We start from the raw sequence: 60948 nt of genomic DNA on the forward strand, positions 1-60948 counted from the left end.
ACTAAATAATTCACAGAAAGGCATACAAACAGTAGGTATCGCTACAAAGAAATGGTAGAGGAATGATCCCTAGTGGGCTAAACCGGCATGGCGGCTTGTTAGACAAAAGGGGAGTGTTGGTCAGCTGAGAAGACACTACAGAGTTGATAAATGTTAACAATTGAAATGCTAAACCTTTGCACATGAACGCTCACTCATTCGGGAACAATTGCAATCAATACATATATTTACGCTCAGTGTGTCGTCGGGATCTGTGTCGGAAAGGTTGTTTTGTTGGAGAGTTCTCTCTCTCTCTCTCTCTCTCTCTTGGTTAGAATGGATCTTTCAAAGCGACATTCATTAATGTCGTTATAGAATGGATGTTTCGTCGGTCTTCGCGTTCAATGATACCGAATTCCTAGCTGCAGACTAGTAATTAACATCAAAGAATTGTTCTTATTCTGTATCGATAGCCTAATAGTTTAACCACGTGGTATGGTTAACCTCTCTGGGCTAGGCGGGACGAATTCGTCCCACCTACGTAACAGCCACTTGCAGCCTGTGGCGCGATTTTCAAAACCTTAAAAATCCTATTACTTCAATTTCTCAAACATATGACTATTTTACAGCTATTTAAAGACAAGACTCTCGTTAATCTAACCACACTGTCCGATTTCAAAAAGGCTTTACAACGAAAGCAAAACATTAGATTATGTCAGCAGAGTACCAAGCCAGAAATAATCAGACACCCATTTTTCAAGCCAGCATATAATGTCACCAAAACCCAGAAGACAGCTAAATGCAGCACTCACCTTTGATGATCTTCATCAGATGACAACCCTAGGACATTATGTTATACAATACATGCATGTTTTGTTCAATCAAGTTCATATTTATATAAAAAACCAGCTTTTTACATTAGCATGTGACGTTCAGAACTAGCATACCCCCCGCAAACTTCCGGGGAATTCGCTAACATTTTACTAAATTACTCACGATAAACGTTCACAAAAAGCATAACAATTATTTTAAGAATTATAGATACAGACCTCCTCTATGCACTCGATATGTCCGATTTTAAAATAGCTTTTTGGTGAAAGCACATTTTGCAATATTCTAAGTACATAGCCCAGGCATCACGGGCTCGCTATTTAGACACCCGGCAAGTTTAGCACTCACCATAATCATATTTACTATTATAAAAGTTTAATTACCTTTTGTTGTCTTCGTCAGAATGCACTCCCAGGACGTCTACTTCAATAACAAATGTTGGTTTGGTCCAAAATAATCCATCCTTATATCCGAATAGCGGCGTTTTGTTCGTGCGTTCCAGACACTATCCGAAATGGTAAAGAAGTGTCGCGCGCATGGCGCAATTCGTGACAATAAAATTCTAAATATTCCATTACCGTACTTCGAAGCATGTCAACCGCTGTTTAAAATCAATTTTTACGCCATTTTTCTCGTGAAAAGCGATAATATTCCGACAGGGAATCTCCTTTTCGGCAAACAGAGGAAAAAAATCACAAAGGCGGGGGCGGTCGGGTCACGCGCATAAGCCCAGAGTCCCTTGATCGGCCACTTGAGAAAGGCGATAATGTGTTTCAGCCTGGGGCTGGAATGACGACATTCTGTTTTTTCCCGGGCTCTGAGAGCCTATGGAAGACGTGGGAAGTGTCACGTTAGAGCAGAGATCCTTAGTAAAAGATAGAGATGGAAAAGAAGTTCAAGAAATGGTCAGACAGGCCACTTCCTGTAAAGGAATCTCTCAGGTTTTGACCTGCCATTTGAGTTCTGTTATACTCACAGACACCATTCAAACAGTTTTAGAAACTTTAGGGTGTTTTCTATCCATATGTAATAAGTATATGCATATTCTAGTTACTGGGTAGGAGTGGTAACCAGATTAAATCGGGTATGTTTTTTATCCAGCCGTGTCAATACTGCCCCCTAGCCCTAACAGGTTAACCTCTATGGGCTAGGCGGGACGAATTCGTCCCACCTACGTAACAGCCACTTGAAGCCTGTGGCGCGATTTTCAAAACCTTAAAAATCCTATTACTTCAATTTCTCAAACATATGACTATTTTACAGCTATTTAAAGACAAGACTCTCGTTAATCTAACCACACTGTCCGATTTCAAAAAGGCTTTACAACGAAAGCAAAACATTAGATTATGTCAGCAGAGTACCAAGCCAGAAATAATCAGACACCCATTTTTCAAGCTAGCATATAATGTCACAAAAACCCAGAAGACAGCTAAATGCAGTACTAACCTTTGATGATCTTCATCAGATGACAACCCTAGGACATTATGTTATACAATACATGCATGTTTTGTTCAATCAAGTTCATATTTATATCAAAAACCAGCTTTTTACATTAGCATGTGACGTTCAGAACTAGCATACCCCCCGCAAACTTCCGGAGGAATTCGCTAACATTTTACTAAATTACTCACGATAAACGTTCACAAAAAGCATAACAATTATTTTAAGAATTATAGATACAGACCTCCTCTATGCACTCGATATGTCCGATTTTAAAATAGCTTTTTGGTGAAAGCACATTTTGCAATATTCTAAGTACATAGCCCAGGCATCACGGGCTAGCTATTTAGACACCCGGCAAGTTTAGCACTCACCATAATCATATTTACTATTATAAAAGTTTGATTACCTTTTGTTGTCTTCGTCAGAATGCACTCCCAGGACTGCTACTTCAATAACAAATGTTGGTTTGGTCCAAAATAATCCATCGTTATATCCGAATAGCGGCGTTTTGTTTGTGCGTCCCAGACACTATCTGAAATGGTAAATCAGGGTCGTGCGCATGGCGCGATTCGTGACAAAAAAAATCTAAATATTCCATTACCGTACTTCGAAGCGTGTCAACCTCTGTTTAAAAGCAATTTTTATGCCATTTTTCTCGTAAAAAAGCGATAATATTCCGACCGGGAATGTCCATTTAGCTAAACTGAGGAAAGTAAACAAAGCTTTCGGTCGAAGCGGGCACACGCCTGAGTCTCACAGTACTGTAACCAGCCACTACCCAAACGCGCTACTTTGTTTCAGCCAGAGCCTGCAAAGCCACGATTCAGCTTTTTGCCGCCTTCTGAGACCCTATGGCAGCCGTAGGAAGTGTCACGGGACAGCTAAGATCCTCACTCTTCAATAAACAGAGACAAGAAGAACGACACCTTGTCAGACAGGCCACTTCCTGCCTGAAACCTTGTCAGGTTTTTGCCTGCCAAATGAGTTCTGTTATACTCACAGACACCATTCAAACAGTTTTAGAAACTTTAGGGTGTTTTCTATCCATATGTAATAAGTATATGCATATTCTAGTTACTGGGTCGGAGTGGTAACCAGATTAAATCGGGTACGTTTTTTATCCAGCCGTGCCAATACTGCCCCCTATCCTAAACAGGTTAAAGTTCAGTAGAGGGATGCATGGTCAAACCTATTAGCCAACTCGTAATGGAGTGGAGGCCTGGTCTTGGGGAAAGAAACCCTGGGTGGGGGTTTATATACTGAACATAGAAAAGGCTGTTACATGACGCCAGGTCCTGTCTGTGTCCCTGGGGGCGTGCCAATGACTTAGTTAAGACTCCAAAGGGAATTGGAGTTTCCTTCATTAACAGTCCAAAATCACATTGCACAATATCACAAACAGTTCTATCCTTATTCATGAATTTTATACAACCATTTAGATGTAAGTCTCATAGCTGAGGCTAGTATATAAACATTATTATGGTAATATGGCCGTATTGTCTCTCATGAGTTTCACAAAATTGTACCAAACGGACCAGTTCGTAGCTGGATTCTTTACCGATCTTTTATACCTTCTCCAGAACATAAATGTCGTTTGGCTCTCCAATTCTGTGAGGTGGAAGAATCCTTTGTTCTCTATACTGTGGCCATGAGGAGAGAATTTTCTCATTGGAATTTACGACCGCTCTCACTGAGCCTGGTGTCAGAAGTATAGAGGTCGGGGGATGGTGCATAGAAAAGGCCTGGTGCAGAGGGAGGGGGGCCAACTGTGCTCGCTGTACCCAAAGCGGGCAACGTCATCACACATGCCTCCTGGGCCATATACAGCGTTCCTCACTGAGTTCCCTGAATTCCTATCGGACCTTGTAGTCATAGCAGATAATATTCACATTTTTGGTGACTTTAATATTCACATGGAAAAGTCCACAGACCCACTCCAAAAGGCTTTCGGAGCCATCATCGACTCAATGGGTTTTGTCCAACATGTCTCTGGACCTACGCACTGCCACAGTCATACTCTGGACCTAGTTTTGTCCCGTGGAATAAATGTTGTGGATCTTAATGTTTTTCCCCATAATCCTGGACTATCGGACCACCATTTTATTACGTTTGCAATCGCAACAAATAATCTGCTCAGACCCCAACCAAGGAGCATCAAAAGTCGTGCTATAAATTCTCAGACAACCCAAAGATTTCTTGATGCCCTTCCAGACTCCCTCTGCCTACCCAAGGACGTCAGAGGACAAAAATCAGTTACCCACCTAACTGAGGAACTCAATTTAACCTTGCGCAATACCCTAGATGCAGTTGCACCCCTAAAAACAAAAAACATTTGTCATAAGAAACTAGCTCCCTGGTATACAGAAAATACCCGAGCTCTGAAGCAAGCTTCCAGAAAATTGGAACGGAAATGGCGCCACACCAAACTGGAAGTTTCCGACTAGCTTGGAAAGACAGTACCGTGCAGTATCGAAGAGCCCTCACTGCTGCTCGATCATCCTATTTTTCCAACCTAATTGAGGAAAATAAGAACAATCCGAAATTTATTTTTGATACTGTCGCAAAGCTAACTAAAAAGCAGCATTCCCCAAGAGAGGATGGCTTTCACTTCAGCAGTAATAAATTCATGAACTTCTTTGAGGAAAAGATCATCATCATTAGAAAGCAAATTACGGACTCCTCTTTAAATCTGCGTATTCCACCAAAGCTCCATTGTCCTGAGTCTGCACAACACTGCCAGGACCTAGGATCAAGGGAGACACTAAAGTGTTTTAGTACCATATCTCTTGACACAATGATGAAAATAATCATGGCCTTCAAGCTGCATACTTGAAGACTCGGCCCTATTCCAACTAAACCACTGAAAGAGCTGCTTCCTGTACTTGGCCCTCCTATGTTGAACATAATAAACGGCTCTCTATCCACCGGATGTGTACCAAACTCACTAAAATTGGCAGTAATAAAGCCTCTCTTGAAAAAGGCAAATCTTGACCCAGAAAATATAAAAAAATATCGGCCTATATCGAATCTTCCATTCCTCTCAAAACATTTTGAAAAAGCTGTTGCGCAGCAACTCACTGCCTTCCTAAAGACAAACAATGTATACGAAACGCTTCAGTCTGGTTTTAGACCCCATCATAGCACTGAGACTGCACTTGTGAAGGTGGTAAATGACCTTTTAATGGCTTTTTTTTTTTTAAACAAGTTTTGGCATCTGTCCTCGTGCTACTAGACCTTAGTGCTGCTTTTGACACCATCGATCACCACATTCTTTTGGAGAGATTGGAAACCCATATTGGTCTACACAGACAAGTTCTGACCTGGTTTAGATCTTATCTGTCGGAAAGATATCAGTTTGTCTCTGTGAATGGTTTGTCCTCTGACAAATCAACTGTAAATTTCGGTGTTCCTCAAGGTTCCGTTTTAGGACCACTATTGTTTTCACTATGTAATTTACCTCTTGGGGATGTCATTCAAAAACATAATGTTAACTTTCACTACTATGCGGATGACACACAGCTGTATATTTCAATGAAACATGGTGAAGCCCCAAAATTGCCCTCGCTAGAAGCCTGTGTTTCAGACATAAGGAAGTGGATGGTTGCAAACTTTCTACTTTTAAGCTCGGACAAAACAGAGATGCTTGTTCTAGGTCCCAAGAAACAAAGAGATCTCCTGTTGAATCTGACAATTAATCTTGATGGTTGTACAGTCGTCTCAAATAAAATTGTGAAGGACCTCGGCGTTACTCTGGACCCTGATCTCTCTTTTGAAGAACATATCAAGACTGTTTCAAGGACAGCTTTTTCCCATCTACGTAACATTGCAAAAATCAGAAACTTTCTGTCCAAAAATGATGCAGAAAAATTAATCCATGCTTTTGTTACTTCTAGGTTGGACTACTGCAATGCTCTACTTTCCGGCTACCCGGATAAAGCACTAAATAAACTTCAGTTAGTGCCAAATATGGCTGCTAGAATCCTGACTAGAACCAAAGAATTTGATCATATTACTCCAGTGCTAGCCTCCCTAGACTGGCTTCCTGTTAAGGCAAGGGCTGATTTCAAGGTTTTACTGCTAACCTACAAAGCATTACATGGGCTTGCTCCTACCCATCTTTCCGATTTGGTCCTGCCGTACATACCTACACGTACGCTACGGTCACAAGACGCAGGCCTCCTAATTGTCCCTTGAATTTCTAAGCAAACAGCTGGAGGCAGGGCTTTCTCCTATAGAGCTCCATTTTTATGGAATGGTCTGCCTACCCATGTGAGAGACGCAGACTCGGTCTCAACCTTTAAGTCTTTACTGAAGACTCATCTCTTTAGTAGGTCCTATGATTGCGTGTATTCTGGCCCAGGAGTGTGAAGGTGAACGGAAAGGCACTGGAGCAACGAACCGCCCTTGCTGTCTCTGCCTGGCCAGTTCCCCTCTCTCCATTGGGATTCTCTGCCTCTAACCCTATTACAGGGGCTGAGTCACTGGCCTACTGGTGTTCTTCCATGCCGTCCCTAGGAGGGGTGCGTCACTTGAGTGGGTTGAGTCACTGACGTGGTCTTCCTGTCTGGGTTGGCGCCCCCCCTTGGGTTGTCCCGTGGCGGAGATTTTTGTAGGCTATACTCAGCCTTGTCTCAGGATGGTAAGTTGGTGGTTGAAGGTATCCCTCCATTGTTATGGGGCTGTGCTTTGGCAAAGTGGGTGGGGTTATATCCTGCCTGTTTGGCCCTCTCCGGGGGTATCATCGGATGGGGCCACAGTGTCTCCTGACCCCTCCTGTCTCAGCCTCCAGTATTTATGCTGCAGTAGTTTATGTGTCGGGGGGCTAGGGTGAGTCTGTTATATCTGGAGTATTTCTCCTGTCTTCTCCGGTGTCCTGTGTGAATTTAAGTATGATCTCTCTAATTCTCTCTTTCGGAGGACCTGAGCCCTAGGACCATGCCTCAGGACTACCTGGCATGATAACTCCTTGCTGTCCCCAGTCCACCTGGCCATGCTGCTTCTCCAGTTTCAACTGTTCTGCCTGCAGCTATGGAACCCTGACCTGTTCACCGGACGTGCTACCTGTCCCAAACCTGCTGTTTTCAACTCTCTAGAGACAGCAGGAGCGGTAGAGATACTCTCAATGATCGGCTATGAAAAGCCAACTGACATTTACTCTTGAGGTGCTGACTTGTTGCACCCTCGACAACTAAATCTTGGCCATGTTCTGTTATAGTCTCTACCCGGCACAGCCAGAAGAAGACTGGCCACCCCTCATAGCCTGGTTCCTCTCTAGGTTTCTTCCTAGGTTTTGGCCTTTCTAGGGAGTTTTTCCTAGCCACCGTGCTTCTGCACCTGCATTACTTGCTGTTTGGGGTTTAGGCTGGGTTTCTGTACAGCACTTTGAGATATCAGCTGATGTAAGAAGGGCTATATAAATATATTTGATTTGAGAGGAGGAAGAATGAGGGAGTTGAGTTGAGGAGTTATGTGGAGGCTGAGGAGAGGAGAAAGAATGAGGGAGTTGAGCTGAGGAAGAGGTCTTGATGTCTTCATTGTCCATCTCGCTGTGCAGAGTAAGAGAATCTTCCATAACCTTATAGATCTGAGGAGCATGCTTAGACAGGAAGGTGAATTGACCCTCTCCAGAGATACAGCGACGACCCGCCTCGATGCTGAAGCCCCCTCAGTTACTCAGTCTCTCCAGGGTTGACAAATCATTGTATTATTACCACATAAAACAGTCAAATCATCACAATATCATTGCAGAAAACTGACCCATCACCGCACTACAAAAATAGGGTTCACAATTTCAACCAATCACCACACATTTACCGCATAATACCGTTCAGTCAAGCCACAAGGCAAGAAACTTTTTTCCTCGTCAGCACATTTTTGTGACAAATTGGACAAAACCATTGCATATTGCAATGCAAAAAAAAATGTCAGAACTGCAGCCACAAAATCCTGGAGGGACTGGTTATTCAGTTCTGATGATCAACACGACAAGCTGAAATGTACTGAACATTACCACTGAATAATCAGACTAATCTGAATCCTGACCTTTTACCTCTAACCTTTTACCTTGACCTGTCCAAAGCGTTGTAGGAGCTGGTAGAGCCCAGCAGTAGAGGGTCTGACCTCTGACCCTGACCTCTAACATTTTACCTTGACCTGTCCAAAGCATTGTAAGAGCTGGTAGAGCCCAGCAGTAGAGGGTCTGACCTCTGACCTTTCACCCTGACCTCTAACCTTTTACCTTGACCTATCCAAAGCGTTGTAGGAGCTGGTAGAGCCCAGCAGTAGAGGGTCTGAACTCTGACCTTTCATCCTGACCTCTAACCCTTTTACATTGACCTGTCAAAGCATAGTAGCAGCCAGTAGGGCCAGCATTAAACGGTTTGACCTCAAACATATAACCTGTGACCTTATAATCCTTTCATTTTAACCTTTTAAAATGGTAATCCTTAGTTGAAAAAATATATGATATGTCCTCAATTTGAGAATACCAGTGTTGGGCCAAAACACACTGCTGAGATGTATGAATGAGAGACACAGAGGATATTTCTGCTCCCCTTCACAGTGGTTTATTCCTGCTAACATACAACATGTTGATTTCACAGTAGTCTTTGTCAAGTGTCAGAGCATTGTAAACATTAGGTTATATGATGAGGAGTAACAATGCTGATCTAGGATCAGTTTTGCTTTAGAAATCACATTATTACATGTACAGGGGGAAGCTGATCCTAGATCAGCACTCCTATTCCAAGACACTATGTATACGAACCCAGAGCATTGTGAACATTAAGGTTACACTATGAGGTTCTCTCTCTTATCTCAGTTAGTTTTATGACTGTAACAGTGTTTGAGATGTGGCTAGGGGGAGGGAGATGGAGTTTGAGATGTGGTTAGGGGGAGGGAGATGAGGTTTGAGATGTGGCTAGGGGGAGGGGAGATGAGGGTTGAGATGTGGCTAGGGGGAGGGAGATGGGGTTTGAGATGTGGTTAGGGGGAGGGAGATGGGGTTTGAGATGTGGCTAGGGGGAGGAGAGATGAGGTTTGAGATGTGGCTAAGGGGAGGAGAGATGGGGTTTGAGATGTGGCTAAGGGGAGGAGAAGGGGAGACAGGGTTTGAGAAGAGGATAGGGGGAGGGGAGACATGGTTTGTGTAAACAGCAGTAAGGAGAAGGAGAAGTGAGTTGGTGACCAACTGTTGTTATCAGGACTACTTCCTCATTGTTGCCAGTGGCTTTGGGTGCATCCCAAATGGCACCCTATGGTCAAAAATGAGTGCAGTATATAGGGAATGAAGAATAGCGTGCCTTATTGAGAATCGGATGCTGTCGTCTGTAACTATCATTAAATGTAAAGACTGTTATTTTATCAAATCAATTCTCTGTGTGTAATTATTATTACCTGATTAAACTAATCATGTCAACTTTAATCAACTACTAATTGTACGTCGAAGATTTGCTCTTACTCTGTAGTGATCGATAGGCTCAGAGTTTAACCATTTCCAGCCGTGTAGCCAACGCTCCACTTGGAATAGTCTTGTCCTTTGGTAGAGTTGGAGTTTAAATTACTAAACAAACCAGCATCACCCGGCATGTTCCAATTCTACCTGTCAAATCAGTCCAATACTTACTGTCAAATCATTCCAGTTCTACCTGTGAAATCATTCCAATTCTACCAGTCAAATAATTTATATTCTAACTGTTAAATCATTCCAATTCTACCTGTCAAATCATTCCAATTCTATCTGTCAAATCATTCCAATTCTATCTGTCAAATCATTCCAATTCTACCGGTCAAATCATTCCAATTCTAACTGTCAAATCATTCCAATTCTACCAGTCAAATCATTCCAATTCTAACTGTCAAATCATTCCAATTCTAACTGTCAAATCATTCCAATTCTAACTGTCAAATCATTCCAATTTTACCAGTCAAATCATTCCAGTTATGTTCTGGGCTAACAATGTGAGAAATAACACACAAAAAAACGTTCTGGGCTAACAAATAACCTTGTTTGAAGTCATTAGGTCACATGACCAAGGAGCTATTGAAATTTGAATGTAAAAGAGGTTTGTTCTTTGTTTACGCTCCCTAACTAATTCAACTAGGAATACAAAATGCTGCTCACATTTCCACATGTTTATTAGCTTTGGAAAGCAAATTTAATGTCCAAATCGTGAAAATAAGACCTGTGCAATGTTGTGCGCAATTTGTCCAACATCATGACACTTACTTGGAGTCTGTGGCTCAAGTGGTTTGAAAGCGCAAATATCCGTTGAATATCCAACTTGAAACTGTCTTTACCTCAGTGGAGAACGATCGGCTTATGTCGAGGATGGCTGTGCTGCAAGCCCAGCTTCAGACGCAATCGTGTAGCACCATTTCCGTTCCAATTTTCTGGAAGCTTGCTTCAGAGCTCGGGTATTTTCTGTATAGCAGGGAGCTAGTTTCTTATGACAAATGTTTTTAGGGGTGCAACTGCATCTAGGGTATTACGCAAGGTTACATTGACTTCCTCAGTTAGGTGGTTAACAGATTTTTGTACTCTGACGTCCTTGGGTAGGTGGAGGGAGTCTGGAAGGGCATCTAGGAATCTTTGGGTTGTCTGAGAATTTATAGCACAGCTTTTAATGCTCCTTGGTTGGGGTCTGAGCAGATTATTTGTTGCGATTGCAAACATAATAAAATGGTGGTCCGATAGTCCAGGATTATGAGGAAAAACATTAAGATCCACAACATTTATTCCACGGGACAAAACTAGGTCCAGAGTATGACTGTGGCAGTGAGTAGGTCCGGAGACATGTTGGACAAAACCCACTGAGTCGATGACTGCTCCAAAAGCCTTTTGGAGTGGGTCTGTGGACTTCTCCATGCGAATATTAAAGTCACCAAAAATGTTAATATTATCTGCTGTGACTACAAGGTCCGATAGGAATTCAGGGAACTCAGTGAGGAATGCTGTATACGGCCCAGGAGGCCTGTAAACAGTAGCTATGAAACGTGATTGAGTAGGCTGCATAGATTTCATGACTAGAAGCTCAAAAGACAAAAATGCAGTAATTTTTTTGTAAATTGAAATTTGCTATCATAAATGTTAGCAACACCTCAACCTTTGCGGGATGCACGGGGGATATGGTCACTAGTGTAATCAGGAGGTGAGGCCTCATTTAACACAGTAAATTCATCAGGTTTAAGCCATGTTTCAGTCAGGCCAATCACATCAAGATTATGATCAGTGATTAGTTCATTGACTATAACTGCCTTTGAAGTGAGGGATCTAACATTAAGTAGCCCTATTTTGAGATGTGAGCTATCACGATCTCTTTCAATAATGGCAGGAATGGAGGAGCTCTTTATTCTATTGAGATTGCTAAGGCGAACACCGCCATGTTTAGTTTTGCCCAACCTAGGTCGAGGCACAGACACGGTCTCAATGGGGATAGCTGAGCTGACTACACTGACTGTGCTAGTGGCAGACTCCACTAAGCTGGCAGGCTGGCTAACAGCAGACCCTATCTCATTGTGGAGCTAGAGGAGTTAGAGCCCTGTCTATGTTCGTAGATAAGATGAGAGCACCCCTCCAGCTAGGATGGAGTCCTTCACTCCTCAACAGGCCAGGCTTGGTCCTGTTTATGAGTGAGTCCCAGAAAGAGGGCCAATTATCTACAAATTCTATCTTTTGGGAGGGGCAGAAAACAGTTTTCAACCAGAGATTGAGTTGTGACTCTGCTGTAGAGTTCATCACTCCCCCTAACTGGGAGGGGGCCAGAGACTCTGCTGTAGAGCTCATCACTCCCCCTAACTGGGAGGGGGCCAGAGACTCTCTGCTGTAGAGCTCATCACTCCCCCTAACTGGGAGGGGCCAGAGACTCTGCTGTAGAGCTCATCACTCCCCCTAACTGGGAGGGGGCCAGAGACTCTACTGTAGAGCTCATCACTCCCCCTAACTGGGAGGGGGCCAGAGACTCTCTGCTGTAGAGCTCATCACTCCCCCTAACTGGGAGGGGGCCAGAGACTCTCTGCTGTAGAGCTCATCACTCCCCCTAACTGGGAGGGGGCCAGAGACTCTGCTGTAGAGCTCATCACTCCCCCTAACTGGGAGGGGGCCAGAGACAATTACTCGATGACGACACATCTTTCTAGCTGATTTACACGCTGAAGCTATGTTGCACATCTGACTGTTTCGTCCTAATTTGGGGCCCCAACCTGGGCTTGAACCAGGGAGCCTCTGCACACATCAACAACTGACACCCCACGAAGCATCGTTACCCATTGCGCCACAAAAGCCGTGACCCTTGCAGAGCAAGGGGAACAACTACTTCAGGTCTCAGAGCGAGTGACGTCACCCGATTGAATCGCTAATAGCGTGCACCCCGCTAACTAGCTAGCCATTTCACATCGGTTACACTAACATCGTTGGTGCCGATGTGGATAACAATATCCCTATACTCTCTACACTCGCCAGTTTTAGCTTTAGCCAGCACCATCTTCAGATTAGCCTTAACGTCGGTAGCCCTGCCCCCTGGTAAACAGTGTATGATCGCTGGATGATTATTTTTAAGTCTAATACTGTGGGTAATGGAGTCGCCAATGACTAGGGTTTTCAATTTGTCAGAGCTAACGGTGGGAGGCTTCAGCGGCTCAGACCCCGTAACAGGAGGAGAGACCAGAGAAGGCTCGGCCTCTGACTCGTTGTCCGGCTGCGGGGATCGTGCAGGGGGATTTATGCTACTATCTGTACTTACTGGTGGCACAGACGCTGTTTCATCCTTTCACACACTGAAATTACCCTTGCCTAACGATTGTGGAAGTCTTCAGATCCCCTCAGCCTGTGTTTACCTCAGATCAGATCTCCTCAGCCTGTGTTTACCTCAGACCTCATTTTCTGCATTTATTCCAAAAACCCCATTCATTTTTCCCAACGAGCTGTCAGTAAGGCTTTGAGAGCTGTTGTAAACCAGTCCGGCCCTTCTGTCTGCCATCCTCTGGTAGACTGGACATGACCTTGAAAGAGGACTTTGGTTTAAAATATTAAGACAATTCTCTAACAAATTAACTTAACACGATGCAAATAAAACACCACACTTTATTTTGTCAAAACTGTAATGTTTTAATCTTTCTGAACGAAAGATTTTCACAGTATCAAAAGTGAATAATAAAAAAAAACAGAAAAGCCAACTTGTCTTAGGCCTACATTAACAGTATAGTATACATCTACATTCCACACATTTCAGATAATGTCTTCTAGTTGAATATAAACTGGGATACAAAATTTCAGAAACAGATTTTCTTCCCCCCCAAAAAATCAAAAAAAAATAAAAAATCACGGAAACATGTTTTTGATGACTAACTTGGAATCATCGAAGCACCACTTCTTTCGGAATATCACTTAAACTATTGATCGTTTTCTGATCAGAAAGGGAACTCATCACATACGGAGTGACAGCAGAGGATCTAATTGAGGTGTTTGACCCCCGAAGGGTCACAGAGTATTGTGAATTTTTGTACCATGGTTGAATCCTCGCCAAACCTCACGAGAGACAGGTTATCATTGCGGACGTGTTTAAAATGCCCTAAAATCACTTTTTATGTACAAACATTTTTCAACTGAAAATAAAAACAGTTCTTAAAATGGACAAGTCCAAGTCGTCCCTTCCTGTTTGTCTGTTTTCTTCCGTTAGATACCTAATGAATACAATCCTGTATGTGAAGGAGTTGAGAGATCAAAACAACAGTATGAGGCAGCCATGGTGTAGCATCCCAAATAGCACCCTATTCCCTATATAGTGCACTACCCTATGGGCCCTGGCCAGAAGTAGTGCACTACCCTATGGGCCCTGGTCACAAGTAGTGCACTATATAGGGAATAGGGTGCCGTTTGAGAAGCAAGACAGTTGAGAACATGGCCACAGTATAGAACCATAATCACAAACCACCATAGGGGAAGATATCAGCTCTGATTAGCAGTTACTTCAACAACCAATGGGAAATATCAGCTCTGATTGGCAGTTACTTCAACAACCAATGGGAAATATCAGCTCTGATTAACAGTTACTTCAACAACCAATGGGAGATGTAACTTTGAAGCATAGAGATATGGAGTATGACTCGATATCAGATATCTGAACAACACGGGGAGGCTGACCACTGAAGATAACCATGATTTATATAGAATATACAGGGGGACAAATCAATCTGGTTTTATTTGAACACATAGTGAGATGTGATTTGAAGTGTTAAACACAGTAACCAGATAAATATTTTGTTTCTTTATTTATATATATATTAAAAGAAAATGTTTATATTAGTGTCGTTGATTACTTTCCAAACGTTCATTTTGTTTTAACAAAATCATTTGTCACAATTTCATATAAAATAATAGCATTATACAAGGAGGTAATGAATCTATTGTTCCGTGTCATCCACTGCCATTGATAAACTACACCATAATGACTTACTCAATGGGTTGCACCCTATTCCCTATATAGTGCACTACTTTTCACTATAGCCCTATGGGTCCTGGTCTAAAGGAGTGTACTACATAAGGAATAGGGCACAATCTTGAACTCAGACTTGATGTTGAACCTACAAACCATTAAATGAATGAACAGCGTTGGTTCAGCCTGTGATGTCATATTGAGGGGACAGGTTGGCACAATCAGAGCAGTACGATTTGAGGTCATGAGAGCACAATACCAGGATGGATACCCAGCCCACACATGGTGTATATGACAGTATAGATAACCAGCCCACACATGGTGTCTATGACAGTACAGATAACCAGCCCACACATGGTGTCCATGACAGTATAGATAACCAGCCCACACATGCTGTCTATGACAGTATAGATTACCAGCCCACACAGGGTGTGGGTGTCTATGACAGTATAGATAACCAGCCCACACATGGTGGGGGTGTCTATGACAGTATAGATAACCAGCCCACACATGGTGTCTATGACAGTACAGATAACCAGCCCACACATGGTGGGGGTGTCTATGACAGCATGTGCTTTGACATTACGTCCTTCCATACCATAAGACCTATTCTGATCTGAACTTAAAAATCTACGTAAAATCATTTAAGATGCAATTCATTATCTAAAACAGTGCCTATCCACAGAGCGTTGTGTGTTGAGGGAGAGATGGGGGAGATTACCCTAAACTAAAGACAGTAAAAATTCATCGTGGGGTCGTGGGTCAGTACCTTTTGGAAACAAGAAGCACCAAATAGAACCAACCGATAACAATCCAAGAAGGTGTCTACAATGTTAAAATCTCCCACAATTACAATAAAAACAGGTTGTTTTCCATACTACGTAGTGAAGTACACAGTAGATCAGATCTGATAGACAGAGAACCAACACCCGTCTATGTTTCAACCTGGATCTCTCATCTCCCTCGTTGTGAAACAGCAAAGAATCGAGTCTGTCGGGCCCGTGTGTGAATGATCCCCGGCTGTCAGACCTGACGAATGGAAAACGGTGTTGCACCAGGGTCCCTTGGCTTGGTGAGGGAAAAGAAAAGGAGGAGGAGTAAGAGTGGGAAAGAGAAAAGGCCTCAGGCCGTCAGGGTTGTATGGACATAGTCACGTTGGGGGGGGGGGGGTTCTGCTTCCTAGAACCCGTCAGTTACTGGGCTGAGTTGAAAGGAACCTATTTAAGGGTAAAGTTGGACCAGTTTACTGCAACCTTCTGGCGGGTCTGTTTAGCAGAGTCAAGGCAAAACCTACAGAGAGAAGAGAGAAATATCACTACGTGGTTCTATAAACAGGAGGCTGGTGGCGCCCCCCCCAAAAACAAAACAAGGGCCAGTTTCCCAGACAAAGACTAAGTCTAGAAATACTTTTAATGGAGAATGTCTGTTTGGTAAAGCGGCCCTAAATGTTTTGGATTGTCACAGAGGCTGACCTTTTGAAGTATTCCACCTCACGATCAATCTCATCCATTTCTTTTGGGTCTACGTCTTTAGGGAGAAACACATCGTCTGGGGAAGAAAGAAACAGGACGGAAACATCACAACCAAAGAACGGTCATGCTGTCTGATCGCTTTATCATTCACACTGACACGTCTCCCCTCCTACAACATGTATAACACAAGAGACAGTCAACTAGAGGGTTATCTAAACTAACGTACCTGACACGTCTCCCTTCCTACAACATGTATAACACAAGAGACAGTCAACTAGAGGGTTATCTAAACTAACGTACCAATGTTGCGGCTGGTTTTCTCTCCCTTGTTCTTGTTCTTCTTATTCTTCCCCTTGGGCTGCTGCTGCTGGACTTGGTTGTGATTGGTTGAGGTGACAGAGTGACCTTTGGCCTCTTGCTCCTCCCCCTTCCCTCTTTGCGTGCTGGGAGCACCCGCGTTACTCACTGTCCCGTTGGTGGCCTGCTGCCGGGTGGGCCTGGTCTCCTCTGCCCTCCTTGGCCCGGTTCTCTGGCTCTCAGCTGAGTGAGGTGGTGGTTTGGAACCAGAACCAGCCTTAGAACCCACAGCATCAGAACTGTTAGAACCAGTTTTCTGAGATTCTGCAGCTGCTTTGGATCCGGGTCTGGTCTGGTTCTGTTCTGGAGGCAGCTGGTCCTGCCGTTGCTGCTGCTTCTTGCCCTTCTTCAGCTTGCCAGCCCCAGCATTAACCCCAGCCCCAGGAGTAGGGGTAGTAATGTTCCTGCCAGCCCCAGCATTAACCCCAGCCCCAGGAGTAGGGGTAGTAATGTTCCTGCCAGTCCCAGCATTAACCCCAGCACCAGGAGTAGGGATAGTAATGTTCCTGCCAGCCCCAGCATTAACCCCAGCCCCAGGAGTAGGGATAGTAATGTTCCTGCCAGCCCCAGCATTAACCCCAGCCCCAGGAGTAGGGATAGTAATGTTCCTGCCAGCCCCAGCATTAACCCCAGCCCCAGGAGTAGAGATAGTAATGTTCCTGGGCTCCGCTGGAGTCTCCTCTTTAGGCTTAGCTACCTTAATATAGGCCTGGATCGAAGCAGGGGCCTGGTGTTTATTCTCAGGCCTAGCAGAGGGGTAACTCTCTGGGGAGTGCACTCGGATCAGCTTGGAGAGGCTGGGGGTGGTGTGGAGCCTGTGAACATTCTTCACCCCAGTACCAACCCCTGGTCCCCCTACCCCAGGTACAGTAGTACTAGCGGGGGTTGAGATGGGGCCGATGGGGGAGTTGTCCCGGGGATGGGCCTCCTCCCAGCCGCTGACCAGGTCCAGATGGCTCTTGAAGGTACCCAGGGAGAGAGGGGCCAGGTCCAGGTCTATCTGCTGCAGGTCAGAGCAGGAGGAGCCGTTGAGGTGGGAGAGAAGATGGTTGCCCTCCAGAGTAGCAGCCTTCTTCGGGAAGTCATTCACATCCAGGTTGAGGTCGTACATGGAGAACGAGGCCCGGATAGAGTCCTGCAAGGTCGAAGGTCAGCGTTGTTATTTTAGAAAAGAGAAGAAAAGCAGCAATAACTTTAATAAACCAACATTTAAAACAGCTAAACTGCCAGTTTAATAAACCAACAGCTAAACTGCCAGTTTAATAAACCAACAGCTAAACTGCCAGTTTAATAAACCAACAGCTAAACTGCCAGTTTAATAAACCAACAGCTAAACTGCCAGTTTAATAAACCAACAGCTAAACTGCCAGTTTAATAAACCATTTAATAAACCAACATTTAAACAGCTAAACTGCCAGTTTAATAAACCAACATTTAAAAAGCTAAACTGAACGTTTAACAAACCAACATTTAAAGAGTTAAACTGCCAGTTTAATAAACCAACATTTAAACAGTTAAACTGCCAGTTTAATAAACCAACAGCTAAACTGCCAGTTTAATAAACCAACATTTAAAACAGTAAACTGCCAGTTTAATAAACCAACATTTAAAACAGCTAACCTGCCAGTTTAATAAAACAACATTTAAACAGCTAAACTGCCAGTTTAATAAACCAACAGCTAAACTGCCAGTTTAATAAACCAACAGCTAAACTGCCAGTTTAATAAGCCAACATTTAAAACAGCTAAACTGAACGTTTAATAAACCAACAGCTAAACTGCCAGTTTAATAAACCAATATTTAAACAGCTAAACTGAAAGTTTAATAAACCAACATTTAAACAGCTAAACTGCTAGTTTAATAAACCAACATTTAAACAGCTAAACTGAACGTTTAATAAACCAACATTTAAACAGCTAAACTGCCAGTTTAATAAACCAACAGCTAAACTGCCAGTTTAATAAACCAACAGCTAAACTACCAGTTTAATAAACCAACAGCTAAACTGCCATTTTAATAAACCAATAGCTAAACTGCCAGGTTAATAAACTAATAGCTAAACTGCCAGTTTAATAAACCAACAGCTAAACTGCCAGTTTAATAAACCAACATTTAAACAGCTAAACTGAACGTTTAATAAACCAACATTTAAACAGCTAAACTGCCAGTTTAATAAACCAACAGCTAAACTGCCAGTTTAATAAACCAACAGCTAAACTACCAGTTTAATAAACCAACAGCTAAACTGCCAGTTTAATAAACCAACAGCTAAACTGCCAGTTTAATAGACCAACATTTAAACAGCTAAACTGCTAGTTTAATAAACCAACATTTAAACAGCTAAACTGAACGTTTAATAAACCAACATTTAAACAGCTAAACTGCCAGTTTAATAAACCAACAGCTAAACTGCCAGTTTAATAAACCAACAGCTAAACTACCAGTTTAATAAACCAACAGCTAAACTGCCAGTTTAATAAACCAACAGCTAAACTGCCAGTTTAATAAACCAATAGCTAAACTGCCAGTTTAATAAACCAATAGCTAAACTGCCAGTTTAATAAACCAACATTTAAAACAGTAAACTGCCAGTTTAATAAACCAACAGCTAAACTGCCAGTTTAAAAAACCAACAGCTAAACTGCCAGTTTAATAAACCAACAGCTAAACTGCCAGTTTAATAAACCAATAGCTAAACTGCCAGTTTAATAAACCAACATTTAAAACAGCTAAATTGAACGTTTAATAAACCAACATTAAAAACAGCTAAATTGAACGTTTAATAAACCAACATTAAAAACAGCTAAACTGCCAGTTTAATAAACATTAATTTACAACAGCTAAACTGCCAGTTTAATAAACATACATTTAAAACAGCTAAACTGCTAGTTTAATAAACCAACATTTAAAACAGCTAAACTGCCAGTTTAATAAACCAACATTTAAAACAGCTAAACTGCCAGTTTAATAAACATACATTTAAAACAGCTAAACTGCCAGTTTAATAAACATACATTTAAAACAGCTAAATTGAACGTTTAATAAACCAACATTTAAAACAGCTAAATTGAACGTTTAATAAACCAACATTAAAAACAGCTAAACTGCCAGTTTAATAAACCAACATTTAAAAAGCTAAACTGCCAGTTTAATAAACATTAATTTACAACAGCTAAACTGCCAGTTTAATAAACATACATTTAAAACAGCTAAACTGCCAGTTTAATAAACATACATTGAAACAGCTAAACTGCTAGTTTAATAAACCAACATTTAAACAGCAAAACTGCCAGTTTACTAAACCAATAGCTAAACTGCCAGTTTAATAAACCAACATTTAAAACAGCTAAATTGAACGTTTAATAAACCAACATTAAAAACAGCTAAATTGAACGTTTAATAAACCAACATTAAAAACAGCTAAACTGCCAGTTTAATAAACATTAATTTACAACAGCTAAACTGCCAGTTTAATAAACATACATTTAAAACAGCTAAACTGCTAGTTTAATAAACCAACATTTAAAACAGCTAAACTGCCAGTTTAATAAACCAACATTTAAAACAGCTAAACTGCCAGTTTAATAAACATACATTTAAAACAGCTAAACTGCCAGTTTAATAAACATACATTTAAAACAGCTAAATTGAACGTTTAATAAACCAACATTTAAAACAGCTAAATTGAACGTTTAATAAACCAACATTAAAAACAGCTAAACTGCCAGTTTAATAAACCAACATTTAAAAAGCTAAACTGCCAGTTTAATAAACATTAATTTACAACAGCTAAACTGCCAGTTTAATAAACATACATTTAAAACAGCTAAACTGCCAGTTTAATAAACATACATTGAAACAGCTAAACTGCTAGTTTAATAAACCAACATTTAAACAGCTAAACTGCTAGTTTAATAAACCAACATTTAAACAGCAAAACTGCCAGTTTACTAAACCAACAGCTAAACTGCCAGTTTAATAAACCAACAGCTAAACTGCCAGTTTAATAAACCAACAGCTAAACTGCCAGTTTAATAAACCAACAGCTAAACTGCCAGTTTAATAAACCAACAGCTAAACTGCCAGTTTAATAAACCAACAGCTAAACTGCCAGTTTAATAAACCAACAGCTAAACTGCCAGTTTAAGAAACCAAGATTTAAACAGCTAAACTGGCAGTTTAATGAACCAACATTTAAATAGCTAAACTGCTAGTTTGATAAACCAACAGCTAAACGTCTGCCCTATGTCTAGTTCACAGTGCCCTGCGCCCTACGTCTATTTCACAGCGCCCTACGTCTATTTCACAGCGCCCTACGTCTATTTCACAGCGCCCTACGTCTATTTCACAGCGCCCTATGCCCTACGTCTAGTTCAGTGCCCTCTGCCCTACGTCTAGTTCAGTGCCCTCTGCCCTACGTCTATTTCACTTTGACCTATGCCCAATGTCTATTTCACAGCGCCCTACGTCTATTTCACAGTGCCCTATGCCCTGTCTACTTCACAGTGCCCTATGCCCGATGTCTAGTTCACAGTGTCCTACGCCCTACAGCTATTTCACAGTGCCCTATGCCCTACGTCTAGTTCACAGTGCACTACGTCTAGTTCACAGTGCCCTATGCCATAAGTCTATTTCATAGTGCCCTATGCCCTACGTCTATTTCACAGTGCCCTATGCCCTACGTCTATTTCACAGTGCCCTATGCCCTACGTCTAGTTCAGTGTCCTACGCCCTACGTCTATTTCACAGTGCCCTATGCCCTACGTCTATTTCACAGCGCCCTACGTCTATTTCACAGCGCCCTATGCCCTACGTCTAGTTCAGTGCACTCTGCCCTACGTCTAGTTCAGTGCCCTCTGCCCTACGTCTATTTCACTTTGACCTATGCCCAATGTCTATTTCACAGCGCCCTACGTCTATTTCACAGTGCCCTATGCCCTGTCTACTTCACAGTGCCCTATGCCCGATGTCTAGTTCACAGTGTCCTACGCCCTACAGCTATTTCACAGTGTCCTATGCCCTACGTCTAGTTCACAGTGCCCTATGCCATAAGTCTATTTCATAGTGCCCTATGCCCTACGTCTATTTCACAGTGCCCTATGCCCTACGTCTATTTCACAGTGCCCTACGTCTATTTCACAGTGCCCAATGCCCTGTCTATTTCACAGTGCCCTATGCCCTACGTCTATTTCACAGTAGCCCGACGTCTATTTCACAGCGCCTTACGTCTATTTCACAGTGCCCTATGCCCTACGTCTAGTTCACAGTGCCCTATGCCCTACGTCTATTTCACAGTGCCCTATGCCCTACGTCTTTTTCAGTGACCTATGCCCTACGTCTATTTCACAGTGCCCTATGCCCTACGTCTTTTTCAGTGACCTATGCCCTACGTCTATTTCACAGCGCCCTACGTCTATTTCACAGTGCCCTACGTCTATTTCACAGTGCCCTATGCCCTACGTCTATTTCACAGTGCCCTATGCCCTACGTCTATTTTACAGCGCCCTATGCCCTACGTCTATTTCACAGCGCCCTACGTCTATTTCAGTGCCCTACGACTATTTCACAGTGCCCTATGCCCTACGTCTAGTTCACAGTGCCCTATGCCCTACGTCTAGTTCACAGCGCCCTACGTCTAGTTCACAGCGACCCACGTCTAGTTCACAGCGACCCACGTCTAGTTCACAGCGACCCACGTCTAGTTCACAGCGACCCACGTCTAGTTCACAGCGACCCACGTCTAGTTCACAGCGACCCACGTCTAGTTCACAGCGACCTACGTCTAGTTCAGTGACCTACGTCTATTTCACTGTGACCTACGTCTATTTCACAGTGCCCTATGCCCTACGTCTATTTCACAGTGCCCTACATATGGATAGTGATCATGGCACCCTATCTCCTATATAGTGCACTACCATGGGCCCTGGTCAACAGTAGTGCACTATTTAGGGAATAGGATGCCTGCCCTTAGGGAAGCATATATCCTTACCTTGATGGTGTTTTTGATCTCCTCTAGCCGAGAAGTCAGGAAGGAGTTGACCCTCTCTAGTTCCAGCTGGGGCCACTCCAGCAGCCGACTAGCCTCCGGGCCTTCACCGTACTCCCCGTCCACATCCTCCTCCTCCTGGCTGAGGTGGTCTGGGTCCTCACTGGGCTCTGGAGGGGTGGAGGGGGGGTCGCTACCAGCTCCCTCACCATCACCACTACCCGCCTGGGTCTGCTTCTCCTGAGGTGGGGAGAGACAGACAGACAGTCAGACAGACAGATGGTTTGACAGTCTGACAGATGGTTTGACAGACAGACAGATGGTTTGACAGACAGACAGACGGTTCGACAGACAGACAGACGGTTCGACAGACAGACAGACGGTTCGACAGACAGACGGTTCGACAGACAGACAGACGGTTCGACAGACAGACAGACGGTTCGACAGACAGACGGTTCGACAGACAGACGGTTCGAAGTTCAGACGGTCAGACAGACGGTCAGACAGACAGTCAGACAGACAGACACGGTTCGACAGTCAGACAGACAGACACGGTTCGACAGTCAGACAGACGGTTTCAGTCAGACAGACAGACGGTTCGACAGACAGACAGACGGTTCGACAGTTAGACAGTTCCACAGTCAGACAGTTCGACAGTCAGACAGACGGTTTCACAGTCAGACAGACGGTTTCACAGTCAGACAGACAGACGGTTTCACAGTCAAATAGACAGACGGTTCGACAGACAGACAGACAGACAGACAGACGGTTCGACAGACGGTTCGACTGACAGACAGACAGACGGTTCGACAGACAGACAGACAGACGGTTCGACAGACAGACAGACAGACGGTTCGACAGACAGACAGACAGACGGTTCGACAGACAGACAGACGGTTCGACAGACAGACAGACGGTTCGACAGACAGACAGACGGTTCGACAGACAGACGGTTCGACAGACAGACGGTTCGACAGACAGACAGACACAGACAGACAGACAGACGGTTCGACAGACAGACAGACGGTTCGACAGACAGACAGACAGACGGTTCGACAGACAGACAGACAGACGGTTCGACAGACAGACAGACAGACAGACAGACAGACAGACGGTTCGACAGACAGACAGACAGACGTTTCGACAGACGGACAGACAGACGTTTCGACAGACGGACAGACAGACGGTACGACAGACAGACAGACGGTTCGACAGACAGACAGACGGTTCGACAGACAGACAGACGGTTCGACAGACAGACAGACGGTTCGACAGACAGACGGTTCGACAGACAGACGGTTCGAAGTTCAGACGGTCAGACAGACGGTCAGACAGACAGTCAGACAGACAGACACGGTTCGACAGTCAGACAGACAGACACGGTTCGACAGTCAGACAGACGGTTTCAGTCAGACAGACAGACGGTTCGACAGACAGACAGACGGTTCGACAGTCAGACAGTTCGACAGTCAGACTGTTCGACAGTCAGACAGACGGTTTCACAGTCAGACAGACAGACGGTTTCACAGTCAAATAGACATACGGTTCGACAGACAGACAGACAGACAGACGGTTCGACAGACAGACAGACAGACAGACGGTTCAACTGACAGACAGACGGTTCGACAGACAGACAGACAGACAGACGGTTCGACAGACAGACAGACAGACAGACGGTTCGACAGACAGACAGACAGACGGTTCGACAGACAGAATGTTCGACAGACAGACGGTTCGACAGACAGACAGACACAGACAGACAGACGGTTCGACAGACAGACAGACACAGACGGTTCGACAGACAGACAGACGGTTCGACAGACAGACGGTTCGACAGACAGACAGACGGTTCGACAGACAGACAGACAGACGGACAGACAGACGTTTCGACAGACGGACAGACAGACGGTACGACAGACAGACAGACGGTTCGACAGACAGACAGACGGTTCGACAGACAGACAGACGGTTCGACAGACAGACAGACGGTTCGACAGACAGACAGACGGTTCGACAGACAGACAGACGGTTCGACAGACAGACAGACGGTTCGACAGACAGACAGACGGTTCGACAGACAGACGGTTCGAAGTTCAGACGGTCAGACAGAAAGTCAGACAGACAGACACGGTTCGACAGTCAGACAGACAGACACGGTTCGACAGTCAGACAGACGGTTTCAGTCAGACAGACAGACGGTTCGACAGACAGACAGACGGTTCGACAGTCAGACAGTTCGACAGTCAGACAGTTCGACAGTCAGACAGACGGTTTCACAGTCAAATAGACAGACGGTTCGACAGACAGACAGAAGGTTCGACAGACAGACAGACAGACAGACGGTTCGACAGACAGACAGACAGACGGTTCGACAGACAGACAGACACAGACGGTTCGACAGACAGACAGACAGACGGTTCAACAGACAGACAGACAGACGGTTCAACAGACAGACAGACAGACAGACAGACGGTTCGACAGACAGACACAGACGGTTCGACAGACAGACAGACGGTTCGACAGACAGACAGACAGACAGACGGTTCGACAGACAGACAGACAGACGGTTCGACAGACAGACAGACACAGACGGTTCGACAGACAGACAGACAGACGGTTCGACAGACAGACAGAGACGGTTCGACAGACAGACAGACAGACGGTTCGACAGACAGACAGACAGACAGACGGTTCGACTGACAGACAGACAGACAGACAGACGGTTCGACAGACAGACGGTTCGAAGTTCAGACGGTCAGACAGACGGTCAGTCACGGTTCGACAGTCAGACAGACAGACACGGTTCGACAGTCAGACAGACGGTTTCAGTCAGACAGACAGACGGTTCGACAGACAGACAGACGGTTCGACAGTCAGACAGTTCGACAGTCAGACAGTTCGACAGTCAGACAGACGGTTTCACAGTCAAATAGACAGACGGTTCGACAGACAGACAGACAGACAGACAGACGGTTCGACAGACAGACAGACAGACGGTTCGACAGACAGACAGACAGACGGTTCAACAGACAGACAGACAGACAGACGGTTCGACAGACAGACAGACGGTTCGACAGACAGACGGTTCGACAGACAGACAGACACAGACAGACAGACAGACGGTTCGACAGACAGACAGACAGACGGTTCGACAGACAGACAGAGACGGTTCGACAGACAGACAGACAGACGGTTCGACAGACAGACAGACAGACAGACGGTTCGACTGACAGACAGACAGACGGTTCGACAGACAGACAGACAGACGGTTCGACAGACAGACAGACAGACGGTTCGACAGACAGACAGACGGTTCGACAGACAGACGGTTCGACAGACAGACAGACACAGACAGACGGTTCGACAGACAGACGGTTCGACAGACAGACAGACAGACGGTTCGACAGACAGACAGACGGTTCGACAGACAGACAGACAGACAGACGTTTCGACAGACGTTTCGACAGACGGACAGACAGACGGTACGACAGACAGACAGACGGTTCGACAGACAGACAGACGGTTCGACAGACAGACAGACGGTTCGAAAGACAGACAGACGGTTCGACAGACAGACAGACGGTATGAAGTTCAGACGGTCAGACAGACGGTCAGACAGACAGACACGGTTCGACAGTCAGACAGACAGACACGGTTCGACAGTCAGACAGACGGTTTCAGTCAGACAGACAGACGGTTCGACAGACAGACAGACGGTTCGACAGTCAGACAGTTCGACAGTCAGACAGTTCGACAGTCAGACAGACGGTTTCACAGTCAAATAGACAGACGGTTCGACAGACAGACAGACAGACAGACAGACGGTTCGACAGACAGACAGACAGACAGACGGTTCGACAGACAGACAGACAGACGGTTCGACAGACAGACGGTTCGACAGACAGACAGACAGACGGTTCGACAGACAGACAGACGTTTCCACAGACGGACAGACAGACGGTTCGACAGACAGACAGACGGTTCGACAGACAGACAGACGGTTCGACAGACAGACAGACGGTTCGACAGACAGACAGACGGTTCGACAGACAGACGGTTCGACAGACAGACAGACACAGACAGACAGACGGTTTGACAGACAGACAGACACAGACGGTTCGACAGACAGACAGACAGACGGTTTGACAGACAGACAGACGGTTCGACAGACAGACAGACAGACGGTTCGACAGACAGACAGACGGTTCGACAGACAGACAGACAGACGGTTCGACAGACGGACAGACAGACGGTACGACAGACAGACAGACGGTTCGACAGACAGACAGACGGTTCGACAGACAGACGGTTCGACAGACAGACAGACGGTTCGACAGACAGACAGACGGTTCGACAGACAGACAGACGGTTCGACAGACAGACGGTTCGACAGACAGACGGTTCGAAGTTCAGACGGTCAGACAGACGGTCAGACGGTCAGACAGACAGTCAGACAGACAGACACGGTTCGACAGTCAGACAGACAGACACGGTTCGACAGTCAGACAGACGGTTTCAGTCAGACAGACAGACGGTTCGACAGAAAGACAGACGGTTCGACAGTCAGACAGTTCGACAGTCAGACAGTTCGACAGTCAGACAGACGGTTTCACAGTCAAATAGACAGACGCTTCGACAGACAGACAGACAGACAGACGGTTCGACAGACAGACAGACAGACGGTTCAACAGACAGACAGACAGACAGACAGACAGACGGTTCGACAGACAGACGGTTCGACAGACAGACAGACACAGACAGACAGACAGACGGTTCGACAGACAGACAGACACAGACGGTTCGACAGACAGACAGACAGACGGTTCGACAGACAGACAGAGACGGTTCGACAGACAGACAGACAGACGGTTCGACAGACAGACAGACAGACAGACGGTTCGACTGACAGACAGACAGACAGACGGTTCGACAGACAGACAGACAGACGGTTCGACAGACAGACAGACGGTTCGACAGACAGACGGTTCGACAGACAGACAGACACAGACAGACAGACAGACGGTTCGACAGACAGACGGTTCGACAGACAGACGGTTCGACAGACAGACGGTTCGACAGACGGTTCGACAGACAGACAGACGGTTCGACAGACAGACGTTTCGACAGACGGACAGACAGACGTTTCGACAGACGGACAGACGGTTCGACAGACAGACAGACGGTTCGAAGTTCAGACGGTCAGACAGACGGTCAGACAGACAGTCAGACAGACAGACACGGTTCGACAGTCAGACAGACAGACACGGTTCGACAGTCAGACAGACGGTTTCAGTCAGACAGACAGACGGTTCGACAGACAGACAGACGGTTCGACAGTCAGACAGTTCGACAGACAGACAGACAGACGGTTCGACAGACAGACAGACGGTTCGACAGACAGACAGACGTTTCGACAGACGGACAGACGGTTCGACAGACGGTACGACAGACGGACCGTCCGACGGACGGTCCGACAGACGGACGGTTCGACAGACGGACGGTTCGACAGACGGTCCGACAGACGGACGGTTCGACAGACGGACGGTTCGACAGACGGACGGTTCGACGGTCCCAAAGACGGACGGTGCGACAGACGGACGGTCCGACGGTCCCAAAGACGGACGGTGCGACAGACGGTCCCAAAGACGGACCCAAAGACGGACGGTTCGACAGACGGTCCCAAAGACGGACGGTTCCAAAGACGGACGGTGTGACAGACGGACGGTGCGACGGTCCGACAGACGGAAGGTGCGACGGTTCGACAGACGGACGGTGCGACGGTCCGACAGACGGACCGGACCGACGGTCGGACGGTCCGACAGACAGACGGATGGACGGTCCGACAGACAGACGGACGGACGGTTCGACAGACAGACGGACGGACGGTTCGACAGACGGTCCCAAAGACGGACGGTGCGACAGACGGACGGTGCGACGATCCGACAGACGGACAGTGCGACGGTTCGACAGACGGACTGTCCAACAGACGGTCCGACAGACGGACGGTTCGACAGACGGACGGTCCGACAGACATACAGAGACAGACGGTCAGACAGACAGACGGTACGACAGATATACAGAGACAGACGGTCCGACAGATATACAGAGACAGACGGTCCGACAGACAGATGGTCAAACGGTCAGACAGACAGAAGGTCAGACAGTCCGACAGTCAGACGGAGACAGACGTTCCGACAGACATACGGAGACAGACGGTCCGACAGACATACGGAGACAGACGGTTCGACAGTCAGACGATACGACAGTCAGACAGACGGACGGTCCGGCAGTCAGACAGACGGACGGTCCGGCAGTCAGACAGACGGACGGTCCGGCAGTCAGACGGTCCGGCAGTCAGACGGTCCGGCAGTCAGACGGTCCGGCAGTCAGACAGACAGACGGTTTGACAGTCAGACGCTTTGACAGTCAGACAGACGGTTAGACAGATATACAGAGACAGACAGACGGTCCGACAGACAGATGGTCAGACGGTCCGACAGACAGATGGTCAGACGGTCCGACAGACAGATGGTCAGACAGACCGACAGACAGATGGTCAGACGGTCAGATGGTCAGACAGACATACGGAGACAGACGGTCCGACAGACACACAGACGGACGGTCCGACAGACAGACAGACAGACGGTCAGACAGACAGACAGACAGACGGTCAGACAGACAGACAGACAGACGGTCAGACAGACAGACAGACAGACGGTCAGACGGTCCGACAGACAGATGGTCAGACAGACGGTCAGACGGTCCGACAGACAGACGGTCAGACGGTCCGACAGACAGACGGTCAGACGGTCCGACGGACAGACGGTCCGACGGACAGACGGTCCGATGGACAGACGGTCAGACGGTCCGACGGACAGACGGTCAGACAGACAGATGGTCAGACGGTCAGACAGACAGATGGTCAGACGGACGGTCAGACGGTCCGACAGACAGACGGTCCGACAGACATACGGAGACAGACGGTCCGACAGACATACGGAGACAGACGGTCCGACAGTCAGACGATACGACAGTCAGACAGACGGACGGTCCGGCAGTCAGACGGTCCGGCAGTCAGACGGTCCGGCAGTCAGACGGTCCGGCAGTCAGACAGACAGACGGTTTGACAGTCAGACGCTTTGACAGTCAGACAGACGGTTAGACAGATATACAGAGACAGACAGACGGTCCGACAGACAGATGGTCAGACGGTCCGACAGACAGATGGTCAGACGGTCCGACAGACAGATGGTCAGACAGACCGACAGACAGATGGTCAGACGGTCAGATGGTCAGACAGACATACGGAGACAGACGGTCCGACAGACACACAGACGGACGGTCCGACAGACAGACAGACGGTCAGACAGACAGACAGACAGACGGTCAGACAGACAGACAGACAGACGGTCAGACAGACAGACAGACAGACGGTCAGACGGTCCGACAGACAGACGGTCAGACAGACGGTCAGACGGTCCGACAGACAGACGGTCAGACAGACGGTCAGACGGTCCGACAGACAGACGGTCCGACAGACAGACGGTCCGACAGACAGACGGTCCGACAGACAGACGGTCCGACAGACAGACGGTCAGACGGTCCGACGGACAGACGGTCAGACGGTCCGACGGACAGACGGTCAGACGGTCCGACGGACAGACGGTCAGACGGTCCGACGGACAGACGGTCAGACGGTCCGACGGACAGACGGTCAGACGGTCCGACGGACAGACGGTCAGACGGTCCGACGGACAGACGGTCAGACGGTCCGACGGACAGACGGTCCGACGGACAGACGGTCAGACGGTCCGACGGACAGACGGTCAGACGGTCCGACGGACAGACGGTCAGACGGACAGACGGTCAGACGGTCCGACGGACAGACGGTCAGACAGACAGATGGTCAGACGGTCAGACAGACAGATGGTCAGACGGTCCGACAGACAGATGGTCAGACAGACGGTCAGACGGTCCGACAGACAGACGGTCCGACAGACAGACGGTCAGACAGACAGATGGTCAGACGGTCCGACAGACAGATGGTCAGACAGACCGACAGACAGATGGTCAGACGGTCAGACAGACAGACGGTCAGACGGTCCAACAGACATACGGAGACAGACGGTCAGACAGACATACGGAGACAGACGGTCCAACAATCAGACAGACGGACGGTCCGACAGACATACAGACGGACGGTCCGACAGACATACAGAGACAGACGGTCCGACAGACATACAGAGACAGACGGTCAGACAGTCAGACAGACGGACGGACGGTCCGGCAGTGTTACGGATACAAGTGTGTATCCTGTATGTGTGTTTCTTTTCTCTCCTTCTCCTCCTCACAGGTGACAATCATCACTCCCCAATGAGTCAACAATCAGTCCCCAAACAGAAGTCACCTGCTCCTCTTCCCTCACCCAATCACAGTCCCTTTCCCTTGGTTTAAAAACCCAGTCAGTTGTTTTCTCCCTAGATCAATCTTTGTGTTCATTCTCTCAATCTCTCTGTGTTCAAGCTCTCTCTCTGTCCCTAGCTCTACATCTCTGTGTTGATCTCTTTTGTTTTGAAACTACATGTCACTTTGTCCATCCCACCTGTGAGTATTGTTTTGTTGTTTGACTGTTTGTTTGTTTGGTGGGAAAATGGGGTACCAAGACAAGTCGCCCATGGGCATACATTACCCGTAGGAATACTTTGTCTAAGTACCCTAGTTAGAACTGGGCGGACCACCCACTGTATTTTTGGTTAGTTAGCTAGCTGTTGTGGAAATAGGCTAGTCTAACTTAGGGGTGTTTTCGATTATTGTTTCTTTGCTTGGGTCCAGCTCAGCCCCTTTTCTCACACCCCATTACCGTGTGTTTAAAATAAACCTTTTGAGTTTGACGGTAGATTTCAGTGGTCTGTGGTTTTTGGTTCTCTCTGTTCTTTATCACTATAATAATTTGCATGATTTATGTTACGGGTCTCGTATCCATCCCCCCTAGACCGCTGGGCCAAAGGGATTCGTAACATAAGTGGGTGCTCATCTGGGATCTGTCATTACTGACACCCATGCCACTCGTGCAGGTTATTGTGTGGTTAGTTCGGTGTTGAGCGTCATAGCATTAGTGTTTGCTTTTTGTTGGCTCTTGTGTTTGGTAGTAGTTCAAGATGGCTACTTTTGATTTGAAATCCTTTTTGGATAACCCTTCGTGGGAGATTTTTGACAAGTGTCGAAGAGTTGATTTAATGACCTTGGCTGACCATTATTCGTTGTCTATTTCGCACAGTTTAGTTAAAGCGGAGGTTAAACAACTGGTGTTAAATGTTTTGTTGGAAGAACAAGTGCTAGTATTACCGCTGCCTGAACCTACTACCCCTGTAGGGGATGGTGCTGCTCCTGTAAGCCCGTCGGTGTCTGAGACCGAGGGCGAGGCTAAAGCTCCAGCCACATTGCCCCGTTTTGATCCGCTCTCCCCAATGTCAACTGGTGATGCCAGAAGGGATGTCCGTTCTATACAGTTTCAACTGGAAGCGGAAGAGAGAGCCCAAATTAGGCGAGAAAATCTCCAGTTAGAAATGTGTGAACTTGAGGCAGAAAAAGAAAGAGAACAGCGGCAGTTGGAAATGTGTAAAATAGAGGCTGAAAAAGAAAGAGAACAGCGGCAGTTGGAAAGCTGTAAAATAGAGGCAGAAAGAGAACAGCGGCGGATGGATTTCAAAATGCGCCAAATGGAACTGGAAACAGAGACAGCGAGGCTAGCCTTCGTTCCTACTGTGCCTGTTAGTGAGTCGTCCTCACCAGCTGGAGCTTCCAACACGTTTGACATTAGTAGGCAGATTGACTCTCTAAACAAAGGTACTAAGGCAGAGGTTGACTCATATTTTTGTGTGTTTGAACGTATAGCCTTGAAATGGCCTGAAGAAGTATGGTGCTTATTACTTCAGTGTAAATTAACTGGTAAAGCCCAAGAGGTTTTATCAGCGCTACCTCTGGAAGATAGTTTGAACTATGAAGTGGTCAAAGCTACCGTTCTTCGCGCTTATGAGCTTGTGCCTGAGGCATACCGACAGAGATTTAGGTCTCATAGAAAGTCTCCTAGTAAGACTTATGTGGAGCTTGCTAGAGACAAGGGAAATCTGTTTGATAAATGGCATGCTGCTAGTAAGGTAACTGATTTCAACTCTCTCCGGGAGTTAATTTTGTTGGAAGAGTTTAAAAATTGTTTACCCGAACGCATTGTAGTATACCTAAATGAACAGAAAGTATCCTCCCTGTCAGAAGCGTCTGTGTTGGCAGACGAGTTTGTGTTGACGCACAAGAGTGTGTTTTCGGCTCATACTGAGAGTAGAGCTACTGAGTTGCCTACTTTTAGTCCTAGTCGGCCCACAGTATATCAAGCACGCCAGAAAAATGAGCGTCCCTGTTTCTATTGTCATAAAGTGGGACATGTGATTAATGATTGCTTCCTACTGAAACGCAAACAAGGGATGCCTATTCGTGCCAAGCCGCCAACAGGTGTTGGGCTAATTCGTACTGTTGTGAGGTCTGAAACGAAACAGATGCCTCAGGGTAAATGTAGTTTGAAAGTCTCAGTACCCGACCGCAGTTACGAACCGTTCATTTTCGAGGGGTTTGTGTCCATAGCGAATGATGAAGCATCTCAGCGTCCTGTTAAAATCCTTAGAGATACAGGGGTGGCGCAGTCATTTATATTGTCTGATGTGTTGCCCTTATCCGACAATACATACTGTGGTTCCAGTGTGTTAGTTCAGGGTATTGAAATGGGTTTTTTCCCAGTGCCATTGCACTTTGTGAATGTACACTCTGAGTTAATCAGTGGAATATTCAGAGTGGGGGTACGTCCTATGTTGCCAGTAAAAGGTGTGACCTTTATAATGGGTAACGATATTGCCGGAGGAAAGGTAGTACCCGTATTGGAAGTGTTGGATAAAAGTGACCACTCTCTCTCCAATGAGTTGGCACAGAGTTATCCCCATGTGTTCCCCACTTGTGCTGTCACTCGTGCTCAGGCAAGACAAATGGGTGATGTGATAGATTTGTCGAACACTGTTCTGTTCAAAGAAGATGATCAAGAGGATGGGTGGTGTGCTACCTCTGAGAAGCTGATCACCTCTGACAAACAGCCCAGGGAAGATGCGAAGTATGTTGAAATTATTGCTGAGGCAATACAGTTACCAGTCACTCGTGAGCAGCTGATTGCTAACCAGAAGGTTGACAACAAGCTTGCTAAATGTTTTTCTAGCGTTGTCTCATTGGAAGAGGTAAAGAAGAAGAACGTGGCTTACTTCCTTGATGGTAATCTCCTCATGCGTAAATGGACATCCCATGTTGACGCAGACAGAGATTGGAATGCTGTTTACCAAATAGTGATTCCTACAGCCTTTCGACACAATGTGTTATCCCTTGCTCATGATCACCAGTGGTCTGGTCATTTAGGAATCACAAAGACTTATGATCAGATCCTTCGACATTTCTTTTGGCCAGGTTTAAAACAAGATGTGGCTCAGTTCTGTCGGACATGTCACACATGTCAGGTTACAGGAAAACCCAATCAGGTTATTCCTCCCGCTCCTCTTTGTCCTATTCCTGTCATAGGTGAACCATTTGAACATGTGGTGGTTGATTGTGTTGGACCGTTACCGAAGACAAAATCTGGTAACCAGTTTCTGTTAACGATAATGTGTATGGCAACAAGATACCCCGAAGCCATTACTCTGAGAAGGATTACAGCTCCGGTGGTGAGTAAAGCCTTAATTAAGTTCTTCACGACATTCGGGTTACCTAAGGTGGTACAAACTGATCAAGGTACAAATTTCCTGTCAAAGCTCTTCATGCGGTGTTAGCTACCTTAGTGCTGCGGTGTTAGCTACCTTAGTGCTGCGGTGTTAGCTACCTTAGTGCTGCGGTGTTAGCTACCTTAGTGCTGCGGTGTTAGCTACCTTAGTGCTGCGGTGTTAGCTACCTTAGTGCTGTGGTGTTAGCTACCTTAGTGCTGTGAAGACTGTTTAGGAAAGGGCTCTGGTCTGTTAGTGCTAGGCATGGTCTATTGGAATTACCCCTATGCTGTTAACAGGGCCAAAGGGATTCGTAACATGCAGTCAGACGGTCCGGCAGTCAGAGAGACAGACGGTTTGACAGTCAGACAGACAGACGGTTTGACAGTCAGACAGACAGACGGTTTGACAGTCAGACAGACAGACGGTTTGACAGTCAGACAGACAGACGGTTAGACGTCAGACAGACGGTCAGACAGACAGACGGTTAGACAGACAGACGGTCCGACAGACTGACGGTCCGACAGACTGACGGTCAGACGGTCAGACGGTCCGACAGACAGACAGACGGTCAGACGGTCCGACAGACAGACAGACGGTCCGACAGACAGACAGACGGTCAGACGGTCCGACAGACAGACAGACGGTCCGACAGACAGACAGACGGTCCGACAGACAGACAGACGGTTCGACAGACAGACAGACGGTCCGACAGACGGTCAGACGGTCCGACAGACGGTCCGACAGACGGTCAGACGGTCCGACAGACGGTCCGACAGACGGTCAGACGGTTCGACAGACGGTCAGACGGTCCGACAGACGGTCCGACGGTCCGACAGACGGTCCGACGGTCCGACAGACGGTCCGACAGACGGTCCGACAGACGGTCCGACAGACGGTCCGACAGACGGTCAGACGGTCCGACAGACGGTCAGACGGTCCGACAGACGGTCAGACAGACGGTCAGACGGTCCGACAGACGGTCCGACGGTCCGACAGACGGTCCGACAGACAGACAGACAGACGGTCCGACAGACAGACAGACAGACGGTCCGACAGACAGACAGACAGACGGTCCGACAGACAGACAGACAGACGGTCCGACAGACAGACAGACAGACGGTCCGACAGACAGACAGACAGACGGTCCGACAGACAGACAGACAGACGGTCCGACAGACAGACAGACAGACGGTCCGACAGACAGACAGACGGTCCGACAGACAGACAGACGGTTCGACAGACAGACAGACGGTCCGACAGACAGACAGACGGTCCGACAGACAGACAGACGGTCCGACAGACAGACAGACGGTCCGACAGACAGACAGACGGTCCGACAGACAGACAGACGGTCCGACTGACAGACAGACGGTCAGACGGTCCGACAGACAGACAGACGGTGACAGACAGACAGACGGTCCGACAGACAGACAGACGGTCCGACGGTCAGACGGTCCGACGGTCAGACGGTCAGAGGGACAGAGGGACAGAGGGACAGAGGGACAGACGGTCCGACGGACAGACGGTCAGACGGTCAGACGGTCCGACAGACAGACGGTCAGACGGTCCGACAGACAGACGGTCAGACGGTCCGACAGAGACGGTCAGACGGTCCGACAGACAGACGGTCAGACGGTCCGACAGACAGACGGTCAGACGGTCCGACAGACAGACGGTCAGACGGTCCGACAGACAGACGGTCAGACGGTCCGACAGACAGACGGTCAGACGGTCCGACAGACAGACGGTCAGACAGACAGATGGTTAGACGGTCAGACAGAGGAGTACAGAGACAGACAGAATACATCTAATTACAACTATGAAAATGTGGTTACTTTCCATTATAAATTCATTATTAGCATATAAACACAGAGCATCCTGTCCAGGGGGTGTAGTGGTACATCAAGCTGTCTCACTACAGAAACAGGATATAGACTAGTGTCCTGTACATCAATTTACATTTTTAAACGTAACCTTTATTTAACTAGGCTAGTCAGCTGTTATTTACATAAACCCGGACGACGCTGGGCCAATTGTGCGCAGCCCTATGGGACTCCCAATCACGGCTGGTTGTGATACAGCCTGGATTTGAACCAGGGTCTGAAGTGATGCCTCTTAGCACTGAGATGCAGTGCCTTAGACCACTGCGCCACTCAGACCAAGCTGCCTCACGTAACAGAAACAGACGATTACTACTAATATTACGTCCTTCCACAAATACACACGTAGACGTCTCAAACAAAACACCAAACACCAATACTTTAAGATGTATTAACTGATCTGTATTGATGAGTATTCCCACCATGTCATTTGACATCACCTTCTTCTTCTGTTTATGGCGTGCCCGCTTGGCAGCCTTAGCGCTGTTGGCTGGTTTGTGCTCTGAGTTGATGAAGTCCAGCAGCTCGTCCACGTCTCGGTGGTCGATGGAGGTGGACACGGACGGGTCAGAGTCACGTCTCTGGGGAAGACACTCCTCCTTACGACGTGTTAGACGGGACCGGAGCTTCTCACGGATCTCTGTGTAGTTACGGCTGGTCGGAGCCGCCGGGGGCTGGAGGGAGGAGAGGACATGATCAGGAGAGATTTTCCTTCAATAGCATGCGTTTCATTTCAATAACTTTCTTCCTTTGCCCTTGTTCACTCACTCCCCTTTAGACATCTGTGAAGGCTGGATAGGTGACAGTAACATGGCAGAAACTAGTTGGAGCGTACACCTATCCAGCCATCTCAGATTCAGTGGAAGGACGGCAGAAGGGAGGGGAGCAACTTTATGGATTGAAACCCGAGCCACAATCTTTTTGTTGTATGTTTATTGGTTAGAGAGAGAGACCAAGATGAAAGGTAGGAGAGAGAGTGATTCCAACCCATGCTGGCAGCAGTACATCGTACATGTGCTCCACAGGCAGCGGTTTAAGACTGTTAGACCCCCCCCACGCCACCGGATTTCACGTTTAACAACCAATGGGTTTACACTCGGCCCCAACATGAACACAATGTTTGCCAAGTGAAAAGTTCTCCATAAATTCAATTACAATCCATTACTAAAGAGACGGACCGCGCTGTGTCCAAAGAACTTGGCAGTAGCAGCAGTCAAAAATGACTTTAGTCACTCACTGTTTATACTGTTCATGCTTTTAATGCTATTTAAATAAATGACTAAGTATGCCATACTATAAAATTAGGGCTGAGAATTGCCAGGGACCTCACGATTCTATATGTATTGCGATTTGAGACTGCGATTTTATTGCGATTCGATGTTCCAAACATATTACTCACCATATGTGAGGCTGTCTACGAGAACCCGTCGGAGGTTGCGCAGACTCATTGTTTGGGGGGAAAAAGCAATAATATTTTTGAGGAAATTGTGATTTTGGTTGTTTTGGATACTTTAAAACCATTTTCATTATTGTAATTAGCTAGCATGCTCAATGTGAAAATGCTAACTCAAACTTCCCTGAGAGAGTGCCGCTGCCGCATTTCGCCCACTCAAGATAACATGCTACAAATCAATGAAGTCAGGCTGGTTTAGACACAGAATAATTAGCTAGCTAGCTAGTAATGTAGTAAGATAAAGTTGTCATTCACAATCAACTTTTTTTATTTTGTCTACAGCTACACCGGAGCCAACGTTCATAAAAAAAGGTTCACACTTTCTTCTGATGTTGATTGATCAGTGTGTAGGCCCATTGATCCCTTTGATCCGTGTGTAGGCCCATTGATCCGTGTGTAGGCCCATTGATCCGTGTGTAGGCCCATTGATCAGTGTGTAGGCGGATGGGGCCACAGTGTCTCCTGACCCCTCCAGTATTTATGCTGCAGTAGTTTGTGTCGGGGGGCTAGGGTCAGTCTGTTACATCTGGAGTATTTCTCTTGTCTTATCCGGTGTCCTGTGTGAATTTAAATATGCTCTTTCTAATTCTCTCCCTCTCTCCCTCCCTCCCTCCCTCCCTCATCACGGATGGAGATGTAACCGATGTGAAATGGCTAGCTAGTTAGCGGTGGTGCGCGCTAATAGCGTTTCAATCGGTTGACGTCACTCGCTCTGAGACCACGGCTTTTGTGGTGCGATGGGTAACGATGCTTCGTGGGGTGTCAGTAGTTGATGTGTGCAGAGGGTCAACCTGGTTCAAGCCCAGGTTGGGGCGAGGAGAGGGACGGAAGCTCAACTGTTACAGAGAGATGAGAGCTTCTTCAACGAGGAGCCAGAAAGGTATGTTAAGCTAATTAGCTAGCTAGTTAAATACAACACAAATGGCAAGTACCTGTTCGAATTCATCTGTGGGGCTGCTTCTATTGGTCGAAACTCTGCATCGCAGAACACAAGGCTGCTATTAGAAATCAAAACACAGACCATCGAAGCCAAACACGGCTCACCTTCCTCCCTGCGCTTCGTAAACCATAGAACATGTCCACGTTTCACCAAGAGGAGGTGACATTGTACGTAAACTAAAAGAAAGAGAGGCATTACTGGAACTTAAGGGGCTAAACAATGATTTTTTCACTGTCCTTGTTTCTATACTGTTGCCAATTTTTTGCCTCTCTGTGTCTCTGGATTCACAGACACCCAAATATCACCTATGTATATTTTGATAGAGGCCACTGTGTTCTTGGGGACCTTCAATGCTGCAGAAATTTTTTGGTACCCTTCCCCAGATCTTTGCCTCGACACAATCCTGTCTCGGAGTTCTATGGACAATTCCTTCGACCTCATGGCTTGGTTTTTGCTCTGACATGCACTGTCAACTGTGGGACCTTAAATAGATAGATGTGTGCCTTTCCAAATCATCTCCAATCAATTGAATTTACCACATGTGGACGCCAATCAAGTTGTAGAAACATCTCAAGGATGATCAATGGGAAACAGGATGCACCTGAGCTCAATTTCGAGTCTCATAGCAAAGGGGCTGAATTATTTTTTTAACCTTTATTCAACTAGGCAAGTCAGTTAAGAGCAAATTCTTATTTACAGTGACGGCCTAGGAACAGTGGGTTAACAGCAACTAATTCCTAACTCAAATTAGTCCTTTTTGAAGTTTTGTTTTTGGTAAGCCCGTCCCACAGTGCATTAGCTAGACTTGATCAACGATCAGGCCTTCACTACCTGCCTCTACTTTTTCTTTTAGTACTGTTCAAGGTAGGCTATAGCCACTGTTGTTGTAATGACAGTCCTATTGAAGACACGCTGCTATAGCTAACCGTGGCCTAAATGTTACAGTGTCTATTTCACCAGCCATGGTATTCATCATCCATGTAACACACAAAACAAATCAGCTAGCAAACAAGTGAATGTTGATTCATTGAGAGGGAGAGAAGGTTGGTTTGAAGAGTGACAGAACCCCTGTGTGTGTGTGTGTGTGTGTGTTTTAAAATATTTGGGTCTCCATGATAATTTACTTTTTGTGTGGACCCAAATAAATAAATAAAAGTGATAATGCAGTAAAATCTGTTTTTCTCCCTGAAGGTTAGATGGTGAAGGGAATGGGCGGTTCTCACGGATCTGGTGCCCAGCTCTGGATCCAAAGGTGGTCGTCACCACGGAGCTAAGGTAAGAATAATGACCTAGTAGTGTGTGTGTGTTAAGAGATCCATTTGCGTTTGTTTGACAGAGAGAGTCAAATTCATTCCTATCTACATTAACTAAATCCTCCCGTCCCGCTACCAGCCGGGCCTTCAACACCACCAGGTCGCTGTCAATACTGCTACTATTTTAGATGTTTCGTATTGTAGTGTAGTGGGTCCTTTCTTTCTCATCGCCATCCAGTTTTCTATATTGCCAAATCAAAACAGGTTTTTCATGTTTTTAATTTTAAGGATTTGTTGTTGACCGTTCATAATCTCACTAAAATGTATTATTTAGGCTCCAGATATTTATCTGTTATTTTACAATATAATCATTAGTTATTAGTAATGATTATTTAATGCATCAATTCCAGCAGTTACTGTTTTAAAAAAGAATACATCTAGTGACAATCTCTTCAGAAACAAATCAAGCTGTTTTCTCTCAGGCCTCATTGGAATGAGAAAACAATGTAACACATCTTTGCTGTTTTTATCCATTTTAACTTTTTTGGCTTTAGTTAACTTTAAAAGCTCAAACTCAGGATCTAATAAATAAATCTCAAGTGATTAAAAAAAATAATTAAAAAAATCTGGATTTGAGACAGTTTGTAGATTTCAGAACATACACACACACACACACACACACACACACACGCATACACATATATACATACATACATACATATATATACATATATACATATACATATATATAAATTGAAACGTCAATTTCACGATGTGAAGGGTTTCCCTAGGGCCGTCACGTGTGTCTGCTGCAGAAGAACAAGAGAGCCATGATTAAAGTGAGTTTTCATCAGTCCTGGAAATAAAAGTGCTGAAAACAAATTGGCTCACTATTTAAAAAGAAGATGGAGGACGAGCTATGAAGGGAAAATACTGGAGTTTTGGTGCAGGTACAGCCAACTAGCGCCAAAATAATACTGCAATATTGTCAAAAAAATTGTAATACAGTGCATTTGGAAAGTTCTCAGACGTCTTGACTTTTTCCACATTTTGTTACGTTACAGGCTTATTCTAAAATGTATTAAATAGTTTTTCCCCTCCTCAATCTACACACAATACCCAATAATGACAAAGCAAAAAGTTGCATATTTCTTTTTTTTTAAAGAAATGTTAAATGTTTTATTACACATGGCTTGGTTGTGTGCTTAGTGTCATCCTGTTGGAAGGTGAACCTTCTCCCCAGTCTGAGATCCTGAGCGCTCTGGAGCAGGTTTTCATCAAGGACCTCTCTATACTTTGCTCTGTTCATCTTTCTCTCGATCCTGACTAGTCTCCCAGTCCCTGCCGCTGAAAAATATCCCCACAGCATGATGCTGCCACCATCATCCTTCACCGCAGGGATGGAGCCAGGTTTCCTCCAGATATGACGCTTTGCATTCAGGCCAAAAAGTTCAATCAGACCAGAGAATCTTGTTTTTCATGGTCTGAGAGTCCTTTAAGTGAATTTTGTCAAACTCCAAGCGGGCTGTCATGTGGCTTTTACTGAGGAGTGACTTCCGTCTTGCCACTCTACCATAACGGCCTGATTGCAGAACTCCACCAGAGATGGTTGTCCTTCTGGAAGGTTCTCCCATCGCCACAGAGGAACTATAGAGCTCTGTCAGAGTGACCATCGGGTTCTTGGTCACCTCCCTGACCAAGGCCCTTCTCCCCGATTGCTCAGTTTGGCCGGGCAGCCAGCTCTAGGGAGAGTCTTGGTGGTTCCAAACTTCTTCCATTTTAGAATGATGTTGGCCACTGTGTTCTTGGGGACCTTCAACGCTGCAGAAATGCTTTGGTACACCTCCCCAGATATGAGCCTCGACACAGTCCTGTCTCGGTGTTCTACGGACAATTCCTTCGACCTCATGGCTTGGTTTTTGCTCTGACAACTGTGGGACCTTATATAGACAGGTGTGTGCCTTTCCAAATAATGTCAAATCAATTTAATTTACCACAGGTGGACTCCAAGCAAGTTGTAGAAAAATCTCAAGGATGATCTACGGAAACAGGATGCACCTGAGTTCAATTTCAAGTCTCATAGAAAAGGGTCTGAATACTTATGTAAATAAGGTATCTGTTTTTTATAAACTCAGCAAAAAAAGAAACGGCCCTTTTTCAGGACCCTGTCTTTCAAAGATAATTCCTAAAAATCCAAATAACTTCACAGATCTTCATTGTAAAGGGTTTATACACATTTCCCATGCTTGTTCAATGAACCATAAACAATTAATGAACTTGCACCTGTGGAACGGTCGTTAAGACACTAACAGCTTACAGACGGTAGGCAATTAAGGTCACAGTTATGAAAACTTAGGACACTAAAGAGGCCTTTCTACTGACTCCAAAAAAAATGAAAAAATAAAGATGCCCAGTGTCTCTTCTCATCTGCGTGAACGTGCCTAGGCATGCTGCAAGGAGGCATGAGGACTGCATATGTGGCCAGGGCAATAAATTGCAATGTCCATACTGTGAGACGCCTAAGACAGCGTTACAAGGAGACAGGACGGACAGCTGATCGTCCTCACAGTGGCAGACCACGTGTAACAACACCTGCATAGGATCGGTACATCTGAACATCACACCTGCGGGACAGGTACAGAATAGCAACAACAACTGCCCTAGTTACACCTGGAACGCACAATCCCTCCATCAGTGCTCAGACTGTCCGCAATAAGCTGAGAGAGGCTGGACTGAAGGCTTGTAGGCCTGTTGTAGGGCAGGGCCTCACCGGACATCACCGGCAACAAAGTCGCCTATGGGCACAAACCCACCGTCGCTGGACCAGACAGGACTGGCAAAAAAGTGCTCTTCACTTACGAGTCGCGGTTTTGTCTCACCAGGGGTGATGGTCGGATTCGTGTTTATCGTCGAAGGAATGAGCGTTACACCGAGGCCTGTACTCTGGAGCGGGATCGATTCGGAGGTGGAGGGTCCGTCATGGTCTGGGGCGGTGTGTCACAGCATCATCGGACTGAGCTTGTTGTCATTGCAGGCAATCTCAACGCTGTACGTTACAGGGAAGACATCCTCCTCCCTCATGTGGTACCCTTCCTGCAGGCTCAGCATGACATGACCCTCCAGCATGACAATGCCACCAGCCATATTGCTCGTTCTGTGCGTGATTTCCTGCAAGACAGGAATGTCAGTGTTCTGCCATGGCCAGTGAAGAGCCCGGATTTCAATCCCATTGAGCACGTCTGGGACCTGTTGGATCGGAGGGTGAGGGCTAGGGCCATTCCCCCCAGAAATGTCCGGGAACTTGCAGGTGCCTTGGTGGAAGAGTAGGGTAACATCCCACAGCAAGAACTGGCAAATCTGGTGCAGTCCATGAGGAGGAGATGCACTGTAGTACTTAATGCACCTGGTGGCCACACCAGATACTGACTGTTACTTTTGATTTTGACCCCCCCTTTGTTCAGGGACACATTATTCAATTTCTGTTAGTCACATGTCTGTGGAACTTGTTCAGTTTATGTCTCAGTTGTGGAATCTTGTCATGTTCATACAAATATGTACACATGTTAAGTTTCCTGAAAATAAACGCAGTTGACAGTGAGAGGATGTTTCTTTTTTGGCTGAGGTTATTTTATAAATTTGCTAAACTTTCTAAAAACCGGTTTTCGCTTTGTCATTATGGGGGTATTATGTGTAGATTGATGGAGGGAAAAACATGTATTTAATACATTTTAGAATAAGGCTGTAACGTCACAAAATGTGGAAAAAAGGGAAGGGGTCTGAATACTTTCCTAATGCACTGTATAGTCAAATCCTATTCGATATGTAGCTGGATGTATTTTTCCCCCCTTCACTACTATACATACCGCGTTGTGTCCGAAGAACTCACAGTAGCAGCAGTCACAGTACTTCCCATCCTTCTGGTTGTTTGAGGAGGAAGCACAGGAGCTCCTCTCAGAACTCGAGTCCTCGTCCTCTCCCTCCTCCAGCTCCGAAGGGGGGTGACACAACCCCCCCAACCCGTTAGACAGCTTATGTCCTTTACACGCCTGGTCCCTGGAGCATGGACACAGGATACAGACAACAGATAGTGCAGTCAGATGTAGAGACAGACAGAAACCATGCTTAGTGAGGTAACTTTTAGAAGAATTCAGCAGTGATGACAGGTAGAACCACGACCATGTCTTATCACTAGATTCTAGAGCAGCGATGACAGGTAGAACCATGACCATGTCTTATCACTAGATTCTAGAGCAGGTAGAACCACGTCCATGTCTTATCACTAGATTCTAGAGCAGCGATGACAGGTAGAACCACGACCATGTCTTATCACCAGATTCTAGAGCAGCGATGACAGGTAGAACCACGACCATGTCTTATCACCAGATTCTAGAGCAGCGATGACAGGTCTTATCCCCAGACCATGTCTTATCACTAGATTCTAGAGCAGCGATGACAGGTCTTATCCCCAGACCATGTCTTATCACTAGATTCTAGAGCAGCGATGACAGGTAGAACCACGACCATGTCTTATCACCAGATTCTAGAGCAGCGATGACAGGTAGAACCACGACCATGTCTTATCACCAGATTCTAGAGCAGCGATGACAGGTAGAACCACGACCATGTCTTATCACCAGATTCTAGAGCAGCGATGACAGGTAGAACCACGACCATGTCTTATCACCAGATTCTAGAGCAGCGATGACAGGTAGAACCACGACCATGTCTTATCACCAGATTCTAGAGCAGCGATGACAGGTAGAACCACGACCATGTCTTATCACCAGATTCTAGAGCAGCGATGACAGGTAGAACCACGACCACGTCTTATCACTAGATTCTAGAGCAGCGATGACAGGTAGAACCACGACCACGTCTTATCACTAGATTCTAGAGCAGCGATGACAGGTAGAACCACGACCACGTCTTATCACTAGATTCTAGAGCAGCGATGACAGGTAGAACCACGACCACGTCTTATCACTAGATTCTAGAGCAGCAGCAGTGACAGGTAGAACCACGACCACGTCTTATCACTAGATTCTAGAGCAGGTAGAACCATGACCATGTTTTATCACCAGATTCTAGAGCAGTGATGACAGGTAGAACCACGACCATGTCTTATCACTAGATTCTAGAGCAGGTAGAACCACGACCATGTCTTATCACTAGATTCTAGAGCAGGGATGACAGGTAGAACCACGACCAGGTCTTACCACTAGATTCTAGAGCAGGTAGAACCACGACCATGTCTTATCACTAGATTCTAGAGCAGTGATGACAGGTAGAACCACTAGATTCTAGGGGAAGCCATCTGAAACAATGTCTGTGTTCCAGTATCTCATGCAAATCATTTAGTGTCCTCGCATGTATGTAGCGTGAAATGTACAACTGAATTTAATAAAATTTCACTGCATTAGGGGAATACTCCCCTAATCTTAGAGTTTGACATTTTGTCAGTGGTTATCAATTGAACTAGGTAAAAAGTGTGGACATTATTAGCAATCGAATACAAACCTTCAATCAAGAATTTACCTACTAGATTCTATAATAAACCTATATTGTTTTTCTCCCATGAAACCATCAGTATTCACATTACCTATGCTAGCCAAGCTGTCTATTACTGCACAGTGCATGAAAACAACCAACTACCAATGTAACACCACTACTGTAGAAACATCACACTGTGTATGGAACAGCACTACTGTAGAAACATCACACTGTGTATGGAACACCACTACTGTAGAAACATCACACCACTGTAGAAACATCACCACTGTAGAAACATCTTATGTATGGAACATCACTACTGTAGAAACGTCACTACTGTAGAAACATCACACTATGTATGGAACATCACTACTGTAGAAACATCACACTACTGTAGAAAGATCACACTACTGTAGAAACACCACTACTGTAGAAACACCACTACTGTAGAAACACCACTACTGTAGAAACACCACACCGTGTATGGAACATCACTACTGTAGGAACACCACTAGTGTAGAAACATCACACTATGTATGGAACATCACTACTGTAGAAACATCACACTGTATGGAACACCACTACTGTAGAAACATCACACTGTGTATGGAACATCACTACTGTAGAAACACCACTACTGTAGAAACACCACACCGTGTATGAAACACCACTACTGTAGAAACACCACTACTGTAGAAACATCACACTATGTATGGAACATCACACTATGTATGGAACATCACTACTGTAGTTGGAAGTGAAAACCAAAACCTGTCTCATCACTAGATAGATACTATCACTACATTTGATGAACCTACAGTGGCAAGAAAAAGTACGTGAACCTTTTGGAATTACCTGGACTTCTACATAAATTGGTCATAAAATTAGATCTTCATCTAATTCACAACAATAGACAAACACAGTCTGCTTAAATTAATAACACACAAACAATTATACCTTTTCATGTCTTTATTGAACACACAGTGTAAACACTCACAGGGCAGGGTGGAAAAAGTATGTGAACCCTTGGATTTTATAACTGGTTGACCCTCCTTTGGCAGTAATAACCTCAACCAAACATTTTCTCTAGTTGCGGATCAGACCTGCACAACGGTCAGGAGGAATTTTGGACCATTCTGCTTTACAAAACTGTTTCAGTTCAGCAATATTCTTGGGAGGTCTGGTGTGAACTGCTCTCTTGAGGTCAGGCCACAGCATCTCAATCGGGTTGAGGTCAGGACTCTGACTGGGCCACTCCAGAAGGTGTATTGTCTTCTGTTGAAGCCATTCTGTTGTTGATTTACTTCTGTGTTTTGGGTCGTTGTCCTGTTGCGTCACCCAACTTCTGTTGAGCTTCAATTGTCGGACAGATAGCCTTACATTCTCCTGCAAAATGTCTTGATAAACTTGGGAATTCATTTTCCTGTCGATGATAGCAAGCTGTCCAGGTCCTGAGGCAGCAAAGCAGATCCAAACCATGAAGCTCCCTCCACCATACTTTACAGTTGGGATGAGGTTTTGATGTTGGTGTGCTGGGCCTTTTTTTTCTCCACATAATGTTGTGTGTTCCTTCCAAACAACTCAACTGTAGTCTGTCCACATAATATTTTTCCAGTAGCGAAAAATAAATGGAGCATCCAGGTGCACTTTTACAGATTTCAGAAGTGCAGCAATGTTTTTTTGGACAGCACTGGCTCCTTCTGTGATGTCCTCCTATGAACACCATTCTTGTTTAGTGTTTTACGTATCGTAGACTCGTCAACAGAGATGTTAGCATGTTCCAGAGATTTCTGTAAGTCTTTAGCTGACACTCTAGGATTCTTCTTAACCTCATTGAGCATTCTGCGCTGTGCTCTTGCAGTCATCTTTGCAGGACGGCCACTCCTAGGGAGAGTGGCAACAGTGCTGAACTTTCTCCATTTATAGACAATTTGTCTTACCGTGGACTGATGAACATCAAGGCTTTTAGAGATACTTTTGTAACCCTTTCCAGCTTTATGCAAGTAAACAATTCTTAATCTTAGGTCTTCTGAGATCTCTTTAGTTCGACGCATGGTTCACATCAGGCAATGCTTCTTGTGAATAGGAAACTCAAATTTTGCGAGTGTGTGTTAAAGGGCAAGGCAGCTCTAACCAACGTCTCCAATCTCGTCTCATTGACTGGACTCCAGGTTAGCTGACTCATGACTCCAATTAGCTTTTGGAGAAGTCATTAGCCTAGGGGTTCACATACTTTTCCCAACCTACACTGTGAATGTTTAAATGATGTATTCAATATAGATTAGAAAAATACAATAATTTCTGTGTTGTTAGTTTAACCTGTTATGGCTAGGGGGCAGTATTTTCACAGCCAGATAAAAAAACGTACCCGATTTAATCTGATTATTACTCCTGCCCAGAAACTAGAATATGCATATAATTATTAGCTTTGGATAGAAAACACTCCAAAGTTTCTAAAACTGTTTGAATGGTGTCTGTGAGTATAACAGAACTCATTTGGCAGGCCAAAACCTGAGAAGATTCCATGCAGGAAGTGGCCTGTCTGACAATTTCTTGCCCATCTCTATCCATTACAGAGGATCTCTGCTGTTACGTGACACTTCCTACGGCTCCCATGGGCTCTCAGAAGGCGGCAAAAAGCTGAATCGTGGCTTTGCAGGCTCTGGTTGAAAAAAAGTAGCGCGTTTGGGTAGTGGCTGGTTAGAGTACTGTGAGACTCAGGCGCGTGCCCGCTATGTTTTCTTTCGTCTGTTTACCTAAACGCAGATTCCCGGTCGGAATATTATTGCTTTTTTACGAGAAAAATGGCATAAAAATTGATTTTAAACAGCGGTTGACATGCTTCGAAGTACGGTAATGGAATATTTAGAAATCTTTTGTCACGAATTGCGCCATGCTCGTGACCCTTATTTACACTTCGGATAGTGTCTTGAACGCACGAACAAAACGCCGCTATTTGGATATAACGATGGATTATTTTGGACCAAACCAACATTTGTTATTGAAGTAGCAGTCCTGGGAGTGCATTCTGACGAAGACAACAAAGGTAATCAAACTTTTGTAATAGTAAATCGGAGTTTGGTCAGGGCTAAACTTGGTCGGTGTCTAAATGGCTAGCCGTGATGGCTGGGCTATCTACTGAGAATATTGCAAAATGTGCTTTCACCGAAAAGCTATTTTAAAATCGGACATATCGAGTGCATAGAGGAGTTCTGTATCTATAATTCTTAAAATAATTGTTATGTTTTTTGTGAACGTTTATCGTGAGTAATTTAGTAAATTCACCGGATGTCTGCGGGGGGTATGCTAGTTCTGAACGTCACATGCTAATGTAAAAAGCTGGTTTTTGATATAAATATGAACTTGATTGAACAAAACATGCATGCATTGTATAACATAATGTCCTAGGGTTGTCATCTGATGAAGATCATCAAAGGTTAGTGCTACATTTAGCTGTGGTTTTGTTTTTTGTGACATTATATGCTAGCTTGAAAAATGGGTGTCTGATTATTTCTGGCTGGGTACTCTGCTGACATAATCTAATGTTTTGCTTTCGCTGTAAAGCCTTTTTGAAATCGTACAGTGTGGTTAGATTAACGAGAGTCTTGTCTTTAAAATGCTGTAAAATAGTCATATGTTTGAAAAATTGAAGTTTTCGGATTTTAGAGGAGTTTGTATTTCGCGCCACGCCCATCATTGGATATTGGAGCAGGTGTTCCGCTAGCGGAACGTCTAGATGTAAGAGGTTTTAAGCAGACTGTGTTTGTCTGTTGTTGTGACTTAGATGAAGATCAGATCACATTTTATGACCAATTTATGCAGAAATCCAGGTAATTGCAAAGGGTTCATATACTTTTTCTTGCCGCTGTACATAGTTTCACAGGAATTAGATGGAGAAGAACAATCTATCTACCAAACTACCAACCTGCAGGCACCAGCGGTCAGGTGTTGCCCAGCTGTCAGGTGTCCCACGTTGGAAGAGGGCAGTGCCCCCCCACTGTGGCCGTTGCAGGGGTGGTTACAGCCCATCACGGAGGAGCCCAGTTTGCTGTGCTGACCGTTCACAGGAGGAATGTGTGAGTTCTTACATGCCAAGGGCTTATGGAGGGCCGCTGTTGGGCAGTCAGGGCCACCCAGGGCCCCCAGCTTGGCCCCTGCCGTGGGGACGTGGACCTTTGGTACCAGCGGGGAGAAGGGAGCGTGAGCAGCTAGACCGGGAGAGGAGGAGGATGTGACATGGCCGTGTTGCTGCCCTCCGGAGCTCTGCTTGAGGGTCAGGAGAGAGGAATGCTGAGAGGAGGAGAGGCCAGTGGGGCTGTTGGGGGGGACAGACAGGTCTGAGTGTTGGTGGTGGTCGCTGGGGTGGAATGCTTCACCTGGAGGAGAGACAAAAGTGTTGAGTGGAATACTGGACAAACATAGTTGTGATTCCCAGTGGTTACAGATGTCTACTTCTCTCTAGAGGTGTAATCTATGGGCCATATCTCTGCTTCTCTCTAGAGGTGTAATCATATCTCTGCTTCTCTCTAGGAGGTGTAATCTAAGGGCCATATCTCTGCTTCTCTCTAGGAGGTGTAATCTATGGGCCATATCTCTGCTTCTCTCTAGGAGGTGTAGTCTATGGGCCATATCTCTGCTTCTCTCTAGAGGTGTAATCTATGGGCCATATCTCTGCTTCTCTCTAGAGGTGTAATCTATGGGCCATATCTCTGCTTCTCTCTAGAGGTGTAATCTATGGGCCATATCTCTGCTTCTCTCTAGAGGTGTAATCTATGGGCCATATCTCTGCTTCTCTCTAGAGGTGTAATCTATGGGCCATATCTCTGCTTCTCTCTAGAGCTGTAATCTATGGGCCATATCTCTGCTTCTCCCTAGGAGGTGTAATCTATGGGCCATATCTCTGCCTCTCTCTAGAGGTGTAATCTATGGGCCATATCTCTGCTTCTCTCTAGAGCTGTAATCTATGGGCCATATCTCTGCTTCTCTCTAGAGCTGTAATCTATGGGCACATATCTTCCCTGAGATCTGTGTGTGTATCCATTAATAATGCACTATTGTCAACAGGACACGTGAACAGTAATTCAGGTTAGTTGCCGGTATGTCTTGAATTCTCTGTGTCCTAAAAAAGGTTGCGAGAAAAAAATAAAAATAAAGAGATCTCACCAGGCGGAGCTGGTCGTCGGCACATGGTCTTGAAGTGCTTTGGGGTGGTCTTACAGAGGTCCCCGGAGGTAGAGAGCGGGTTCCCGGGGGACGAACCACTGGAATTCTGAGAAGGGTGACTGTAGGGGCACACTTTGGCCCCAGGTGTTTTAGCAGATTTCCCAGGAGTCTCGTGAGAGACTCGCTTCTCGTGACACGCTGGTCCCCCTGTTCCTATTGGACCAGAGAAGGGAGGGAGGGAGGGAGGGAGGGAGGGAGGGAGGGAGGGAGGGATAATGAAAAGGAGAGAAGGAAGAAGGTTTTACTCAGAGGAGTAACAGGTTGTGTTTCTGTAGCCAGTAGCTAGCTACACACTGAAGTACAGTTCCCTCCATTTTGTCAGTGTAAATGTCTGCAAATGTTACAATTTTGTTAACGTAAATTACATGAAAACATGCCAAATAATGAATGTCTAAATTAGTTTGCATCTGTTTACGACTTAACCTTGAGAGATCTGAGCAGAGAGAGAGGTGTGGGGTCGAGGTGTGTTTACCTTGCTGTGCGTGCGAGGCAGTGCTGTGGTTGCAGTGGATCCCTCCGTTGCTGTGAGCTGAGTTCCACAGACCAGAAAGTTTGTGGGCTGAGAGGAAGGAAGACGGGTCCCAGTCTACGGAGCTCTGCTCTGGGTAACCTTCACTACAACTCTGAGCCTTACACGATGATGAGTGGGACAACGGAACCTGGCAGGAGGGAGGGAGAAGATACTAGTTCAGTACATGGTTGACTAGGTACAGCCTTTTTCCCCCACTAACATTTGATGCTGTAGACAGAGCAGAAATGAAGGAGGACAATACTATTCATTTACATTAACTGGAGCTGTCTGACTGGTACCTGGGAGAGGAGACAGGAGAAACAACAGATGTTAGTTCAGGGTCAAAACACTACACTACTTTTAACCAGGAGGCCTATAGGGCTGGTCAAAACACTGCACTACTTTTAACCAGGAGGCCTATAGGGTTGGTCAAAACACTGCACTACTTTTAACCAGGAGGCCTATAAGGCTGGTCAAAACACTGCACTACTTTTAACCAGAAGGCCTATAAGGCTGGTCAAACCACTGCACTGCTTTTAACCAGGAGGCCTATATGGCTGGTCAAAACACTGCACTACTTTTAACCAGGAGGCCTATAGGGCTGGTCAAAACACTGCACTACTTTTATATTCAGAACCACATTCCTGTAAAGCTTAGAGGATCTCATGTTAAATACTGTTGAAGTAATATGGCTACAGGTCCATCTGCCTCACCTAAACCCCATTCTGGTGGGAAGCTGCTATAGATCAAGTGCTAACAGTCAGTATCTGGATAATGTGTGTGAAATGCTTGATAATGTATGTGATATCAACAGAGAAGTATATTTTCTGGGTGATTTAAATATTGACTGGTTCTCATCAAGCTGCCCACTCAGTAAAACACTTCAAACTGGTAACTAGTGCCTGCAACCTGGTTCAGGTTGTCAGTCAACCTACCAGGGTATTTACAAACATCACAGGAATTAAATCATCAACATGTATTGATCACATCTTTACTAATGCTGCAGAAATTTGTTTTAAAGCAGTATCCAAATCCATAAAATGTAGTGATCACAATATAGTAGCCATATCTAGGAAAACCAAAGTTCCAAAGGCGTAATATAAGAGGTCATACAATAAGTTTTGCAGTGATTCATATGTTGTTGATGTAAAGAATATTTGCTGGTCTGTGGTGTGTAACGAGGAGCAACCAGACGCTGCACTTGACACATTTATGAAATTACTGGTTCCAGTTACTAAAAGACACAAACCCATTAAGAAAATGACTGTAAAAACTGTTAAATCCCTGTGGTTTGATGAGGAATTGAACAATTGTATGATTGAGAGGGATGAGGCAAAAGGAATGGCAAATAAGTCTGGCAGCACAACCGATTGGGAAACGTATTGCAAATTGAGAAATCATGTGACTAAACAGACATTTTTATTTTATTTTTTATCACTAAAACTACACTATGAACCAAAGCTTTGGAGCACCTTCAATGACATTTTGGGCAAAAAGGCAAACTCAGCTCCATCATTCATTTGAATCAGATGGCTCATTCATCACAAAACCCAGTGATTTTTCCAACTACTTTAATGTTTAATTGTTGTCATTGGCAAGATTGGGGCGACAGCGTAGCCTAGTGGTTAGAGCGTTGGACTAGTAACCGAAAGGTTGCAAGATCGAATCCCCGAGCTGACAAGGTAAAAATCTGTCGTTCTGCCCCATGAACAGACATTTTTATTTTATTTTTTATCACTAAAACTACACTATGAACCAAAGCTTTGGAGCACCTTCAATGACATTTTGGGCAAAAAGGCAAACTCAGCTCCATCATTCATTTGAATCAGATGGCTCATTCATCACAAAACCCAGTGATTTTTCCAACTACTTTAAAAGCCGTCATTATAAATAAGAATTTGTTCTTAACTGTCTTGCCTAGTTAAATAAATGTTCAAATAAAATAAATTAGCAAACGTAGAGATGACATGCTCGCAACAAACACTGGCACTACACATCCAAGTATATCTGACCAAATTATGAAAGACAAGAATTGTAATTTTGAATTCAGTAAAGTGAGTGTGGACGAGGTGAAAAAATGATTGTTGTCTATCAACAATGACAAACCACCGGGGTCTGACAACTTGGATGGAAAACTACTGAGGATAATAGCAGACGATATTACCACTCCTATTTGCCACGTCTTCAATTTAAGCCTACTAGAAAGTGTGTTCCCTCAAGCCTGGAGGGAAGTTAAAGTCATTCCGCTACCCAAGAATAATAAAGCCTGTCAGCCTGTTATCAACCCTTAGTACACTTCTGGGGGGGAAAATGGTGTTTGCTCAGATGTGCTATTTCACAGTAAACAAAGTGACAACAGACTTTCAGCATGCTTATAGGGAAGGACATTCAACAAGTACAGCACTTACAAATTACTGATGATTGGTTGAGAGAAATTGATGATAAACAGATTGTGGGGGCTGTTTTGTTAGACTTCAGTGCAGCTTTTGATGTTATTGATCATAGTCTGCTGATGGAAAAACGTATGTGTTATGGCTTTACACCCCCTGCTATATTGTGGATAAAGAGTTAGCTGTCTAACAGAAAACAGAGGGTGTTCTTTAACCTTTATTTAACCAGGAAAGTCAGTTAAGAACACATTTTTATTTATAATGACGGCCTACCGGGGAACAGTGGGTCAACTGCCTTGTTCAGGGGCAAAACGACAGATTTTTACCTTGTCAGCTCAGGGATTCAATCCAGCAACCTTTCGGTTACTGGCCAAACCCTCTAACCACTAGGCCAGGTAGAATACGGAATTCCCCACTTTTTTCAATCTTTACTAACGACATGCCACTGACTAAGTAAAGCCAGTGTGTCTATGTATGCGGATGACTCAACACTATACACGTCAGCTACTACAGCGACTAAAATGACTGCAACACTTAAAGAGCTGCAGTTAGTTTCAGAGTGGGTGGCAAGGAGTAGAGAGATTCACTTCCTCATTACTTGTTTTTGTATGAGGTGTTAACAAGCTGAATGTAACGAGCTGTCTGTTTAAAAATACTAGAACACAGCTCGGACACCCATGCATACCCCACAAGACATGCCACCAGAGGTCTATTCACAGTCCCCACGTCCAGAACAGACTATGGGAGGTGCACAGTACTACATAGAGCCATGACTACATGGAACTCTATTCCACATCAGGTAACTGATTCAAGCAGTAGAATCAGATTTAAAAAGCAGGTAAAAATACACCTTATGGAACAGCGGGGACTGTGAAGAGACACACACAGGAACAGATACACGCATACGCACACAAATACACATGGATTTTGTATTGTAGATATGTGATAGTAGAGTAGTGGCCTGAGTGAACACACTTAATGTGTTGTGAAAAGTGCTATGACATACGTCATGTAATATATGAAATTATATATACCGTAAATTCCGGACTATAAGCCGCAACTTTTTTCCCACGCTTTGAACCTCGCGGCTTAAACAATGACGCGGGCTAATATATGGATTTTTCCCGCTTTCAAATTTGTGGGTCCTGACAGCGTGGAGCTATCCACTATCATCAACGGGTTTCGAAAGGCTGGACTGCTGCGTGTTGAAGAGGGCTCAGCGGGGGATTAGCCTCCGGATGAAAGTGACGAGAGCGACAATGAAAACGATCCAATATCGGATGAAGCAATTCTGAGGCTATTCAACTCCGACACCGAAGGAGATGACTTCAGTGGTTTCAGTGCACAGGAGGAAGATAGTGACCAATGACTTTCTTGGTAGGCAACTGTTTACTACAATTTTTTTATTTTTTGTTACAACCCGCGTTTCGTTAAAGCCTATTTATTTTTTGTTATAAGCCGCGTTTCGTTAAAGCCTATTTATTTTTGTTACAAGCCGTGTTTCGTTAAAGCCTGTGTAAAGTTAATTGTTTCAATGTACCGGTAGGCACCTGCGGCTTATTTATGTTCAAAATAAAAAAAAATTTTTAATTCAGTGGGTGCGGCTTATATTCAGGTGCGCTCAATAGTCCGGAAATTACGGTAAGTGAAATAAATGTTTCTGGACCCCAGGAAGAGTAGCTGCTGCCTTGGCAGGAACTACTGGGGATCCATAATAAACCCCAGGAAGAGTAGCTGCTGCCTTGGCAGGAACTACTGGGGATCCATAATAAACCCCAGGAAGAGTAGCTGCTGCCTTGGCAGGAACTAATGGGGATCCATAATAAACCCCAGGAAGAGTAGCTGCTGCCTTGGCAGGAACTAATGGGGATCCATAATAAACCCCAGGAAGAGTAGCTGCTGCCTTGGCAGGAACTACTGGGGATCCATAATAAACCCCAGGAAGAGTAGCTGCTGCCTTGGCAGGAACTAATGGGAGTCTAGTTTTACCTGAACACATTGTGTTTTAGAGCAAAGACCTGAGTAAGAGGATAGAGGACTTGAGCGGTCTCCTGGATGTGTGTTGCATTTAAATAGGGACATGAGAGAAGACATTAGTTCAGGGTGAGAGGCAGGGCCCTGAGTTTCTCCTGACCTCACCAGGAGGGTAGAAGCTAAAACTAGGTACCATTTGTCCTGGTCATTTACATGACCTTGCCTAAGCCATACAATTGACGAGCATCCCATCTAGGGGTGTACTTGTACATCAAGCTGCCTCACTCTACAGAAACAAGAGCTAGACTCCTGCCCTATGGGCCGTTCTGGTTCACTGTACAGAAACATGAGATGGACTCCTGCCCTATGGGCCGTTATGGTTCACTCTACAGAAACAGGAGATGAACTCCTGCCCTATGGGCCGTTCTGGTTCACTCTACAGAAACAGGAGATGGACTCCTGCCCTATGGGCCGTTATGGTTCACTCTACAGAAACAGGAGATGAACTCCTGCCCTATGGGCCGTTCTGGTTCACTGTACAGAAACAGGAGATGGAGTCTTGCCCTATGGGCCGTTCTGGTTCACTCTACAGAAACAGGAGATGGACTCCTGCCCTATGGGCCGTTATGGTTCACTCTACAGAAACAGGAGATGAACTCCTGCCCTATGGGCCGTTCTGGTTCACTGTACAGAAACAGGAGATGGACTCCTGCCCTATGGGCCGTTCTGGTTCACACTACAGAAAACAGGAGATTGACTCCTGCCTAGACAAAAATCCATATTGCGATAAATTGCCTGAATGAACAATGAATAGAACGATACGTTTATAACAATAATAACGTGCTCCACAGTTACAACGTGCTCCAACATGAATAATGTGCTCCACAGTTTAACATGAATAATGTGCTTTACAGTTTAACATGAATAACGTGCTCCACCGTTTAACATGAATAATGTGCTCCACAGTTGTTTTTTATTCTCCTTTAAACTGCTTCTAGTTTTGATGGTCGTAGCCATTAACTGTCCCATTAACAATCACCCATATTATCAAACTTATTTCATTTCAAAACATTTCTCCAGTATAGAGCTACTTATCATAATGAACAATATCAGCAAAATGCCTGTAATAAGTGATCGGTCGGTGTCGATCATTTTAGGTTTATCATCCCAGCTCTACTCCAACCTCATGGGTCTGTCTGGCTCTTACAAGACTAGTTACACTACATGACCAAAAGTATGTGGACAGCTGCTCGTCGAACATCTCATTCCAAAATCATGGGCATTAATATGGAGTTGGTCCCCTCCCCTTTGCTGCTATAACAGCCTCCACTCTTCTGGGAAGGCTTTCCACTAGATGTTGGAACATTGCTGCAGGGATTTGCTTTCATTCAGCCACAAGAGCATTATTGTGCGATCAGGCACTGATGTTGGGCGATTAGTCCTGGCTCGCAGTCGGCGTTCCAATTCATCCCAAAGGTTTTCGATGGGGTTGAGGTCAGGGCTCTGTGCAGGCCAGTTAAGTTCTTACACACCGATCTCGACAAACCATTTCTGTATGGACCTCGCTCTGTGCGCGGGGGCATGGTCATGCTGAAACAGGAAAGGGACTTCCCCCAATTGGTGAAGAGTGGTTCATCACTCCAGAGAACCCGTTTCGACTGCTCCAGAGTCCAATGGCGGCGAGCTTTACACCACTCCAGCTGACGCTTGGCATTGCGCATGGTGATCTTAGGCTTGTGTGCGGCTGTTGGGCCATGGAAACCCATTTCATGAAGCTCCCGACGAACAGTTGTTGTGCTGACGTTGCTTCCAGAGGCAGTTTGGAACTCGGTAGTGAGAGTTGCAACCCGACGACAGATGTTTTTTAATGCGCTACAAGCTACAGCACATGTGCATTGCATTTAAATACGTAAAGTGTTTATGTAAAAACGCCTCTAAGACAGAAAGTATATTTTCTCAAGAATCCACATTAAATAAGACTACCTCAGTGCCTCTGCTTGTGAAGAGAGAAGGCCAAGTCTGACAGAGAACAAACAGCTTCCGAAGAGACAGGATTCTTAGATGTGGTATTCATTTAGCCTTGCAGAATGGAGAACTGTAACACCACGAACAGCCACAGGACAGCAGTACTGACACTGACTGTATCCATCCACAGTTGAAGAATGGTGCAGGTTTCATCATCACCAAATCCAGTGCCTTTCAGCTTCTTGGTGGATGACATGACCAAACATTTTTCAATAATTTTTTTTAGACCTTGAGAAATCAGCCCAGAGCTAGCAAGCTGTAACACGGGTTTTCATGTAACTGTAAATAGTGCTAATGGTTGGCTAGCTTGAGGGGCATGCATGGTCTTGTCATATTCAGCAGTACAGGCGTCTCTTGGGCACTCCGTCTCTCCTCCTCCTCTCCCTCTTACCGGTGCAGGTGTCTCCTGGGCACTCCATCTCCTCTCACTACCCTACCTTCTCTCCTCTCCTCTCACTACCCTACCTTCTCTCCTCTCCTCTCACTACCCTACCTTCTCTCCTCTCACTACCCTACCTTCTCTCCTCTCCTCTCACTACCCTACCTTCTCTCCTCTCCTCTCACTACCCTACCTTCTCTCCTCTCACTACCCTACCTTCTCTCCTCTCACTACCCTACCTTCTCTCCTCTCACTACCCTACCTTCTCTCCTCTCCTCTCACTACCCTACCTCTTCCACCCCCCCTACTTTCCTCCACCCTCTTACCAGTGCGGGCATCTCCTGGGCACTCCGCCTCTCCCCTACGTCCTCCTCCCTACCATCCCCCCCTTACCGGTGCAGCCGTTTCCTGTGCGCTCCGTCTCTCTTCCTCCTCGACGCTCTTCCGGCAGCTCTGGCAGATCCAGAGCGGTACCTCTCCCAGTAGAGACTGGCTCAGCGAAGGCACGGTGTCGGACAGCTTCTGGCCCGGCACCTCTCGGAGCAGGGCCTGGGACAGGGCTGGGACAGCGTCAGCTAGCTTCGCTTCGTGGCCCCCAGGCAGACCATTGGCAGAGCTGGCCCCCCAGTCCTTAAAATCACGGTGGCACAGGAGGCAGCAGGTGTGCATTGGCTGGGGGAGAGCGACAGAGGTGAGCCAGTGACATTAGGAATGCAGCGGAGAGGAGGAGAGACAGAGGTCAATCATCTAGGTGAAGGACAGGTGGAAGAGGGGAGGAGAAGAGAGGAGGATGGGGAGGAGAAGAAGAGTAGAGGGTGGGGAGGAGAAGAGAGGAGGATGGGGAGGAGAAGAGAGGAGAAGAAGAGTAGAGGGTGGGGAGGAGAAGAAGAGAGGAGGATGGGGAGGAGAAGAGAGGAGAATGGGGAGGAGAAGAGATGAGGATGGGGAGAAGAAGAGGATGGAGGAGAAGGCATGGAGAGGATGGAGGAGAAGGGATGGAGAGGATGGAGGAGAAGGGATGGAGAGGATGGAGGAGAAGGGATGGAGAGGATGGAAGAGGGGAGGAGGGTTGGAGGAGAGCAGAGGAGGATGTTTTAGGTCAAGATCAGGGGTGGAGGAGAGGATGGGATCTGAGGAGAGGTGGATGTTAGTGAGATTGACATGGAGCATGATGAAGTTGTCCCCTGGACACTGATCTAAGGTCAAGTTTTTAACATGGAGATTAGAATTACACGAGTAAGATCTGACCACGTGAACAATGATCACAACAATATTTGTATTGCAAAGAGGAAGTAAAAGTTGACCATGGCGCCAGCTTGGCACATGCAGTGGTTTCTTAGAACAAAACAGTGGCTAAAATGTAGTGATTTCATGTGTCCCATGTCCACACTAACTAGTGGTCAGCTGGAACAGTAAGCTTTGTTTACCACAATACCCAATACACCTACAAGGGCGTCCATGTAATGTTTAGGTAAAAACTTGGAAGCATGCATATGACACTTGAGATGTGTAGAGAAAGTGCAAACTAAACAAAAGCAAGCCATGCATGTTTCTAGTCAAACGTTAACACTAGTTAAAGCTAAAGTTAGTCAGTTGACTACTACCCCTGGGATGTAGTTTGTTAGTCAACTAGCTAACACGTGTAGTTACAGTACCGGTGCACAGTATATGGTTTACTAATTGCCAAGTGTGATTACATGTCAGCAAACTTCCAATACCACCGTGAGCTAACAAGCTAAATACAATTTTAAAACAGCAATCTTACGACTGACACTAACGTCAATACCAGAAAAATGCAGACTGGATATCGTTAGCTAGCTAGCTAGTTAGCCTAGTTGACTAAAACGAATGTGAATGTGTATTTATTGATGGCTTGCACAATTTACAACACTGGCTAAGTTTTCATTATTTATGAAGCTAGTGGAGCTAGTTATTACTACGCCCCTGACCAGATTGTAAATGAACAACAAACAAAACAGAAATACACAACCCTGGAGCACTAGTTAGTTATGCAACTTAGCTAGCTAGAAACCCTAATCAACCATCCAAACACTGAAGGAATAAACGTTAGCAGAAATACCGGATTCCCCTAAATGATTGGTAACCTTTTAGCTAACCTTTTAGCTAGCCTTTTAGCTAGCCCACTAGTTATTTCTGCGGCTAGCTAACGTTACCTGATTCGCCCTGGCCGCCAGTCTATCCAGCCCTGCATCTCCGCCAGCTGTATCTCCGGGAGAGACGGGGCTCTTCGATATGCTCTGTTGTCCGGGAACCAGCTCCTTGCTCCCGACTCCTTGCTGTTTGCTTTTCTTCCTCGCCATCACGCAGGTGTCGGATATATATATCCTTTGGCCAAGGTTTGCACTAAGTTTAGAGGTGTTTAAAAGCACGGTTTCGATTCTTCTAGGAACACAAATGTTCACTATCTTCTCCAGTCAAGACAACAGTCAATATGGCGGAGCGCTGGCACACTCGGGGGGTTCATAGGTCAAAGATAGTACTGGCAAAATGGCTTCACCGCGATGAAGCTAAGCAGTCGCCATGTTGAGTGAGGGCAACCGTTCCAAGGAAAATCACACAGTATAACGTGTTGTACAAAATCTCTGGTTTACAGGCCACACATTGGTGCATTTCACATTTTGAATTTATTGGCATAATGAATATTTCCACCTGAACTATTATATAATGATAATAGTCTTATCAATGACTGGCTACCACACCATTCAACGTTATGTTATTACACACAGCGTTATGTTATTACACACGCCGTTATGTTATTACACACGGCGTTATGTTATTACACACGGCGTTATGTTATTACACACGGCGTTATGTTATTACACACAGCATTATGTTATTACACACAGCATTATGTTATTACACACAGGGTTATGTTATTACACACAGCGTTAGGTTATTACACACAGCATTATGTTATTACACACGTATTATATGACTTGCATTATATGTCAAAGAGCTCTAAACGGTGTCTAAGATCTAAATGTAAACAAACAAATAACATCATGCAGATTGATGCAGCCATTTGCACATGCTGTTCAATATTCCATATTACAGTGTAATCTTGTGAAATGTTCAAACCATAGAGTTGGGACCATGTCTATGTACCCTGGACCCTATATTT

The 60948-nt window shown here is 45.6% G+C and overlaps 1 protein-coding gene across 3 annotated transcripts; it reads right to left on the reverse strand.

Moving 5' to 3' along the window:
- Positions 1-13315: 13315 nt before the first annotated feature.
- On the reverse strand, positions 13316-60277 carry LOC106612335 (protein FAM193B). 3 transcript variants are annotated; one of them, XM_045724265.1, is made up of 12 exons: positions 59981-60277; positions 58200-58478; positions 51000-51186; positions 50468-50680; positions 49230-49680; positions 43678-43867; positions 36591-36842; positions 22503-22739; positions 17142-17648; positions 16457-17090; positions 16157-16232; positions 13316-15974 (listed from the first exon to the last, which is right to left on the reverse strand). In XM_045724265.1, the coding sequence occupies exons 1-12, from the start codon at positions 60125-60127 to the stop codon at positions 15902-15904; spliced, it is 3246 nt and encodes a 1081-aa protein (XP_045580221.1). In that variant the 5' UTR covers positions 60128-60277; the 3' UTR covers positions 13316-15901. The 3 variants fall into 3 exon arrangements, with proteins under 3 accessions (XP_045580221.1, XP_045580220.1, XP_045580219.1); XM_045724264.1 differs by having other exon boundaries at positions 16457-17648; positions 36609-36842; XM_045724263.1 differs by having other exon boundaries at positions 16457-17648.
- Between the last annotated feature and the right edge of the window lie 671 nt (positions 60278-60948).

Source organism: Salmo salar, chromosome ssa09, assembly GCF_905237065.1.
Source record: "Salmo salar chromosome ssa09, Ssal_v3.1, whole genome shotgun sequence".
Taxonomy (NCBI): domain Eukaryota; kingdom Metazoa; phylum Chordata; class Actinopteri; order Salmoniformes; family Salmonidae; genus Salmo; species Salmo salar.

What these genes read in the sequence shown, in the direction of transcription:
- LOC106612335 (XM_045724263.1), bottom strand. Translation starts at nt 60,127, where the DNA reads ATGGCGAGGAAGAAAAGCAAACAGCAAGGAGTCGGGAGCAAGGAGCTG. An exon ending in TGGCGGCCAGGGCGAATCAG is followed by an intron (nt 58,479 to 59,980) that starts GTAACGTTAGCT and finishes GCTCTCCCCCAG; the next exon opens with CCAATGCACACCTGCTGCCT. An exon ending in GAGGTGGAATACTTCAAAAG is followed by an intron (nt 15,975 to 16,156) that starts GTCAGCCTCTGT and finishes TTCTCTCTGTAG; the next exon opens with GTTTTGCCTTGACTCTGCTA.